Source organism: Desmodus rotundus, chromosome 3, assembly GCF_022682495.2.
Source record: "Desmodus rotundus isolate HL8 chromosome 3, HLdesRot8A.1, whole genome shotgun sequence".
Lineage (NCBI taxonomy): Eukaryota > Metazoa > Chordata > Mammalia > Chiroptera > Phyllostomidae > Desmodus > Desmodus rotundus.
This window is the reverse complement of record NC_071389.1, coordinates 162,773,303-162,845,391: the sequence shown is the minus strand read 5'-3', so window position 1 is coordinate 162,845,391 and position 72,089 is coordinate 162,773,303. Positions and strand designations below refer to the sequence as shown.

General features: G+C 38.0%; 1 protein-coding gene across 1 annotated transcript; it reads right to left on the bottom strand.

The window, feature by feature from the left end:
* Window positions 1-16,306: 16,306 nt before the first annotated feature.
* Window positions 16,307-66,540, bottom strand: SYT10 (synaptotagmin 10). The gene is made up of 7 exons (XM_024575809.2): window positions 66,093-66,540; window positions 54,185-54,542; window positions 43,248-43,815; window positions 26,130-26,250; window positions 22,111-22,282; window positions 19,601-19,730; window positions 16,307-16,928 (listed from the first exon to the last, which is right to left on the bottom strand). The coding sequence occupies exons 1-7, from the start codon at window positions 66,241-66,243 to the stop codon at window positions 16,857-16,859; spliced, it is 1,572 nt and encodes a 523-aa protein (XP_024431577.1). The 5' UTR covers window positions 66,244-66,540; the 3' UTR covers window positions 16,307-16,856.
* Between the last annotated feature and the right edge of the window lie 5,549 nt (window positions 66,541-72,089).

The window sequence follows — 72,089 nt, the reverse complement described above, 5'->3', positions numbered from 1 at the left end:
CCTGTATGCATGCTTCCTCACACCCAATGAATAGGCAAATGAACAAAACAAAAATCTCATCTTTGAATAGCCAAACCGCTTTCTCTCCTATTTGAAGAAATGAGGTGAGCAACTTCATCTGTATCTAAGTTGAGGTGACCCCGCACTTGAGTGGTCTTCAATTCTGCTAGCCTAATGAATATGTATTAGGCCATTGACCAACTTAGAAAGGTCTTGAGCTATATCTCCACCCAAACCACTTACAGTGACTTTTTCTAAACTCAGTTCTATTGCAAATCTGATCTCCACCCCTTCTTCCATCCTGGGATATTTATTGCCAATAGATCCAAGTGAGTCAGCAGCAGTTAGAATATACCAGTAAGGGTCCAAGCAGCATTGCAGCATCGGCAGACATCACTCCCTGTTAGGTGCACTCCTTTAGAGTTGGCTGTGGTCAGAGGGAAGCCTTGTAATCAGTAGGGAGCTTAACCAGTGCGAATGAGTGGCGGGTAGTGCTCCCTCCACTGTAACTGCGAAGGTCAGCTTTTTTAAAAATAGCTTTCAGGTCCTTAAATAAACTGCTCTCTGAAAATGGTCCTTTGATTTAAAAATCCCTCATTCCTGTTCATACGATTCATTCATGTCAGGGCTTCTCATCCTGGCTCAGCTCCCCACCTTCCAGACAATGAAAACGTGTTCTAGTCTCACGGGAGTTGAAAGAGAGGAAAGCGCTGCCTTAATATTTGAATAAGTCAACGCCGTGCCCCAGTGAATATTGGTTTTTGAAACAAAAAAGTCAGGAAGAAACTTTTTTCTTCTGTCATGTTTCTCCCCCGAGAAAATAATCGTTGAAAATCTAACTGCTTTGACTGTGGAAAACAGAAGAAGAAAGAGATGAGAAAAAGTAAATTCCAAGGAGAAAGGAAAAAAACAACAATGCTGGTAAACATCTAAAAGTATTGTCCTGCCGTGCCTGTTATGCCGCTGGTTGTACGCGTGTCTGCGTGTAAACTGCCATAGCCCCACTTTCTCGTTCCTTATGAAGGGATTAGGACCCAGTGACCAACAGGAGCATGATTAGACATGTCACACAGGGCTGAAAGTGTGGAGGAAGAAGTAATGTCACTGCAGCAGTAGTTATGAACAGGAGTGACGCTGCTCCCAAGGAGGTGTTTCTGGATGCCATCGTCCTATGTTGTTTAATGAGAAAAGACCAGGGACCCCATTGTCCTGAAATATTCAGGGCAGGCTTCACAAGGAAGGATTGTCCAGCATCCCACATGACTTTTAATGGACCCACAGAACAGCCAGGTAGATACAAACCCACCCCCAAATATCTGAACCTAGAACTTACCTCCATTTTATATATAAACACAAAGTATTTTTTGTATAGTGTTTGAAATATATTGAATTTTCCAGGAATAGAGCTGAGGGGAGATTATACTTTTCTTTGTTTGGAAATTTGCCGAGAGTTGTTAACCATTTGAGAAAAATCATGCCTTCGATGATAAATGCTGCCATTGGCTTCAGGTCCAAGTCCAAGCACCTGACTACATTATTTATTACAGTCAGGCCCCCACAACCCCACAGTTATAGATCTACCGTTTTAATACAGATAACTTCCCTTTAATGTAGTCTTTTACATTAGAGTAAGTATCTTGCATGCCTAGGGCAGAGGGCTGTGCACCAGCTCCTGGCTGTCGTCTCCGAGAGGAGTCACACGCACAGTGCTCAATTCTCCCGGCCACAACGTGTAGGAAGGGCTGCCAACCAGGGAAGCTCGCTTAAAACCTGGCTTCCAGGGCTTTCTACTGGGGGTCAGTCATATAGTTATGGAGCGCCCACATAGCTGACCTTACTCAGGCTCCAGCAACTCCAAGATCAAATCGAAACTGTGTGGCCCCAAACCCCCGTCATATATTACTTTGTTAACATAAAACATCTGCTGTGACCCAAAGCCACAGGTAAAGAAGGCAACTCTTTCCAGGCATAATATTGCACGGGCTCAGAGATTACCTTGCAGGAGTTGGTCAGGGGCCACACCTTTGTTTGGGGTGAGCAGGGATTGGACAGCCCAAGGCTGCTGAGTTAGTCTTTTATTGCATGCTATAAATTTTACTTCAGAATATGAAATACTTTGCCTGCTAGGGGTTATAATCGCTACATTAAACATAGAAAGAGATGGAGAGTCAATAGAACTAAATATTATATTCTGGGAGGAAAGGTAGCTGACCGCCATTTCAGTCCGCCCCTTCTTTCAGCTTCCTTAAGGAGGTGCAGTGCAGTTTTCAGTGTATGAGTCTTCAGAGTTAGACTTCTGGAACAAAAGCCCGACCCTACGATTTATAATGTGTGTGATTCAGGGAAGGCTGTTGACCCCATGCTCCATAGCTCAGTTCCTTCATCTGTTAGGAAACTGGAGTTATAAATGCCCCTACCAAAAATATAGTCAGTACTGATAAATGGTTCTTAGTGAGCACTCAATGTCTGTTAGGATTACTAACTGTATTAGCTTTCCTAAGAGAAGAAATGGGATTACCAAATGCAAAGGAAGAAAAGGAAGGCTCATGGTCACTTGAAGTTTTGGATGTGGCATCTTTTCAGGTTGGTATTTTGGAGGGGTCTTGCTCTCAGCCTTTCTCCCACATAATAAAAGGAATACCTGCTATTTGGGATGAGTTTTGAAATCTGGGGAATGAGAAGCCAGGATGAAGTGTCATTTATCTCCTGGGTGTCTGCTTAGCACTTTTGGTTAAAAAAAAAGAGAGAGCTTAAAGCAAAACTTCTTGTTTTATTCTTAAATTGTTCCAAATTATCCTCTAAGGTACAAATAAGGGAGGGATTCAGGGCAGCAGCTGAAGTGATAAAAATTTGGTTGAAACTTTCTTTTGGCGCTGCTCCCGCTGTGAAGCTCAGAATGGAGCCTGCGTACACACATGGCAGCTAACAGCCGGAACAAGTCACATTACATGGAGAGGTTTGAAGAGCTTTGTCACTGTTCTCGTGATATAGACATGACTTATGAGAGTGTGAGAATGATTCATGTAGCCAAATGGGTGGCATAAGTTGACTTTTATCAAAAACAACTCAGAATATGAGAATTAATTAGTTCAAGACTGTATGATACCACAGCTAAAGAGTCTCCATTTATGGAGAGAAACATACCACTTTATTCAAAGTTAAGTGTCATCAAACAGCAGAAAATGAAAATACATACTTTACAGTAGAGAGCTTGCTTTCTAGATCAGCCCACAGGGCATGGGGGTGGTCCTTGGGGATGAAGTGACTCACGCTCCCCCCAAAAGCTATTAGTCTTTCTTTGCTGGGGGAAAACTGTTAACTTTTTCAGTGAATTGAAGTGCAGTTGAGCTGCTGGATAATACAATTTAATAAAAGAAACATTCCCTAGGAACTTCCCATAGCTGTCACCTGAAGAGCTGAAGAAGGCTTGCCACCTGGCCCATCACAAAACATGGGCATCTTTCCCAGACTTCAGCAACCCTGGGAAGCGGAGAGCCCATTGCCTTCCAGGAACTACTGATGTAAAATCTGCTGCTGGGCGTTCTTGTGGTTTTCAGACACTCCAGTCAATTTCAACCACTCCCAAGTGCACATTCTCACAATGCTCTTGGGATTCTTCACTGATCCAGCCTCTCACACCTTTTACACTCTCCTGAACTCCTCCACTGTGTGAGCCATTTGCTATTCCTGATGCATGATCTGCAAACTAGCGTGTGGTCTCAGCATCTTCCACAAGTTTGCCTTAACCTGACCTCCTCCTGGTGCATCTCAAGCAGTGGTTGCCCACTTCTTCACATTCATTTCTAGGTCAGATCATGTGAAACACGTTGGCTGGTTTGTTTTGGCCACCTGCCTAAAATGGTGTTATCTCATCCACTTGAGATTCTCACCTGTGTGTGTGCATCCTGCACCTTTTTCCACCCAAACTGTTCCAGCTTAAACTTTCCAATGCACAGATTCCACTATTAAGGCCACAATTCTTTTTGCTTTGCAGGGATGATACCCAACCATCTGAGCCACACTGGCCTGGAAGGCCACAATTCTTTCATTTCTTATCAGCTTATATAGACTGATTATGCCTGCTTGGCATAATCCCCCCACCCATTTTATTGAGATATAATTGACATAGTGCTGTACAAGTTTGAGACGTATACTGTACCAATTTGATACATGTAGATATTATGAAATATTTACTACAAAAAGGTTAGTTAACACATCATTTACCTTACATAACTACCATTTTGTTATTACATTTAATGTGAGAACATTAAAGCTCTAGTTTCATAGCAACTTTTAAGTATACAATACAGTGTTGTTAACTATAACCATCATATTGTCTGTTAGATCCCTGGAACTTATCCATCCTATAACTGGATGTTGGTACCCATTCGCCAACATCTTCCCACTCTCCCCACCCCCACCCCCTGCCCCGGCAACCACCATTCTCTGTGAGTTCAATGTTTTTAGGTTCCACATATAAGTGAGATCCTACAGTATTTCTCTTTCTCTGACTCATTTCACTTCGCATAAGGCCCTGAAGGTCCATCCATGTTGTGCCATTATTGTTTGAGTTTTATGCTTTAGCCCATCAGCTTCAACACCAACTAATGTAGTTTCTTGTGTTCTTCAATAACCATTTCAGAATTCTCCCCTCTACCCCTAAAGACCTTACTTCCTTCTTACTTTCAGCAAGTAATTTGCACTGCTTACCATTGACATTGACATTTAAATGTTTTAGTCACCTCCAAATGAATATGTGGAAAACATTTTTGAATCTCCCTTCCTTCATCAAAATGACCCCTCTTCAGTGTCTTCTCAATTTCCCTCTTACATCCTTCCCACCTGTTCCTTCCATATTTAAAAAATGTAAACCGGAAACTCTCCTGTCTACAGGCATCCCATTCTCCTATGAGAAAGTCCAAGTGATTGGTGCTCATACTACTGCATAAGCTGGTTCCTACCTAGCCATCTCTCCAGCTTTATCTTGTACTGCTTCTCACTCTGCCAATCTTTTTGTCCCATATACAGTCAGCATCTTTCATTTCTTCTAATGTGCTCAGGGCCTTCCCACAGGCAGTATTCTCTGTTTCCACACCCCCACTTTACACCATCTCATCCTTCATGTCTCAAGTAAAATATTCCTTCTTCCAATGAAATCTCCATTGACCAAGCTCCAACAGACAGTCCAGTCTAACTGTTATACAGTATAAAAAAGTGTCATGTCTCAGTTAGAATTATCGATTCAAATCTCTTTCTACCCTCAATTTAAGCTTCATAGTGGTGGGGTCTAAATTGTGTTTACTCAAACAGATTCTCAAAAACATCCATGAAAAAAAGTGAATAGATGACTTTAAATCAGCCTGTTTACTACACTTCAAGAACTGCAAAGTATATAAGGAAGTCATACAACTCAACAACAAAAAAACGAACAATCTGATTAAAAAATGGGCAGACATGAACAGACCCTTCTCCCAAGAAGACATACAAATGGCCAACAGATACCTATGAAAAGATGCTCAACTTCACTAGCTTTTAGGGGAGTGCAAATCTAAACTATATAATGAGATTCCACTTTATTGTCTATTATCAATAAGAATAATAATAACAAGTGTTGGAGAGGTTGTGGAGAAAAAGGAACCCTCATTCACTGCTATGGGAATGTAATCTGGTACAGCCACTGTGGAAAAGGGCATGGAGGTACCTCCAAAATGAAGAATAGAGTTACCATATGACCCAGCAACCTCTCTTCTGGGCACCTACCAGAAAAATTTGGAAACATTCATTCTCAAAGACATATGCACCCCGGGCTCACTGCAGCATCACTCACTGTGACCGGGACATAGAGACAACTGAAGTGTCCTTTAGTAGATGACTGGGTAAAGAAGATGTGGTCCAAATACACAACGGGACACTAATCGACCAGAAGAAAAGATGAAATACTGCCATTTGCAACAACATGGATAAATCTTGCTAAGCAAAATAAGTCAGAAAGAAAAAGTCAAGAACCATTTGATTTCACTATGTGGGATATAAAACTGACAGTAACAAATGAACACACAAGACAAACAAACATACAAAACTCATAGACACAGACGACAATGTGGTTGTTATCAGAGGGAAAGGGGGGCAAAGGGGTAGTAAAGCATAAAGGGGGTCAAATATATGGAAGTGGAAGAGATTTGGATTTGGGTGGTGAGCACGCAGTGCAATACACAGAGGATGTATCATAGAATTGTACACTTGAAACCTATATAATTTATTAACCAATGTCATCCCACTAAATTTAATAAAAACTATGCAGTTATTTCATCTTTACTGTGACTTACAATTTTATTTCCTTGTAGAAGACATAAATAACTGCAACCCTTCTATTTTCTCAATTTCATGCCCTGTTCTTGGGTCACTAGATCGTATTTTTTCCAGCTTACTTACTCTGTGAATCCCATTCCATCAAAATTTTCTGCCTATACCTCTGAAGCTGAGCATGATTAGCGAAAAATAAACAACCACACTGACAATTCCTACTTTAAATTTGGGGCAAACCTCAAAGTAGATTAATTCTGCCCATCAATCATAGTACATTTTCTGCAGGCTGCTCACCTTCCACTCTCCTGGCAGATTTTCTCACCTCTTCCTTTGTCTGACTTCCCCTACTTCCGCTCTGGTCTTCCCTCTCAGCTCACTTCCTTATTTCCTTCTCCATTGAGAACACTGAAGCATTCAAAGGAGAACTTCCCCAGATCCCACCGCATCTACCAAGCTGGCAACACCTGTAGCTAAAAGCTCCGACAACTCATTGATGCATGAACAGCCCGTGCACCTGATTCAAGTGGAGCCTTCTATTGGTGCCTTTGACCTTGGCTCCTCCCACTCAGGTAAAGCTGTGGCTCCCGAAATCTGCACCGCCCTTCTCATATTATGTTTTTATAGTTTATATTGTTATTTCCAATAACACAAAAGTATGATGTTATTTTTCCCATCTGAAAAAAAAATTAAAATTTTTCTTCACCCTACTTTCTCCACCAAATACAGTTCCTTTCTTCTGCTTTTATAGCTCTTGTGTTCTCTGTCACAAATCCCTGACTTCTAATTTCTCTCTTAACCTCTCCCAGCAGATGTTGCCCCCACCCTCCCATTGTCTGACTCTGACTAGAATTTAATCACCATAAGATGGCGGATTTTGATTATTTTTGCATTTAATAAATTTCCATTATTGATTTTTACAAAGAGAGGAAAGAATATATTATATATATATAATATATATAACATATATAGAGAAACATTGATTTGTTGCTGTACCTATTTATGCATTCATTGGTTGATTCCTGCATGTGCCCTGACGGGGTACGCCAACCTTGGCGTATGGGGAGGATGCTCCAACCAGCTGAGCTACTTGGCCATGGCCTATTTTTGTATTTTTGATCACTGATAAAATTTACATCTCAAGAAAAATGGCTGACAGAGTAGCTGCTCAGTAGAATTTTATTGAATGAACTAATGACTAAAGGATTTGTCTTTTATTTTTCCTTATTAGAAGATTATTGGCATTTATTGTACAATGTGTTCTCTCTCTCTGTATGTGAAATTACTTATAATACATACAAAGAAACCAATCACCCCATAACACACTGTCCTGAAACAGTCACAGTTTTATCTACTTTTAAACTTCTTTCTATGCATCAAAATGTAACGGAAATGGCGGTGAGACCTCTCTGCCTCTCCCCTCCTCCATCACTGTGTGCTCTGTCCTCCCCCACCCATCACCCTCACATGGAGCTTAGCACCTTTAAAAGTCCCCTAGAGGACCTGTCTGCTCGCACAAGTGTCAGTGTGAACAATGAAGGCTTTAAAGAAGAAATAATGTTAGGGAGTGGCCACAACAGAATCGTAAAATCTCATTAGGCGTTGTGTTCTCTGGTTGTGTTCTCTGATGCCCTTTCTAGGCTTTGTTGTCACCAGAAGTTTCTCTTTTGACACCTTTCCCTAGAGTTCCCAGTTTTGTTGGCTCCAATCTATCACTTACCTCCTGTTAAGTTCAAATTCTTCTTTTCTTAACTTTGCTCTCCATTTTTATGTTGAGAATTCAGCTCTCAATTTTTATGTTGAGACTGATATATAAAAACCCAAAGCAAAAGATCAGTAAAACAAGACACCTTCACTAAATATTTTTCCATAAAACACATACACATGACCAACAGGCACACGAAAAGATGCTCTGCCTCACCAATATCAAGGGAATGCAAATCAAAACCACAATCACCTCTCACATGTTAGAATGGCTATTACCAAAAAGACAAAAAATAACAAGCGTTTGCGAGGAGGAGGAGAAAAGCGAACTTTAGACCCCGTTGGTGGGAGTATAGATTGTTGCAGCCTACCATATGATCCAGCAGTTTCACTTCTGGGTGTTTGTCTGCAGAAAACAAAACCCTAATTTGAAGAGACACACGTCCCTCTATGTTCACCGCAGCATTGCTTACAATAGCCAAGATCCAGAAGCAGCCTAAATTGAGAGTGACTTCAATGAGAACAATCTGGAGGTTTTTAAATCAATGGGCAAGATTTATAAAGTGCAAAGAGGTTTCATGGCCAGAACTAGAATAGTGGCAATGGAAAAATAATTTGAAAATGAGATATGGTTTGCCTTTAAAAAATTTTTTTTTGGTTATGTCAGAGTCAATTTTGTATCTTAACTACCTTCTTAGCAACTTGTACATACACCTATGTTATGGCTCTCAGAAATGCTTATCCCATCCATGAATTTCAGGTGTTAATAATGGGAATGGTGTTGGTTAAAACAAACAAAAAACCCCTCCCCCAAAAGTAGTAACTACTATTGGCATAGTTGTTTATATATTATATAAATGAAACACACATTAACTAATGGATAGATCAGGCAGATACAACTGATCTCAATTTATAGATGAGTGAAGGTCGATGAAGTTCATATATCTTTCATCTGGATGATTTATCTAAGCACAAAAGCCAGTAAGTTCTTCCATGTTTCATAGAATATTTAGTATGAACTACTGAAAAAACATCGGGTAATAAATTGTGAATGTTAATGTGAGGGCCAGAGACATAGGTTTGAGGCCCAGTCCCGCCATCTCCTACACGGTCTTGGGCCTCCACTTAACCACAATCACCGTCTCTATACAATGGGTGTGATAAAACGCACATGCCCTGGTTAAGAATTAAGCAACAGCATATGTGAGAATATTTTAAAGTTGTATAAATATTAGTTTTCACATTTCATGACCTGCAGAGACGAGAACCCAGACTTTGGAATGAGTTAATTATGTGATCAAAGCTGTGCTCTACTATTAACAACATTTATATTCACTTAATTCACCTGAGCCTCAATTTCTCCTTAAAATAGTCATAACAGTACATCACAGAGGTTTTGTGGTGTACCGTTCTTGACTCTATCTTTCAGTTACAAATTCTGGCTGAGATAACTCTGTAGCTGTTGGTACTGTTTCTCCTTTGTTATTCACTGGTGAGGGGGGAGGGTTTGTGTGCTCCGGGAGGTACCACCGACATAGGCTACTGTGTGATCGATGCCTCCAGGAGTTGAGTAATTTGGTGGCTTGTTTGTGTCTTGTGTTCTCAATATGATCCTCACTGTGAGTTCTTTTACTTTCTGGTTTGAGTTTCCATCACTAACTCAGGTCTTGCTTCTCATTTAAGGTAAAATTTTCAGTCACCTATGTCCAGAAACTTATCAAAGAAGAAAAACTTGATTGTAAAAATACACACAAGCTAAACAATTAAGACTCACTAAATGCATTCACAGTGGGAATTGATTCTGTTCACATAATTTATACTCACATGTGGAACTTTGGATTCTCTTTTTTCATTTGGAGGAAAAGGGGGTTTAAAAAACAAAACCTGTCAAGTGTTCTATGTATGGTTCCTGTTCAGACTTTCGGTTTTATTCTCTGTAGACATTAATGGACATGACTTCCCTTTGTTCTGTATTATTTTATGACAGTGACTCAGACAAAAACTGCTCAAATATGGCACAAAAAGGAATTTTAAGCAATAGCATAAATAATAACTTATCCATGAATTGGATGCTTTCAAATTCAGATATACCAGTGCTTATAGTCCAAAATTATGTAGAAAATTGTCAAGATAACAACTCTTTTCAAGAGTTGGTTAACTTTTAATTGCATTTTGCTTTATATTTTTCACATATGTTCAATATATATATATTTATTCATATATATTAGATAAATTGTCTTTACAGATTATAACCTCATATTATGCCTTTTGCGTTACAGGATGGAGAACAGCTTGAAATGTGGTCATATGAAGAATTTGTCTGAATTGCAAAGAAAAATAGAATACTAACAAGAAGGGGCCATTTGTTTTCAGAAGAAATGTAGATTTCAGTGAGGCTCCTCACACTTTTCGGATGTGAGGACTTGAGCATGGACAGACAAGTCACAGGAGTGAGTCAGTATTGTAGTGACTGCCTAAAACTAGTTGTTACAAACATTCCTTATGAAAATATTTTTGAAAATCTGAGGCAAAACAGAAAGAAACAAAAATAACTGTTATACTCCAACTACTTGATCACCTGCTAAGGTATATATAGGGACATTTTCCAGATGAAAGAAATATAGCTAACATGTATACGTGGTATTTATCTCTTTTAATACTTGACTAATGATTGTTTAATTACCCCTTAATGGAAATTATCCAGGACATTAAATGAATAATGTTGTGAAAAAAATGGTATGTATTAAGTGAAGTTTTTAAGATGTATGCAGGTGCTTGAGTTGTTGAAATACTAATAAATGAATTACACTGCTCTCTAATGAATGCCAAAAAGGATGACTATTAAAGAAACACATAGACACATAGAGGTCTCAAAATTAAATACGGAAAAGGTATTTTCTTCAAAGAAAAGCAAAAATAATTTATAATCACTTTATTTATTTTTCAAAATACATATGAAACCATAAAATTATATTTCAAGTGCTTTTCCATTTTCTTTTACAAAAGTAATCATAAACTGTATACTTCATAACAGCTTTGAGGTTTCATTGTTACATAATTCATCTGAACCTGACAAGTATATTCACACATTCTAAAGAAGACACTGTAAAAATACTGAAATGTGTAACATCTTTTAAAGGTGGTTGCAAAACATTTGTTCTCAGTAATACAATTATATGCTGTCAAGTTGCACAAATGGCTGGTTACCAAGTACAAAAGCCAGAAACACAAATTTCAAAAGATTTTTAAAATTTCTGTTCTATAACACAGAAGTCAAAGATATCGATTTGAACAATGGCTACGTATTACATCACAAAGTTCAGTTAAAAAGTCACCTTATGAACAATAACTGAAGGATACAAAGCAGGATTCAATATGATGGATCCAAATTATTCAATGTCATGTATAAAATGAAGAATTTTCATAGTTGCTGTCAGTTTAGAATAATTGGAAAATATCATAGACTATTCATTATTGAAATCATCACATTTACAATGTGAGGCAGTTCTTTTCTTCATAATAAAATGAAGGTCTCACTTCAGCGAGTCCCATAATTTATCCAAACTTTGCAGATTAACTCAACCACATCTTTCAGTTGGAAGGGTCAATGAAAATGTGAATGATATGAACTCGGGTTGAACTTTTTGTTATTAAAACATAATAAATGAAAATATTTTGTATCTTAAAGTTGATCTACTTGCTTCTTTCTTATACAATAATGGAATTTATGCAGTTATTCACACTGGGGATTACTGTGTTTTTTAAATGGAAAGCTTAGATGGTCTTTTTAAAGAAAAAACAAAAAGTATATAGTAAACCCCACAAAATTATCTACATAAACAGAATAAACCATGCACTTTCTATAGAGAATGACTGTGTGGCCAGTTTGTACATAGCCTTAGGGATATAGGATTTTTCCTTTTTTTTTGGTTCGCAAACTTTATTCTACAGCAAAATCATGATCAAACATAATTTCATGTATTGATGTTCATATGGGGAAATGGTTTTTGAAAGACCAAACAAAGACAAAAATCCAATGCATTAATTTTCCAACATTGAGACTTATTTCATAACAATTTTGACTCATTTCTGTAACACGCATTGTTTTCCAAAAAATTGTTTTTGAGGAAACAAAAACATGAAATTGAATAATTGAAATCCACTACCCTATACAGTAAATAGGGATTCTGTGCATAGCAGATGCAATTTGCAACAAAACTTCCAAAGAAAATGGTCCATTTTTACCTTTTATGACAAGGTCAGGCATGTTTGCTCTTTGGAGATACTCACGATCCAGGTGAGCTTAGACGCGACTGTCAGTTTGAGATGGGACTGTTTCCGCATAAGTATCTGCATCTCTAGATCTATCAGTAGCAAGAGTCACTTCAGTGTCTCCGCATAGATGAAAATAGGATATTCTAATCAATTTCTCCTTGTAGGAGCATACTTAAATTACTTCAGGCATGAAGATGCCTATCTTTTAAATATCTTCTACTTTTTTTCAATCATCATTTCTAGTATTCAAAATGTTGGCATTCAATAAATCCTTAAGTCCCATCTCAAACTCTAGTGATTTCTTTTTTGAGTCTCTATAGCATGATATTGTCATCTCAGCAAGTTCCCTGGTTACCTCTCTTCATGATGAAAAGGGCAAAAATAAAAACAGTTTTTACTTTCATGAGAAAACACTTGAACTGAATATTAGTTAAATGCCACTGTTCAAATGCACATATTTTTGGTAAATAGTTAATGGCAGAAGACAAGTATTACCGATGCATCTTTTATTAAGTTACCATTCACTCTAAATAACGTAAGATTGAGTAAATGCAGGAAAAGTCTTTTAATGAAGCAGAAAATTCTTACTTTGAAGAGTATCACTGAATAAGGTATTAGAAACAGCATTTGGTTTAATTAGTGCTGTTTTCCATGTAAAATACAAACTCACTATTTTCTTTTACATAATGGACCATAGTAGGTTCAGATGAATCACATCCTGAGCCGTGTCGCCGAGTAACTATTAAAATAATGTGTCATGGGGTTTGTTGTGAACGGTATTAGGGGATTCATTTTTCACTAAAAGTTAAAATAGAAAGGAGTTTTGGTTTCACAAATGTTTATTTCCATATGCTTTAACGCATCTGTTTATCATTTATTTATGTAGATTGTTACTCTAAATTATTTTATATTCCATGCTTTTGTATCATTCCTTATTGGCAGCAATAAATCCTTAGCCTAAAAACTATACAAGTTTAGATCAATTGAAGTACCTTGGAACACCAGAGTTGCTCCAAGAACAAGTTGTGAAGAAAAGAGATCTCTGCATTTTCACTTAGATTTAATAGAGGTTGAATGACTTTCTTAAACCCTTACCAAGTGGTCATAATCACAACTAAGGTAGCAAAAAATTTCAGATGGGGCTACATTCTATAAAAATATCCATTCTGAGATATTATCAAGTACTCTTTTTAAAAAGTAAAGAAATGACCATGTGTTCAACGTTAAGACTTTGTGTCCCTTTATTTGTAAAAGTCTTTGGCTCTTCGGGAACTCACTCTGAAATAACTTGTGTTTTGTTTTATGGGTAGTAGAAGTTGATAAAGGAGTGGAAGCTTGGCTTTTTCATTTTTGAAACAATTAATCATTAAATGAAAGCCTTACGACACTGATAGTTCTTTACCAAGTGTATAAAATTTTAAAATAATAAACATTACAGGAGAATAAAGACAGGTGAAAATGTCAATTAAATATCACGACCAAGTAAGTTCAAAGATATTTGCTTTTTTCTAAAACCTGAGTCAGTATTGATCAGTGGTGATCTCCCTGCAGTAACTAGAACAGGCACACGCTCCCCAAAGCTGCACACGAAAGCGGGTGCTTGGCTACTCCTTCCTGTGTCTTGTTCCCTGGCAATGTCCTCGTGAAATTTCTACTCAACTGTGAATATATGAATCTCATGAGTTTTACATGTGAATAAAGTACCAGAAACAGGGCTGGCCTGATGCTCCCCCAAATAAACAATTTTAAATTGTCAAGAAAAATAATTTTAAGAAACCAGTGTAAAAAATGAAGTATCAATTGTTCAGACTTTTATGAGATTACTCCACAAACACTAATGCTTCTTTCATATTCAATTTCCTCATTCTCCTGATTACTTAGTGAATCAGGTGGAATACATACATACATGCATTCACTCATACATTCACAAATAACCGGAAAAGAACATCGATGTTGTTATGCTAATGGATCAATATTGGCTCCTTGTTCCTAGACTTATGTTTGACGAGTCCCTGAATAAATCCCTGAAATTAGGTATTTGTTGTATCTCTAAGCTGCAACTTCATACTGTGTCAGAGCTGTCATTAAAATGTGCCATCCCCCACAACTTAGTGGAGGAAATCTGCAATAGGAAAACTTATTTTAAATGTTGAAATGAAACACATTCCATCTTCGATCACTAGTAGCAAGAGGGTGAGTTATGTTTGCACGAACATGTGGCTGTGCAGAGTGAGGATGCGTTGTACTGAAAAGTGGCAGAATTGCATTTTTATAATGTGAACTAGCATTTCAAATGATCATGCTTCATCGATGAGTATAAACCTCTCATGTATTGCATGAAAAGATGACTTGTGGTGAGGTGATTTTTCTCCCTTAGTCTCTCTCACAGGATTAACAAGTACTCTGGCATGCTAAATTTATTATAATACCTAGGAAACATTTTTTTAAAAAACCTTAAAAACTTATTTTAATCTACAATCCCCATATTAAAGTCTCCTGGCTGGCTGCCTGTGTGCATTTTTTTCATCACAAACATTGGCTTTTTCTCTGTACTATACAAAGAAAAACATGAGCTTTAAGAATAAATATAAAGTCCTGCAAATATGTCTACACATGAAAATAATCATTACACACACTCAGGAAATACGCGTATATTTACTAATTAATTGTAAGCTGCAGCTATATCTACTATCAAAACAACTGCCTGCAAAAATGTCATTTTATTAAAAGTGTAACTTTGTCCTCCCATTTGACAACTGGTGTTTTCCAGTAAAAAAGAAACTATTCCACAACGGAAGCATCATGCTCGGTGATTCTGTCTACAGCAACGGTTCTTTTAGGCGTGATAAGGTAGCCAGGTATTTTTGAGCCTGGCTACCTTTCGTTATTTTCAGTTAGCAAGTTTAGCTAGGAATACCAGTTTTTTATTAGGATGGTAACAGGCATTTGAACAATTTTAGGGAGTTGTGTTTCCCTTTATAATGTTCAATGTGTAAATTACATCTTAATGAACTGTAATGCCATCATTATGAGAGATGCCAATAAACAAAATTTCAAGGCTTTTAAAACTTTATATTTTAATGTTTAGAAATATGGAATTTAACTAACAAAATTTTTATATTTGCTGATAACAATTTCTCATAGTGATGGTGTTTTTATATTCTAAGTACAGATTTTTCTTGCCTTTTTGTTTCGTTTTGTTCTTTTAACCTCTTATTTTGGGATAAACTTGAAATATACACTATGCACAGTACAAATCTCAAAAGTAAGGTTGGGGTTATTCAACACGGATACTTTCTAATAGGGCCCAGAAGTAACACAATAGAAAGTCGACCTGACTCAAAAGGAAGTCTCGTAAAAACTTTTGCATAGTTTTTACCATCAGCAGCCTGACCCTTGATCCTCATTTAAGGCAAATGCCTTTCATGAAAGGACTGTGGGTCTGGGCCTTCAGAATTATTGGTTTATTTTTATTCAATGTTGAAGTTATGTTATTTATGGTATATTTCTATATTTTGCTGAAAAATAAGTCATCCTTTCTTGAAGAAAATACCCAGTGTTAACGACTAGCTCGTGACTGGGTTTGCCAGTCCCCGTCGCTGCGCACAGCCTACAGCGTGGTGGGCACAGGCATGCACCGCGCCTTTGGGGTCTGTTAGTGAGACCTGTTGGAGACACAGGACCTGTTTCCTACGTGACAGCTTCATGTCACAAGACACACGTCACGGTACTCAAAAACCTTACAAACACAAAAAGTGAACGATTTCTAACTCTATTCATTTAGGAATGCTAATGCTACATTTGAGATTAAGATTACTAGAATTTTAAAAATATCAGTTTAACAGTTCAACGGATGCGTGAACTAATGTAACATTAAGACAGTATAAAATGGTAGCCCAAACGGCTCAACCTCCATTTTCCAGCTACTAACATTACTTCTTAAATTTATATTCAAAATGGTTTTTTAAATTATAGCTTTATCTGTATGTTGTAAGCAATAAGCTCGAGAAAGTTTTGAGTTTAGCAGAGCCAAACCTCACCAAGAAAATAATTTGCTGAGAATGAAACAATATATTATCAGAAAAGTAACATTAATTTGATTGCACAAAGACTTAATGCTGTACAAATTAAATTAAAAATTTTCATTAAGGTTTATATAGAAACATGTACATAACAAGAAATGAACATAGTTGTAACAAAATCAAAACCACACATATGTGACATATGCTAGTTTATACAATAGCAGCATAAACTATATTAAATTTTAGATAAGTATGAATTCTTTTTAAAAAGGTATTTTTTACAACTTAATAAAACATTCTGTGCTAATAGGTATATGACAAGAAGAATAAAACACCTTATGGAAGTAAGGACTATCTGTTTTCAAGTAAAATATATCAAGATGTCCAAAGTTAATAAACAGACAAAAAAGTAAATGAAAAATTGCACATCAAGTTTGCTCATTACCAGGATATATTTTAAATCTGGAAGTCAAACCTTCTACTGTTTTTTGTTTTTGATCCGATGAGCACGTGGTCCCAGGTCCTTACTACAACAGTCTCACTCTGGAGGCATTACGGTGTGGAAGGTGGTTTGGGAGAGGAACAGGATCCTTGACTATCAAAACTGGTTGCCCGGCCAGGTAACTGAAAAGACAACAGTTTCATAGTGTAAGGTCTAGTATAAAAAATAGAAAAGTTGGTAATTACTGCTACCTTTTAAGAGTGAATGATCACTCATGATATGCAAGTCTGAAAGGAAATATACATAACTCCCCCTGCCCTTTAGAACTCACCTTCTCAGGTAGCGTGAGAGGACAGAAGTATCTCACAGAGATGTGGGTGGGGCATGGTACGTGGACGGTATGCAGAGCAGCAATGTATGGACAACTATTCATCACCGCAGATCCACTTCACACTCTGTGACAAGCTTTTAGTTCTTATTGTAAAATAATTATTGGTTTACTACAGTGGGGGGTGAATGCTATGTAAATGCAGTAAGAGGTCCTAGACACACGAGACTGCATTTTACTTGCTCTACAGCAGGAAGTACTTTTAGAGGAGCAATTAATGAGATGACAGGGACTGTGTTTGGCAGATGGGAGCCACACGAGATGAAGAATAATTTCTTACGTTCCTAAATATTATGTGTATTTAAAAAGTTTAGTTACAACAGAATAAACTCTTGATTATCTAGGTAGATTTTCTAAACGATGCTTTAGTTTCTCAGGCCCACCAACCTACCCAGCTCTCGAATTGTACCCTTCTCATTTTAATCCTTTCTCTGCCAACAGCACACATAATTACACACTCATCACTTCCCCACAGTGCAAAATCCAGCCAGTTCTTAGTCTCTGTTTGACCCCTGAATGTAGTGCAGGAGTTGGGAAAAAGGAGCTGCTTGCTGGAGAAAGTACATTTATATAATCTTTTAATCTACTTGTCTTCTGATACTCTTCTGCTAGAAAAATATCTGGGATCTTCTTCTGATGTCCTTATTGTAGCTTATTCTTCCTGTACGTCCTACAGCGACTGACCCAAATGCATGCCCAGTCCATAGCTTCCCTTCATCAGCTAAATGTGTAGCTACTTCTTAAACAGAATCACATGTAATTATAATATATCTTGGGTTGTACAACATATGCCCTTTCATTCATTACGAGTTCTTGCTCCCATGATCTCATTTCTCCCTACAAAGTTCCTATAAAAGCTGAGGTGAGTGCATTTCCATTTGCATTAAATATGGAGAAATGCAGCTGTTGCCAGAGTAAGTTGTCTGCCTGGGGTTATCCAGCCAGAGGGGCAAGGATTAGAACACACAGTTCCCCTGCCCAGCAAATTTTACTCTCATGTTTAGAATCTTAAAATTAATATTCACTCTTCAGACCTTAAATAAAAACCAATATGGTAATCAGGAAAAGGATCATAAATGTATAATAGACAGTAGAGTATACTTTATACTTTAGACAATACCCACTGTTGACTCGAGCTATCTAGAGAATATACTTGTTTATATTTCTGAACCACTCTAGGGGAAAGTGCTGTGTAAATGTGCATTTGTGTGTATGTCTGTCTTGTTAATGGTGAAGTGAGGTAAACATTTGAAACATATATATGTAAGTATATATCTATGATGAGAGTTCACCTATGTTGTCTGAGTAGGCAATGTTCTACCACATTCATCCAGTTTTCTCTATAAAGTCCTGAGTAACACAGCCATTTTTGTTACTCCTGAGACCACAGCCTGGGCCCCCTGACTTTCAGTAGTTATTTAGTGGGCCTAGTGCTAGAACAAGTCCAGTTCATCCCAGTGCCTAGTGCAGGAACAGGAAGCAGAACCTTATCCATGGAGAAATGGCAATGTATCATCCACTTACTGCATGGTTATCTTAGCCACTCTTTTTATTGAATTGCAGAAATTCCATCACCCACCACAAACCCTTTTGTCAGTATGCATTACCTCTCAATTAATCAGGTCACATAAAGGACTGACCTTGTGACTCTTCAAGAGGCTCCGGCAACTGTCATTCCATCTAGCAACATTCAGTGTTTCGATCACATTGACAATTTTGAGTAGGCTCATAGAAGCTGGTATTGATATCGCTTCTGGTTAATATAACAACGTTATAATCAGAGCTAACATTGTGTGACAGTGCTAAGAACTCAATATTCAGCATTTAATTTAGTTTTACTCTAGGAGTTTACTGCTATTACAGAATAGCAGAGTTTAGGTTAAAGTAACTTGCCCCAAGGTTCTCCAATATGTAGTCACACAGCACAGCGAGGCTTCGATCTTAGGCAAGCTGACGCCTAAATATTTAAAAAATCTGTGAGCCCTCCTACTTCCTGCCCAGAGTTGGGGAAGATATCCCTGTCCTGCTACATAGATGGGTTGTATTAGTGGATACCACTTCTACTTAGGAATTCTGGGAAAGTTTAGGTGAGGTGGCTGTTTTCACAAAAGGGAGGCACCAACATTCAGCTTCCAGTTGGTAATGAATTTACTTGTTTTTTCCACCATTCATTGATGTCAGTTTTTAGGATAAGCAAAGAAAATAACAGACTCACAGTTTATGGGCTTACTGTCCAAAATAACATCAAACCCAGAGTTTAGTGATTTTTGAACTCTTAACAAGGCACACAGAACTTTGAGTCCTGGATGACTGAGTGTGTGGGGCAAAAGCAAGAGCAACATCTATTCTTTTTTTAAATAAAAAAATAGGTGAATATATAAAACATCAGAGAATCACTGGTAGACAAATTTTAGTTAAGCAAAAGAGATGCAAAAGAGAGTACGTGTCAGGAAATCACAGGCTCACCTCCAGCAAGGGGTGCCAGTGTGTTATCGGTTTCCGGTGATAGGCCAGCATTTCATTCCAGTGGTCTCGCCCAAGACCCTCAGCATCCAGTCCTGTTCTACACACTCCGATGACCTCATTGTGTCCGACCCTGCAATTCAGAGACTGTTACCTTCCACCCCAATGTTCGAAGATAAACAGTTTCACACATCTTAGCAGACATTTAAACATATGATGAAAACACTAGATTTTGCAACAGGTTCTAAATGATTTGCAGATCAAACTACTTCAGGTCAAATAAAAAATCTTAAGTGAACTAAAATTTCCTAAACCAGATCAGCATTCAAAAATGAGTTTTCAAAAGTGCAGACACAAACCATTTCAGTGCCCTGTAACTTGAGCACATTTCCCAACAATAACAATGGTGTGAGTGAGAAATGCCAGCTGGTCTTTACCTATGTGAGGAGTTTCTTTCCTGGAAGCAGTCCTATTAACTTTAAGCAATGTAAATCAAAATCTCATTCTTTCCACAAGGCTGAATGTTTTATAATGATGCTTATATTTCTCACCAAGAGCTTAATACCCACTTTCTTGTACAAATGACCATATGTAATTAACTCTAAACGATATATCAATGAATGTTATGCTTGCACTATAGTTAAACAGGGCAGGGCTACGATGAGTAAGTACCACGGATGACTTATTATCATATATAGCACCAGAGCATACTGAACAACATTCCTGTTTTGTATTCCTGTCTTGTTTTTACAGCAAGAAATCGAAATAATAATGGCAGTTAATACTTTTGGAGCTTGTTATGTACCAGACACTGCTCTAAGTAATTTAAATGTACTGGCTCACTTAATCCTCACACCATGGCAATGAGTACCACTAACATCATTTCATTCTACAGAGACAGAAATGAAGCACCCGAAGTCCAGGGACCTACCTGCCTGCTTTCATACACCCAGGAAGAGGCAGAGGCAGGATTTGAATGGAGACAGTTGACTCACGTGCACTAGTAGTTAAGTTGCTCAAGCATGGAGTGTAATTTAAAGGCATTTCTAAGGGTTATTTTGACAGACATCTCTAAGGAGACTTTGAGATGATTTTAGGACATTTCATTACTTTCTGTCATTGATATAGATTTGTATGTTTACTATTGTTTTCCTCAATATTATTTCCCAAATAAGCATACTTTTAAAAATAAGTTTTTTTTAATCTTTCTGTTCTGTATATTGTCAGGATCCATTTCTCTGAAGTTGTCTGGGTGCCAAAGGCTCAGTTGAACCTACCTGCGGCCAGTGCTGTGAGAAATCAATAGGAGATATTTTTTTGTAAAACTGAACAAGGGCTCCTAATGAAAACAGTACAACATTTTTAGAATTGAAATTTCAACTAATTCAAGATCTTTCTCTCTCTCTCCAATGATAGCTTTTTTTTGTAAATTGTGCTATAATTTAATTTGAAACAGATGATGCATATCATTTCATTCTGTACTGCTTCATTTTGCTAGCTATGAGCCAGGAGACAGTATATTAATTTCTTTAGGTTATAGACTCCTGGTTACTACCATTTTCATGATAATATAAAATGGACATTCTTTTAAAATATTTGTGTATGTGTATTTTTGTGTTATCATTATAACAAAATAAATGTAGTGAGACAGGGTCTCTGGGCTGATAATTTTGTACGTTACATACACAGTATTCCTTTCCAAAAGGTTTATAAGTATAAAAAGTGAAACAATAAAAAGAAGTATAGATCAAGGGCCAAAGAAGAGATGTGAACCTTTAAGGTGGGATAAGAGCTCGAAGGAGGAAAAGGCTGGTGACTCAAGACAGACAGACTTGGTGGCGTTTCAGGCAAGGGAAGGGTGGGAAGGTGAAGGTAGGAGCTGTAGTAGGAAGAACTGTACCTGCAAGTTTGCGATTTAGTTCATGAAAGGAAAAGTGAGGCCAAGTGTGGGAGCTGGAAGAGCGACCCACGAAGCAACGTTTTAAGGCTGCTGCGAAAGCATCAAGGCTGTATTCCCAGGGCCACTGCACACCTTCTCCCCTCAGTACTCACTGCTCACAGTTCCATATTATGCTAATGCTTTACGAATGGGGAAAGCAAATCCCCAAGAGATTACAAAACTTTCCATTTCACACAGCTAGTTAATGACAGAGCTCTGATAAGAATCATAATATTCACATTCCAGCCCAGTTGGAAAAACAAACTCCGCTGATTTTAGTTTCTGTGGTTACTGCACAAAAGGCTTCACAACAGTGCTTTCTATAATGTGTCCTATAGAACTTCTGTACCCACTCTGTCACCAGCCCAGGTGTCCTATCCTTCAACTTGAGAGTAACTTCTTCTGGAGAAGGAAAAAGTATTATAACATGGAAAAAATGAGTTTAAGTAAATAATTTTTTAAATGAATATTTTTTCCCTTTTCCAATTTACATGAAAACTGCTGTTGCGGAATTTGGTTTGCACGTGACCCAACGTGGCAGTTCTTCAGTGAGCAGACAGATACACGCACGTACCTATCATAATCCATGACTGCGATGGAGAGGCTGACCTGCTCCACATTCTCTGGGGGGATGTCGAAAATAATGGCCTCATTGTACACAGGGTTCAGGGTGTTTTTCTTTGTAGTTGTTTTCCTCTTTTTTAATCTTCGACCCTCGCACATCAGAGATACTTTGACATAAGGATCTAGGAGTGGGAAGGTAATTTTGTTAAAATGAAAGTATCGGTACAAAGCATAAATAAAACAGTAGTTAACTGTTACTAAGTAAGAAAAGTGGCATATTAAGCTTTATAATATTACCAGTTTTAAATTCAAATGACTTATTTGGGGGCAGTAGACTCTTCAAGACTTTACTCATTACTTTAAATGAAAGCATTTATCTTGAATAAACTAGAGAATAATTAACTTGATCTCACTATTTTTAATATAACAGAGAAAACTCATGAGTTTATCAAGAGCCCGTCCACAGCTATACTTTTTTTAGTCACAGCTATTTGAAGACATATTTTTGTTAGAAGTGAATTCTAGGGAATTTAATCCTAACAAGGAAGAATAATTGTATTAAAGTTAACCTTTCAAAACAGTTTAGAATCAGAATACTAAAACTTGTGAAAGAACAACATTATATATATCCAGACAAGTATACATAGTCACAATGAGCAGAAATTAGAAAGCAGGTAATATAGCCCAACTATATTCGTTCGAATTTTCTTCCATCATTGGAAAAGGTACTAAAATTAGAGGTCTCATTTTACAGTCATAGCATTTGTGCTTTATGAGAAGCTCAGATTGAAGGAATGATCACTATGAATAATTAATACTCAACAACATGCAAAAAAGGTCATTATGTGCCTTAAAGAGGGCCACAGGGAAGGTTTCTGTTATGACATTGTCTGTATGACGTCAACTGGAAAGAGAAAACTTCAGTTGGGCTATATTTTCACGGGTCCAGGAATCAAGTAATTGTTAACATTTCTGCCCAGCTGACTCTCTACTTTCTCACTTTGGCCACCTTAAATAGAACAACTGTTACAGTACCATAGGAAATACTATAATATAGTATTCTAAAACTTCCTGTACAAGCCTTACTTTTTTATAAAAAAGAGGCTTGGCTTTGGGAGGGAGTGTGGGCACTGGGGTGAGCATGGTAGATGGTTCCAACACCCAGTTTCTCAGCTCTATCTTTACTTTTTATTTTCTGGTTATCCTCCAACTTTTTCTCCCATCAATGTGGTAATAAGTATTATTTCCCTAGAATAGGCAAAAAAATGATGGCAATATTAATTTAGTTGAGCAAATGAGCGTTTTCTGAGCTCTATAAAAATGTATCTGTGTATTTTATAAGCATCTCCTCCAAGGAGCAGAACCATATTTTTGTGGCTAGAAATAGAGTATTTAGAAGAAAACAAGGGGAAAGGGCAATGTTAAAGGGCTGTTTTCCATTTATTTTTGTTTTTCGGTAATAGGAAGTACATTCTAAAGAAGAAGCTCATTTTGGGGATCCACATTTGTGTAGGAGCCCCGGGGCCGAGGCCTCTCATTAACAACGAGAACAAGCCTGCTTTATCCTCCGGTGCCCCCATCATGTCTCTGACTACATTTCTCCTCTCTGACAAGGGTAATTTACCGGCTCCTTGGTCGATTCCCAAGCCTTTTGTGAGAATTAATGAGGCGGTGTTCTCAAAGCATGCACTCCTCCCACAAAAAGCTCCATGTAAATAAAAAGTGATCTTGTACTTAATTATACCTTTGATGCTGTTTTTTGTCTCAAAATTTGGTCTCTTTTGATACATGGTAGAAAGAATAGAATAAACAATAATTTGCAGAGTTCACTGTTTGTCTTAAGTTCTTCAACCTTTGTTGACCCAAGAGTTCTTCTTGGGTTATCTCAAGATAGATGTGAAATATACTTTCTTTTTACCTTTATTTATCAACTATGTATTAGAAATTAAAAAAATGAATAGGTGAATCAGGACATAGTTCAAGAATCAAGAGCCTAGAGGAAGATGTACAGTGAGGAGTTTCCCTCGCATCTGTCGCCATACCTTCGGACCCCTTAGTTTTTGTGGATCACTCCAGTATTTATTTATGCAAATATTATCAACATGAACATGTATCCTGTAAATTCCCATTCTTATACAGAAGGGAGCACGATATCCATATCTATATTTGCAACTCATTTTAAAATTAATTTAGTAAATATTGTACCTCTTTCTGAAACAGGGTACAAAGGGGGGTCCCTGAAAATACCAAAGCATATTCCTCACAGCCCACGGTTGGGAGGTGGGGGAAGGGGATGATACATGGTTAGGATACTTTTCATAACAATGGTAAGTTGATAGCTAGTTGATATAGCCAGGCTGGGGGCAGTGGGGAGAGAGAGAGAGTACTTATATAGTGCCTGCACAGAAGCAGGGAGGCGAAGGCTCCTTTTCATGGGGTACTCTTGTCTTTACTAAAGGTGGCAGCTAAAAGAAGGTAAAAGATATGAGGGAACTCGCAAAAGTAGCATATTGTAGGAGGGGCCGAATATGAGGACATGTAGGAAGTTCTGGGTCAGCCTTTAAAATCAGGGCAGGCTGAAAGACAAGGGGCTGGCCTGCCATGAGGGCTTAAGAGTAGGTAGCAGCCATGCAGTTTGAAAGGGTGTAGAAGGGCCCCCCTGTCTGCCACAAGGCCTGGTGAGTAAGGAGGTGCCATGCAGCTGGAGTAGGAGGTGCCACGTGGTTTTGGATTAAGAGCTGGAGTAAGAAAGAGGAGACCCGCTGGAAAGCCTGCCTGGAGAACTTGGTGGCAGAGCTGATGGAGTTGGGAATTGTGGAGACCTACCTAACCCAGCATGCATTAGTGGGAGATACCTCGAATGCTGAACCGCAGACTTCTCCTTTTATGAAAGATGGTACCTCTGACTGGCATATTCTGAGTCTGGCCTGGTTTGGCAAAGTGTAGCAGGACTATGTGTTTTTGGGTGTTTTAAAGGGAGTGGGATGTAACAGCAGAAATCCACCATTATTCAGAATTGGTATAACTTTTAAATAAACAACCCCTTTCCTTTTTCACCAAACTCTTACGTTGGGAGTCATGTTTCCTGGCCATGGGCAATCGAACCCCACAGCTGTTCCAGAACAGCATAGGCGGGGCTCCGTAACGTTTCCACACCAACTTTTAGAGTTCATCATGCTCTTTATAATGCAAATGTAGGGGGTATTTTTATTTTTCAGAACTACAAAGTTATAGATTACCTCCCATTGTCATCCTTTACTATATCTCCATTACTATTTATTTCTGTTTAATTAAGCAAATGCTTACTGATCTCCCTACTCTATCCTTATTATTTTTCTTTCACAAACTATGCCAAAGTTCACATATTCAGTTATAAATAATCCTCCAGAACTGTAGATTTAAATAAAGGAATAAAAGAGCGCGGTGTGGCTTTAATACTTAACAAAGCCACAAAAGTAATTTCCTTCAAGAAGCTTCAAGAAGCATTTATTTACTTTATTATTTCTTTCAATCTCTATAGCTGCCCAAATTTTTAGTTAGAAAGGTGGTAAGAATGCAAATGCAAATGGTGGTCTTGGAACCTGGTAATTTCTCTGCAGGTCAGGTGAGGGAAATAAATTTAGTCTGAATATGCCTTTAAATGGCCTCATTCTTAGACCAATGCAAGTTTCAAATGTGTAACTTAAAGTCCGAGAATCTTCCTTTATAAGTGAGCGGTTAACTGGAAGTAGGTAAGTGGCTGGTGAATTACGTACTTTTCAGAAAGAACTAAATCAGCAGAGAAAGAAATAAAAACAAAAACCCAAGTTCAAAGTCAATTTACTTGGTAACACCTTTTAAAAATTTCCTAATGATAATGTAAATAAAAGAGGTGCCTTGCAGCCCTTTAGTTGGTAATCTCTTTTTCTACATTCGTAGTATCCCTAAACTGACACATGAACTCAAGGCAATTGCTACATACAGTTTTGGGGACATGGAATATGTTATTTGGGAATGTATCCTTGGATCACTAGCCAATTGTGTGCATACCTGATGCGCCAGTAATATCCATAGCTTTCAGATTTCTGCACTTGATGACCGTCAATGTCATACGCCCAGCAGTTGGCAGATAACAAAGGGAAAACATGATTTCACCCAGGTCTACGCTTTCCTAGAAAGGCAATTGGTAATGTTAGCAATTTCAAACACTGGAGGCTGAAAACAAAATATAACTGAAGATGCTGAGTGAAAAATCACTTTAAGAGAATATTTAAATGTCATTTTAAATTGTTTTATTGAGGATATAAATAACATTGCAAGAAAGCTGTTCTAAGCAGAGAAAGAAAAGAGACTATATCTCAGCAGCTAACTTGACATCTCTACTTGGATGTCTAACAGGAGTCTCAAACTTAACACAGTCAAAACCAGACTGTTGATTCCACTGATTCCCCCACATCTTCTGACCAATTTCTCTGTCAGTCTTTCCAAAATCAGCAAATGGTATCATAATACACCAGAGGCTGGGGCCAAAAGCCTAGCAGTCACTTTTATTCTTATCTTTCCCTCATGCCTACATCCAACCCGAGTCTTAGCTACACTTTCTACAAAATTTATCCCAAAGTACTGAGTTTCTTTGCAACTGTATGACTACCATTCCAGCCACTATCACCTTTTACCAGGCTTATTTCATTAGTCTCTAAAATTGATCTTCCATTTCAAGAGTTAATATTCATAGAACAGCCACAGTAGTTATTTGTAAATGCAAATAAAATTATTTCACTCCCCTGCTTAAAACCATCTAAGGGCTCACAACTATATGTAATAAAATTCAAATTACTTACTCTGACATGTAAGTGGGATAAATTTATAAAGTGGGATTATAAATCCTGGTGTATCTGGGAAATTCCAGGTTTATATATATTTTCTGGTGTAATTATTAGTAACATCCCCTTCAATTCTTAAATATGTCTTTGTTTAGACAGTGCTTTACAAGATTGTACATATAAGGCCCCATGTGATCTGGACTATACCAATCTCTCTAACTCTGTCCCTTGCCTCTTCCCTCAGCTCACTCTGATGTAGACACAAAGGCCTTCTGTCTGTTATTCAAACAAATGAAGTTTGCTCTGGCATTTTCTTTGTTTCTTTTTTCATGTTAACATGGCTGACCACACAGGACTCAGCTCAAACAGCATCTGTCCAGTGATGCCTTTCCCCTTCCTGTCCTGTACTCACCCGACTCACAGATCCTTCACATTTTTCGATAGCAGTTGCCATCACCAAAAATCATCTTTTAAATTGCCTTTTTGTCTCCCTGGTTCCCATATATAAAGTGTGGGAGAGCAGGGTTCTTGTGTTCTTATTTTTGCCGCCTGCTGAAGTGGCTGGTGCATAGCTAGCTCCTAGTGCTTTGTTTTGAAGGAATGAAAAGATTATTAATTAACCTGGATAAAAAATGACCTACTTTGCTTCATTTCCAAACTGTCTGCAGTGCCCTGATATAGATATTATTTGCTGTCATTGGCACATAGATTGTGGACAAATGAAAATGCATGTGAACAATGCATACTTACGAAACAACAAATCAACAAGTTGTTTATAGAGTTTAATTAAATTATTCCTGGTAAACAATGTGGTAGATTTAATTTGGGGGGAAATATAGTTGCTATGCATTCAGGTCAAAGAACTAGGTTCTTAAAAATTCTCCATGACAAGCAATTTAACATTTATTGGACATATTCTTACAACTCAGATTCTGATTTACATATTCCCATTTCTTTATTCGTGGTCTAGAGGTAGTAAAGCCTAGTAATTAAGAGCATAAACTTTGAGTCAGTTAAACTTGGGTTTTGACTCCTGTTTTCTGCTTTGTCGCTGTGAGATCCTAAAAAATTAAGCTTTGAATCTCTGAAACTTCATTTTTAAACTGAGGAAAATACCCACACCACAGGAGTTTTAATCATTAAATAAGATAATTAACAAAACCCAAGGAATTTAACAGTGATATGATAAAAGACACTATTCATTGGCGTATTGCTATCACATGGAGCAGTGTGCTACACATATCAGGTGCTCAGTGAATACTGCATAAATAAAAAAAATAATCAAGTGAAACTATTATTTTTTGAGGAAACTAGTAAAAATGAATATTTTATAAGAAAGGGATATCTAACTGGTCTCCTCTGTGCTGTTGGATTGCTGCAGACCTAAAATAGTGAGCAAGACCCAACAGGAGAGGCCTGATGGAAAACAGGAAGACTACAGCCTCCTGCCAAGTACAGCCTCTTGCTGGGCCTACTGGTAGGTGCTGTAGACACCCAGATAGGCATGGCGCGATTCTACCCTTGAAGATCTCAGTTGAAAAGGAAGAATAGTCTGTAAAGGGCTAATAAAAACTGGATCTGCCTTTTGACCCAGCAATCCCACTTCTGGGAATAAATCTTATGGAACCAAAAACACTAATTTGAAAGAATATAAGCACCCCTGTGATCATTGCAGTGTTACTTACAATCACCAAGATATGGAAACAGCCCAAGTGTCCATCAATAGATGAGGGGATAGAACAACTATGGGATATTTACACAATGGAATTCTACTCGGCTGTAAAAAAGAAGAAAATTTTACTTTTTGCAACAGCATGGGTGGACCTGGAGAACATTATGCCAAGTGAAAAACCCTGTCAGAGAAAGACAAATCCCATATGATTTTACTCATATGTGGAATCTCATGAACAAACTGAACTAACAAGCAAAACAGAGACAGACTCATAGATGGAGAGCAGATGACAGCTAGTGGCAGGAGGGAGGGTATGGGGTGGAGGGACTGAGCAAAAAGGAAAAGGACTCATGGACATGGACAACAGTGTGGTGACTGCTGGGGGGAGGGGAGTATCAGGAGACTAAATAGTAAAGAAAAATACAATAAATATTATATATTTAAAAAAGAAAATGAGTCTGAATTCTATCTTTATATGGTGATTCTCTCCTTGTTTCACTTTCTATCTCTTTTTTCCACATGTTTCTTTAGGCTTAGTTGGTGGGTTGAGTGTTCTTTCTGGCAGGTCATCCCTGCTTCCCGCACAGGGGAGTTCTTCCAGGAACGATCAATTAGAGTAAGCATATTTTGTTATCAGGATGTAAAAATTATGAATGCAGAGCAAGATACCAAGTTCACCAAGAAATATGCTGGGTGTACTGATGGAGGAGCTGGGAACAAAATAGGAGACGTGAACTCAGGGATGAGACGCTTGGAGTCAAACGGGAAATGCACCACATGCAAACTGGAGAAAAGTTCACAAGCGGAGACATCTAAAGGGATTAGTAAATACAACATTTTCATGTGTCTGGGTAACATGGTTTTACTTTTACACATTAAATAATCTCTGGGAGTAATTTTTGTACTTCTCTAGATATATTACATGCTTACTAGCTGGAACAAAGACAGCTCATCGTGTTTGGTCCTGTCTCTCAAAGATCCTTTCTATAGCTCCAGGTGCAACATAATTTTGACTATCTGTTATTAACAGGTATTGATAAATATAAAGAGGCTAAAGTGAGGAGATGACCAAAATACTAGCCCAAATAAATGGGAAACAAGAAGCTGACTAAAGGTTGTCTCTGAGGAGCTCTATACAACAACCTAGTAGGCTTCTCTGCCCACTACAGTAGTAAGAAATCTACTTAAATACTTACACTACATATGGGCATGTTTTTTTTAAATGGAATAAACTGGGTGATAAAATTAATTTATAGTATGCATCAATAATAATTGCACAAACGTTTCATTCTTCATTAGACTAAATTTTTATTTCAGGAAGTATAGGTTTAAGAACTAAAACTGCTTACATACTGAAAAGGGCAGAGTATTCTCTCAGATAAATTCCAATATTCTTCAACTTTTAAAATCTGGGAGTGATCTAAGAGATAATCATGAAAGATGAACTTAATGAAGGAAGACAGTATAGGACCTTAAAAAAGGTCCTATAGAAGCCTTCCTGGAGGGAAAGAATGGTGACATTGGGGTTTGAGAAATTAAACGGAAGGGATTTAGAGTGAAGAAGAGGAACAGTGTTGTATGTGAATTCTATGAGGGTAACAATCTGAAAAACATTTGTTTATTTTGAGGCTAGATTAGGATGGAAAAAGAAGAGCGAGCCATTGAAGTAAACAGGTATGGGAGGTGCTGGCTGAAGAAAAGTTTGAATTTAGTGATATATTAGAAAGAATCATTAAGATTTATTGAAAAAAACCTTTAAACAAACAATTGGTTGCTGTGGTGACAGCAGCCCTCACATCCACTGAGCATCCTTAAATGCAGCCTGCCGTCTGCATTTCTTGGTTGGTAAGAAAAATGGATGGTTTTCCCCGCTGTCAAACAATGTGTTACCAGATCAAACGAGCTTCTTCATCAAGTTACCTTCATCCATCTGCTCATAAAATGAAGCAGCGGTGAAATGCAGACTGAGAAGGGTTTACTGAATTCAAACTACCATAAAATTTTTATTTCTCTTTAATGCACACCTACCATTCACCCCCCCAAAATCACGGGATTTAACCCTGAGCAATCCACTTAACCTCACTTAATCTCAGTTTTGTTTTGTTTTGCTTTGTTTTGGGTGTAACACGAGGGTGTTTAAAGAGATGAACTAATTTATTTTTAGCTCTAAAAGTCTTTAATTTTAAGCACTGGCAAAATGAATGATAATTAGCATACATAGATCAGGCATGGTCAAGAATGTAAGGCCAGGCCCTTTCAGGCCTTGTTTGCGAGAACTGGTGGAGCCTCGTTGGACAAAGGATCGATTGGTACTAATAATTTGATTTCAAGTTCCAGAGCAAATGTTCATAAAAAATGGCCCTCATCATGCTTATTCAGATCAACCCTGATTTTCTCTGCCATCAGGCTGAGATCCATTTTCATAGTTAATAACACTTTCCTGGAGAGGCTGCATTTAGATTTGAAAGAAATCGTATAAAAATATAATTATGTCATGGGTCCAGTTTGCAGCCTGACACATTGTAGTTACTCAAAAAATACTATATTTAAAATTTAAAACAATTTTTCTGACTGACGTATTTTCACACTAAAACAATTTCAGTGACTGGCATAAGGTTGATGCTTAGTAAAATGTTTATTGAGTGAATAAGTGAATGAATAAATCATAAAAGCCTGGTCATGGCTTCAGTGGCAGCAGGGACAACTGTTGGAAGGAGTGAAGACTACCCAGTAGGCAGGGAACAGGTGAGCAAATTGCAACACCATTAGTGGGTGTCGTGGTTTTTGTGAGTGGAACCCCCAGACCTGTGCAAGGGCATGTCCATGTCCGGTGGCCCTGAGAGTACAATAAACTGCGAGTCATAAGAGTTTTCAGCCATTTAAAGATATACTTAGGATTTGGGGAGCTAAAGTTAGAGGATAATTATCTGTTAGTTTTGTTGAACGCTATTTGTCTGCAGACCTCTCTAGTCTAGTCTGACCTGGGATACTGTGCTATAATTCTATAACACATTGCAATTGCAGTCAAATGTATCCCTAAGGTGTATAAATTGCTTTCTTTTCTTTGTGTACCTGTCCATCTCCTCCAACCACCAGCACGAGCAGCCTAGTGACTCTGGGAGGCACACAAGAAGGAGGAAGAGGCTGTCCGAAGGAATGCAATTAAGAAATGTGATAAATTGTAACGCTTCCTCAGTTTCTAGCCGGCTTCCCTCCTTTTCTTTCAAAAAACTACAATTTTCACACAGCACTTCCACCCTGCCCTTTATCCTCCTAGTGATTCTAATTAAATCAGATTTCATGTTCAATGAGGGCAGGGGCAGGAACGGCAAACAAGGGTTCTACCACCAAACCTAGTTAGAGTCCTGGATTTTTTATCACATTTGTCATTATTGATTTGTTCCTGCCATCTCCACCTGAAGACAGAGAAAATGCTCACCAGGTCCCCTTCAGTAGGACTTGCTTGAATTTCTGTGAGAAGGAAGAAATGCACTTGTATTATGCACATACTATTAAGAATTGTAGCCCAGGTGAAATTTTGCTGCAGTCAGGGCAGAAAAGGGCAGAGAACATGGCAGTGGTAGAGATGGGGTAATTACAAATCCCACTTTGCATTGAGTGATTAACAGTCACACCTCAGAGCCATATTGCCAGGGATGCTATTTAATAGTGCCGTGTGGCTGCTCAGCGGGAGAACCATTTTCAGCTCCAATGCAAGTGGGGAATAGCTCTGCCTGACAAAACTGTTTAGCTCTTATTCTATCCTACACAGCCATAGACTTAGCTACCAGGAGCCATGAAGTGCTGAGGTTGTAGAGATAGAGCCGATGGCCTAAAACAGCCTTTCCTGGATTTAATCAATCAAGTCTCGTAACTATCTGTGTAATAGGAACCTGAAGCAAAGAAGGGGTAGCTCCGTACAAGAGCAACCCAGGACATAAGAAGAGGATACGAATTTGATAGAACTGTTCCCCTTATCATACTGGATAAAAGATATCTTAAGCTGCCCTGGCTGGTGTGTCTCAGTGGATTGAGTGCCGACCTGCGAACCAAAGGGGTCACCAGTTCGATTCCCAGTCTGGGGCACATGCCTGGGTTGTGGGCCAGGTCCCCAGTAGTGGGTACGCGAGAGGCAACCATACACTGATGTTTCCCTCCCTCTCTTCTCTCTAAAAATGAATAAATAAAATCTTAAAAAAAAGATATCTTAAGCTTCTTGGTGAGAGGAACTGGAGACTTATTCTCAAACGTTAATCACTATTTATATAGGGGCATAGAGACTGGTATAATAAACTGTACACAACTCTCCTTAGAGTGTTTAATGCTTTTAAATATCTTTACAAAATGCCTAATTAAAGGAATATGCTTGGACTGGAAGAACTTGGCTTTATATTCTCAAGTCTACCTTAAATTACTTCATCTGGTTTCATACCAGCTCCCCAAAGTGTATTCTTCATATAGTAGCCAAGAGATCTTATTGATACTGAGACCATGGTTCACTTCTGATCAAAAGTCATCAACAGTCTCAAGAGTCACTTGAACTCTCTACCAATTCTATAAATAATGTACTTATAATAAACCAGGATAAGAAGAAAACCAGGAAAATTCCTTGGCAAGTGGAATAGGGAAACTGAGACAGACAGCTGAACACAGTGGCTGAGCAATTTATAGCCAGACACAGAAGGTCACCTACCTGGAGATTACATCTAGGCCTCAGCTGTATTTCAGTTCCAGGCCCAGAAGAGCAGCAAAACTAGGTGGGTGACGCCAGGACCAGCTGCAATGACTAATGACTTCCTGCCCTGGCACTGACCAATCAGTAGAGACCACAACCCTGAAAGAGCCCACCTGGAAAACTGATGAATACTCTGCTGAAGCCCTCCCCTGAGACCTCCCTTAAGATTCCTGCCTGCAAGACAGAGATTAAAGCCTCAAGACAAAGGACCCAGTGCTTGTGCTCCCCCTCTGGGGAGCAGCTTGCCCCACTTCCATCCCTCTCTTCTTCCCCCTACACACACACATCTCCTAACCTCTAAAGGACCAGGAGACTAGCAGATGGGGGAGAAATGGGCAGCAGCAGCTTGTCACAGGTTAATCCCCTGAAACCGTCCCCAGTGAGTTTCCAGTGAGCTAAGGCAGCCCAGCCTAGGCCCTCCGGTTGCTTCTATGCTAAGCCCTTCCTTGTTTCACTGCCCCCAGCTTTAATAAATGCACCCTCATAGTAACCTAGACTCACATAATGAATCTTTCCTGCATGATGTCAAGAGCCCACACACTACCGGCTGGCCCCAGGGAGACTCACTCAGGGCCAGGCCCGCCATCTGGTAACAATACGGTCTAGGCAGGAGACTTCTCACAGTCCTACTCAGGTCACACCGATGAACTTTTAAGTGAACATGAAGAGACTTTTGATCAGTTACAAGTCTCACACTTTACTCTAGGAATAGGACCTGAGTGCATTATTTAAGATTTATTGATCTTATTTATACACAAGTCTCCCAAATTAGGTACTTTATTACACAACCTAAAAGCAGCAAATTGGAGACGTGCAGAATGCAGGAAGCATGCACAATACAGTGGAGATAAAATAGTGGAAGAGAAGAGCAATGGACAGAAATAAGGACCCGCTTTTAAAACTTATTGTCATAGTTAATAGTCATAAAGATCATTACTACAGAGAAAAGGTTAAATTATTCAGTAGATTCTACTTAAAAAGCAGGGACAGGTATGACATTTTAGAAACATTTTTATCTTAAATTTCTAAAGTAAGAAATTGAACACATAAATGTGAGTATGTTTTGAAAACTATAAAATTAACATTAAGACTTATTTTTCCAAATTGTTCTAAATAAATGATGTATTATTCTTGACTGGAATATTTAAGTGACAGAAATTGTAACTTTTAAAACTGTGATGAAATGTGAAATTCCAGCTGAAGGAGTTCCTTTGCAATTCTGTGTAATAAAGATTAGAGAATTTGTCAATGGTCATGGTTCCTTCTCACTTTGTGTGGTGGAAGAAAGGCCTTGTCTTATTATCAATACCTTAATGAATTAATTTGGCTCTTTCAGAGGTAATGAACACACACAGAGCATCTCCCACACATGGCATGGTCCAAGGTGGTTAAAAGAAACAGAGAAGATAGCCAGCATCCTCAGCCACTGAGGTTTTTAAAGATTCCCTTTATAAGTGCCCGTGCAGGCTGGCGAAGGAACAAAGAGGAGAAAGTGCCCTATGGGAAGGGAAAAGTCAAATCAAGGGGGAGATGAGGGCATGCTAGGTGACAAGTATATACATCAAAAAACTAAACAAAACCAGTATCTACTCAAAGAATCACAGCATACAGTAACTAAAAATATTTAAATTACTCCTCATTCAAAACTTCGTGACCTAAACACAACATAAAGTACTTCCTACCATAGTAATGAGACAACCAAGATCTTTATTCCAATTTAATATGTGAGCCACATCAACCACCAAAAACATATCTAATAATACCATTCAGCTACTACTTCGCAGTTAACACATGGTGAGTATTTACAAATGCCTGCATCTGTGATAAGCAGTTATCTTATTCCATTTATTCAACAAAGTACAGTTGGCCTTCTTGCCTTCTCATAATCCCCACCAACAGATTGAGTAACTTACTCAAAGCCATATAGGTAAGTGACACAGTAGGGCTACAAAGGCTGTTCGGTTTGTTCCAGATCCTAGGTTCTTCAGTAATTAAGCTATATTGTTGAGAAAGAGAGACAGAGAGAGGGAGGCGGAGGAGGAGGGAGGGAAGGAGAAGGAGACTAGATGGCATTTATAATCTTTATAGGTTGAACAATGAAGAAATTTAGATTGTCAATTATGTAGATGCAAAGAATTTAGAAAAATCATCTTGCTTTTTAAATGAGCACAAATATGATTAAAATATGGTTAGCTTTGACTACCAACTTTTTAATGATGGTCCTTCAAGGAGTCAAAATATCCTGCTGTGATTACCCAACAAGTCTATGTTTATTTAACATAGTGTTGGCAGCAGTGTTGAACCAAATCTAAAATTGGTGGCCCAAATTTAAGTTTTAGATATGCTTAATTTTGACTTATATTTTGTTTAGTGAAATAACACTGTAATCAGTATTAAAGAAATCTGCTGAAACTGACATTAAAAAGGCAAATATAACATTGTTGTGGGCTCTTTGAAAGCTAATTTTTCAATCTTTCAATTGAAATGCAAAAATATAGTCAAAACAGACTGAACTAACACTGAAGGCTTGCACTGTAAATATGCGGAGATGTGCTTCAATTTTAAAAATAATTATGGTGACTTATTGAACACCAAAGATTCACGAGACAAAGTTCCTTTTAACAGCTGACCTGAGTTGAGCAGGTGTTAACTTCAAGAGCAATCAGGCCTTGGGAACTTTCATAATATTATGATAGACTATAGTAGGCTGTATTATTTTAAACCTAACTTAAATTTAATTTTATATTGCAACATAGATGCTTTCTATCAATTCTTGCAAAGTGACTAGAAGATCTTACAAGTAGGTTCATGGAAGTTATTTGCCTTATTTGAGTTAATAATTAGCGGCAGCCCATTAGCAGATGTGACGTCCCTGATGCTCCAGGGTCAGGTTTACAGCAGAGAAGAAACAGAAGGTTAGGAGTGCTCACAGAGGAGCAGATGTGGCCACCCTGCAGACCTACAGTTACAACACTCCCTGCTGCACCAGGAGATGTAGTGAAACAGCCCCTGACCTAAAAGGTTTATTCCCTACTGCACTGCTTCCCACCACACTTTTTTTCTTAGCATGAGGCTGGTGCTTTGCCCCTCTTTAAAAGGCTACTGGCGGAACCAAGATGGCGGCGTAGGTAGACACACTGCGCCTCCTCGCACAACCAGAACTGACAGAATCGAACAGCAAGGGGGACCAACACCAAGGAAATAGAAAATAAACATTCATCTAGACCGGTAGGAGGGGCGGAGACGGGCACCGGGGTGGAGAGGACTCGCGAGGCTGTGGCGGGACTGAGACTGGCGGAGTGTGGGACAAATGGCGCAGGCAGTCCGAGCACTAGCAGACCCTGCGGCCCCACATTTGCACAGATAAACCCAGAGGGCCGGACTCAGAGTGGCGGAGAACGGGGCAGGCAGAGCAGCGGGTAGCACCCTGCGGCACCACATTCGCCCACAGATAAACCGGGACGAACGGCGGGGAGCGAAGCAGACCGTGTAACCCAGGGCTCCAGCTCAGGGAAATAAAGCCTCAAACCTCTGATTGAAAACGCCCGTGGGTGTTGGGGCTGCAGCGGGAGAGATTCCCAGCCTCTCAGGAGAGGTTGTTGGAGAGACCCACAGGGGCCTAGAGTGTGCACAGGCCCACTTACTTGGGAACCAGCACCAGAGTGGCCCAGTTTGATTGTGGGTAGCGGAGTGAAAGATTGAAAGCCGGAGGAGAGTGAGGCCAGCGCCATTGCTCCCGCTCGGCCCCTCCCCCATGTACAGCCTCACAGCACAGCGACCAGCATTACCCCGCCCCGGTGAACACCTAAGGCTCCGCCCCTTAAAGTAACAGACATGCCAAGACCAAAAAAAAAAAAAAAAAAATGGCCCAAATGACAGAACACTTCAAAGCTCCAGAAAAAATACAGCTTAGCGAGGAAGAGATAGCCAACCTATCAGATGCACAGTTCAAAGCACTGGTTATCAATATGCTCACAGACTTGGTTGAATCTATTCGAAAAACAGATGAAAAAATGAAGCCTATGCTAAGAGAAACAAAGGAAAATGTACAGGGAACCAATAGTGATGAGAAGGAAACTGGGACTCAAATCAATGGTGTGGACCAGAAGGGAGAAACAAACATCCAACCAGAAAAGAATGAAGAAACAAGAACTCGGAAAAATGAGGAGAGGCTTAGGAACCTCCCGGACACCTTGAAACGTTCCAACATCCGAATTATAGGGGTGCCAGAAGGAGAAGAGGAAGAACGAAAAATTGAAAACTTATTTGAACAAATAATGAAGGAGAACTTCCATAATCTGGCAAAGGAAATAGACTTCCAGGAAGTCCAGGAAGCTCAGAGAGTCCCAAAGAAGCTGGACCCAAGGAGGAACACGCCAAGGCACATCATAATTACATTACCCAAGATTAAACGCAAGGACCTACATCTAAGATTACTGTATCCAGCAAAGCTATCACTTAGAATGGAAGGGAAGATAAAGTGCTTCTCAGATAAGGTCAAGTTAAAGAAGTTCATCATCACCAAGCCCTTATTATATGAAATGTTAAAGGGAGTTACCTAAGAAAAAGAAGATCAAAAATAGGAACAGTAAAAATGACAGCAAACTCACAGTTATTAATGGCCACACATAAAACAAAAACGAGAGCAAACTAGGCAAACAACTAGAACATGAGGGTTGTCATTAAGGGAGTGGGAGGGGGAGGGGGGGAAGGTACAGAGAATAAGTAGCATAGATGATAGGTGGAAAATAGACAGGGGGAGGGTAAAAATAGTGTAGGAAATGTAGAAGCCAAAGAGCTTATAGGTGTGACCTATGGACATGAACTATGGGGGGGGGGGAATGTGGGAGGGAGGGGGGTGGGCAGGATGGAGTAGAGTGGGGGGGAAATGGGACAACTGTAATAGCATAATCAATAAATATATTAAAAAAAAGGCTACTGGCTAATAACACATTATTCAGTAAAGTTTACAAGAGAGTTCACTGATAGCTTCATGCAAGAATATACGGTGTTATTCCAATCTTAAGATACACCCAGGGTGGTTGAAGGGAGAATTAAAAATATTCACAGAAATAAAAAAAAACAAATTAAAAATTTTAACGTTTAAAGAAATTTTAGTAATTTAGATAATACAACACATTACTTTAAACTGAAGCTCAGCTAGTACACTTAGTACTCTGAGCGGTAGGTACAAGGAACACAAGTTTCTTTTGTATTTGTCCTGTCAAGGCCTACTCTCTCAAACCACACTGGGCAGATCCTTACTTAGAAGGTAACAGATTCAAGCACTTTATAGCTGTAGACCTTCCTTCCTTGTGAGAATTCCTAAGTGTCTAGTCCATAGTTGGTGCTGAAAAATATTCATTAAATAGATAAGTAAATAAACAAGAAAAATGAAGTTAGTTCCGTTAAAAAACCAAGCTTTTCCTTATCTACCTATACTTTCAATTGCTTCTTCAGTGCATGAGAAAACTACATTTAAATATTTAAAATACATTAGTCTTCATAATGATTCACTTTTTAAAATTCTTAGTTAAAAATTTAAATGTTATACTCAGTTTTATTTATTTATTTTCTTTTTAGAGAGGGGGAGAGAGAGAGGGAGAGAAACATCAATGTGTGGTTGCTTCTCATGTGCCCCCTATTGGGAACCTGGCTCTAGACTGGGAATTGAATTGGCAATGCTTTGATTTGTAGGCTGGCACTCAACCACTGAGCCACACCAGCCAGGGCTATACTCAGTTTTAAAATAAAATGTATATAAAGCAGTATGTTGCAAATCATTCCTTTTCTACATTCATTCCATTTTTACCATATGCCAATAAATAACTAATATTATTAAATTCTTATATGTCTTTACATAGATTTTTTTTGTATATATAACTCAATATAAATAAATACTTCTCCTTCCCAGCACAGACCTAGTGGGTTAGATACATACTACTCTTCAAAGTGATTTTTTCCCTACATTGGAGATACTTCTGTTAGTGCAAGAGTTGATTGGCTTGCCATATTTGTGATATATTTATAGTAAGATAATCCTAAAATAAAAAATTATCTTTTTCTACAGAATAAAGACACACCTTTTTATTTCCTTTGTCATTTAATTTAAAATTAAAAATGCCTGTTAATTCCTGATAAGAATGTGAATCTTGTATAGAAATGATTTATTATTAATGAAATTATGAATATAAAATATGTGACTCTTGTTTCAACTTGATAGACTTTTTGAAAATAAATTAAAAATATTCTTGGTTTATTTTACATACAAATTTGTACCACCCACAGAATAATTAAAAAAATTGTCTATGAAAAGTAGTTAACCTTAACAAATATAACTAAGCATTTCTTTATTAATTTGTGATCAGTAGGGTATCTCACTGAATTGTTTTTCTTCCATCTGGCAGTGGTAGACTTTTACTTACATACATTCTTACACTTGATTTTATAAAAATTTACTGTTAATTTATTTAAGAAGTATTTATTGATTAACCAGTAAGTGCTCATATATGCCATGCGAGATGCAAGAAATGCATACATAACTGCTTCTTCCTGAATCTCAGAAGCAAGTGGCAGACATAACACATGTACTTCTTGAATGTTGAAATAAGTGCCACAGCTAATGCTTCCAGGAGCATATATTAGCTTCTTTCTATTTCCACTGCTACCAGCCTCAGCCAGACTTTATTTCCGCTCACATACTGCTGTGTCAGACGCCTGATCATCTACCACTCCTATCCACATAAGATAATAGCTCCAGTAGTTCCACTCCCCTGACAAAAACAAAAGAAATACAAACCCCTATGGCACTGAAGGTCCTATCGATTGTGGTTTAAATATCACATTCTACTTTGGGTTCTCTTTAGTCCCTTCTTCATCCATATTCCCACTCACGAGTCTACTTTTCCCCTGAAAACATTCTAGTCTTCATTTATTTTCTTTACTTCATGCTGTTTTCTTTTCAGGGAACATCCATCTCCTTTTTTTTAAGGATTCCATTGCCATTCAAAGGGGATCTTAAACACTATTTCCATCTGAGATTCGATCGGTACCAACGAGTGTGTGTGTGCACGTAGACAAGACCGCACTTGTGCGGTTATCGGGAAATGATTATATAGCATTATTCATATGCTTCCATATGCTTTATATTTTTGCTTACTTGTTTTTCCAGTAGACTGAATTTCTTGACCAAAACTTATATTTTACTAGTTTCTATTTCACTTTGTACAAAGTACAAGCTTTGTACATAGAAGGTTCTCAGCAAATATTTATATAATCAAATTGAAGTTATTTACGTCAAATGCTACAGAAAAAATCGATTTTATTTAATGAATTGGGCTTTTTGAATAAGGTCTTGGGCAGGTCTTTAGAGATGTGGAAAAAAAGGTGACAGATTCTATGATGAAAATTTGTTGGAATGAGACATAAAAAATAAAAACAACAATCTCATAAAAAAGCAGCTACTCTGATTTCCACAAAGTTCTATTTTCAACAACTACAAAATGTCATTGGTGTGAAGAATAAAAAGAGGTCCATGGCATTGATATCAGTATGACAGTAAAGTAGAACTTGATGGTAAAGAGATTCACTAGAAATTGAAGATGTATCAAGTATTTCTTTACAAATTGATGACACATTTTTTTCCTACTAAATTTTGATTACATTGGAGATTTGCAGTTATATAAAGGCATTCTTGGAAAACTTTATGCATGATTATTTCAAAAAAACCATTAAATTATAAGAATGTTTTTTCAAGATCTGTGCTTAACTAGGTAGTTATACTGCCATCAGTGTCTCCTAATACAAAGATAGCTAATATTTTAATTCAGATATATGTTTGATATGGTATGTAAATTCTTTTACACCTATGTTTGCACACAGGTTTCTATAAGATTTGGATGAGTGAGGACATCTGATTATATTTCTTTCCTTTTCTTCCTTTTTTTGTAGAAAATTCTGTAATTTCTGTATAAAAGTATTTAAAATTAAGGAATTTAATTTTAGCTTTTAAAATTCGGTAACTTTTACAGCAGAAATAGAAAATTGATAAATCAGGCATAAGGGAGAGTTGAAAATAAAATTGAAAAAGTTATTAATATTTACCCCCAAACAAATATGTCAAAATTGAAGTTTCCACAAAGAATCCCTACTTTTTGTTTAAGGACCAGTTTGAAACATAAAAACTTACAAATGTAAAAAAAAGTCCACTGTCAATCTTTTAGAAGATCATACTAATTTTTGGACTTCATTTGGGGGTTATTTACCTCTGACCCTAATTATATGAACAGAACATGCTTCAAATAATTTTTTTTGAATTCTTAGTACTTAGACCAGGCCAAACACATAGCAGACACTCAAAATACCTGTTGAATGAATAAAAAGAAATAATATAAGATTGAAGAATTGGGGGAGGGGTGTGGGCAGGGCAGGGGAGAGCAATGGGAGAGGGAAGAAATTGGGAAAACTGTAATGGAACAAAAATAAAAAAATGATTGGGGAATCGAGAGAAATAATCTCATAATTATTTGCATTTGAAGAATTCTAGAAGATGTTAAATTTTTCAAAATTGAAAACATCACTGCTGATAATTATTTCCCCTGTGGGAATATATGTAATAAGATAAAAACAATATGAAATCAAAAGAGCCCCAATACCTTTGAAATATGTTCTAATTTCAAAATTTCTTCTTTGTTGACTAATATATATCACAATGGGACCATAAAAACACAACAAATGAAAATGTTATGATTATGTAATGCAATAAACGGACAATATAAGTTTTAAAGTAACTTACCCATATAATTTATAGTGAAAATATAATGACTTCAAAAACTGTGATTAGTAAAATATTGGTAGGCAGGCATTATGAAAGGAACTACTTTAAATTTTCTTATTTTTAAAAATAATGCCTTGTATATATTCATAATTTCTATATTTAAAGCTTATAAATTACGGTGAGACTCAGACAAAAGATGGTAGATACATAAAGAAAAAGTAGTGGTAAAAAATAAAATGCCTCCATTTAAAACCAACAAATCAAAACAAGTCAGCAATCTAACCTAAGGGACCAGTTCTCTAATTCCACTTTGATAATTCTGTACTGGACAAATAATCTCAAATTAAAAATAAAACAGATTTATGTGAAAAAGAACACAAGAATTTTTAGTATAACAAAATTTATGCCTAACTCAAGTGTCTAAGAATAAAAGAATGGTTAGGTAAATGGACCATGTATTTAAACATTATGCATTAAATCAAATATAACATGAAAGAAAATAAGTGGAAAAAATTTTAAGCTTAGTTTGAACTTAATAATTTTAAACATGCAGAGAAAAAATTGAAAGCAATATATCAAGATATTTATATAATTAATGGCATTACAGAGTATTTTAATTTTATGCCATTTTCCAAATTTTTAATATTAAAGCTATTTTAAAATCTAAAAAAAAATTGTAATTAAAAGAAAAATTCTAATATACAAAATCACTTTCAGTATTTGAAATACTATAATTGTGTCTATTCCACAAAAGCTTCTCAAGAAATGGGCTGTATTAGATCAAACCAAAGACTTTTCAAAATAGCATCAAAGTACATTTTAGGTTTGATCTGGGGAACACAATCATCTTAAATAATATAAGTCAATATTCACTAAGGCATTGAGTGCTGGGAATAAGTGACAAATATTTTACAAGAGAAACACCTACTATTTTCAGTAACTTCTAAGAGATGTTTTTAATTTATCTAATCGCTAATGTTACCTATATACTGTTAGGTACCTGAGTTATTACTATGTATGTAATCAAGTCCTACTTTTGCAGGTTCTTAGAACATAAATTCTGTAACTTTGTCAACTTGTTTCAATAAGCTGAGTAATACTTTGTTTTATATATGACTGCAGGTCAAATAAAAAGCAATACATTGGTGTAACTATTACTTACTGTGGTAGCACAATGAATGTCTTTCCACACCGTGGCTTCCCTGGAGAGATCAGAGACATCGAACAAATTCTCAAGAATCACTTCTCCAATCATGTCATGCCTAGAAAACCTGTCAAAGTCATATACACTGAAATGTAGTTTTCGGTTGCTTAGTTGATCATATGCTACAGGAAATTGAAACGTTTCATCAAACACAGGATTCAAAGTCTTTCTGTGTACGCGGGTCTGAAATTTCTTTTTCCTATCTGGAAGAAGATACATCTTCACGTAAGGGTCAGAGGTTCCTGTGAAGTCTTTAGCAGGGAGATCTAAGGCTTTGACAATTTTAACAACCAGAAGTTCATTTTCATAATCATACTGGAGGGTAAAGTTAAGTTTCCCACAGGTTTTGACATCTTCTTTCCTGTTGCCCTCTGAGTCAACTGATTTTTGTTTGTAGAGCTCTGGTTTGATCCTCCCAATGCTGGTGGTGGTTTCTCCTCTCTGCAAGACGGGTTCTGCGCCCATGCTAAAGTCAACGCTGGAAACCTGCATCTGCCTTGGTAGGTGTCTCCTGAAGGAATTGTGGCTGTGCACACACACATACACACAAAATAATTTAGGCAGACTATTGGAGATGATAGTAAACAGTGGTATATACACTGTCCCCCGCCCCCAGGAAAATGAAAACATGTCGGTAGAAGATCCACACACACACACACACACACACACACACGCACGCACACACTCTTTTGAAAAACCAAAAAGGCAATATTCAAAGAAAAATTCTCCTAAAATTATAGAAACACTTGAAACACACATAAATATTTATGAGCTTTTGAAATTTTGTACTCCCAGTCATAAGCACTAATATAGTCATAAAGAGACACAATTACCAACAAAGTTCAATATTTCACAAAATACTATGAATCATCAATAATCTGGGTATATCTAGAGGTAAGAATTATGTAGATATATCATACAGATGGCTGGTTTCCTTTCATCTGGATCTTTATGTCTCGTGGGTTTCATGTTTTAGTGAGCACAGCATTAAAATAAAAAACAAGTCCACATTTTATTATAGTGTGTTAATTATTTCTAATACTTAAGATATCTAAATGACTATTTACTTTTAAAAAGAATATAGAGTTGTGACAGCCCAAATGATCACATTTTCCTTTTCTCAACATGGAGTGGGTTTCAGAAATTTTAAGGATTAAAAAACTGTAGCCTGAGAATTCGAGGCCAACACAATAAAGCTTTTAAAATTCCAGTGGACTTTCCTACAGTCACTGTTACTATTCATCTAGTCAGCATTTCCAGAACATTAACCATATATCTGTATCTATTATCTATACCTCTCTTCACCTCTCCTCGTAAATGTGACTACACGAAGATCTGCTTCTCTTGTACTTCTTCCATGAGCTATGTCAACGAGCTATGTCAACTATGTATTTTCTCAAAACTTAGTCCCAGGTCTTTTATTCTTTCCTTTACTCATAATGTCCATTAAACTAATCATCAGTTCTTGGACTATAATTGTTATCTTGAATCTGATGGTTCCCCCGGTATACCCCAGATACAAAAATTTCCAGTCCCGTGTCTCTATTATTTCCAAGGGAGACTTCTAAATGGATGTCCTAATTTTGCCCCAGTGTCAAGCAAACTCATTATTTTCTCCCCATTGCTCTCGAAGTAGTCATTTCTTCCACAGTCTCTAACAATAGTGCTAACATTTTTATCAGTCACTCGTGTTAGGACATTGCAGTGTGCTTTGAACCACTTTTCCTTGTCCATGGGATTTACTCAATTTCTAAATCCTGTGGATGTTTCCTTTGAAAGAAGCAGCTTTTTTGGCTAGTTATGATAAACTGAAAGAAAGCAAAGATGTTTAACTTGTATGCTATGAGACATGTACAAAATTCTTATTAATCTACAGTTTTTGTAGTTTTTATTTAAGAAACATGTTTTTTAAAAATCATTTTATTGTTGTTCAATTATAGTTGTCTGCATTTACCAACCCCCCACTGTTTTGAAAATACTAAGTAGTAAAGTGAAATCTGTAATTTATGCTCGATTATACAGTCAAAACTGATTAAGAAGTAATAATAAAAAATTATGTCAATGTGAAGAAACATAATAGGACTACTCCATCTCATAGGCAGGAATTAACTCCTAATCAAAACCATACTAAATTTAAGACCCAATATTTTAGTTTCTGTATCTAAGTAAATATGTATGTCTTTACTTACTTAAAAATTCCTAATTTTTATAGATTGATTTCATAACTTCACACTGACTTATATTTTTCAATATAATGAAATTTTAATCTTCTAGCCTCTCCCCCCAAATCAGTAATTTCTTTCTTATGACTCTGAATATAATTATGCAGCTGGAAAGAGTCCCTTCTAACAGGAATCAGAGTTGTAATGTTTTTATTCTAGTAAGCCAGTGCCCTAATTATAGGGTAAATAGTGCATATTCTAAGTCACAGTTTAGCTAGTCACCTAAGAGAAGCTTTAATTATTACAATGTTAAACAATTGCCATGACAACACAGATCTCTTTCTTCTTTTTCTCTTTTGGAATGGCAGTGATAAGTGACTATTTAGCCTCACCAAATATCCAAGCAATCCATGTACAGGCTGTCTGATTATTTCTGATCTCATTCTTACCCTTCAAACCAGGAAGGCACCACCACCCAAGTACTCTTCCAATTTCCCCACCTTGCCTATAACGTCAGAGAGTAGCTAGCCAGAGTCAATATTGCTTGATGCATGCCTCTCTCTGATCAGCACCTCATCCTTCTAGCTCTGACCTTCTTATACTCCATCTTAGATGACTTTCCCAATTCAACAGAACCTCCAGTCCATAGATTTTATTACCATTTCACAACCACTAATTTCTTAATATATTTTTTCCCTCTTTACCCAATTTCAACCACATGATTAATCATTAGAGCTACTCTTTCGTGTACATCCCCAATTCCCTTGTTGCTCTCTACTTTCTTAGTTCTAGAGCAAAACCACAGCACTGCTTGAATTCAGTTCTTCATCATCGCTACACTTGCATATGTGCAAGTGAGTATGACGGGAGCAAAACGTGAAACAACTCTCACTGCTTCACTTCAAGACCACATTCCTCGTGTAGGCACTAATGCTGCACAGCAATCCATTCTCTCGCTCAAATTTAGATTTGCAAGAGGCCTATTTCACATCTTCTCACCTTTCTTCACACCTTTATCAACTTCCTCATTCCCAGCCTCAATTAATGACCATATTTCCCTTCACTGAGAACACTGAAGCAAGGAGCAGGAACCTTCCATACTCACGATACCTCATCAACCATCCTATCAGAATCTGTACCCATACACTTTGCCTTCTGGTTCATATTAAATTAACTACCCGTGCTCTTATCTAAAGCCAATTCCTCCACTTGTAGTCTAATTCCCATTTTCTCTCATGTAACTTTCAAGAATGCTCCTCTCTGACTCCTGCATTATTAATTCTCGCTCTTTACTGGATCATTACCATCAGTATAACAGCATACTCTTATTTCTCCTGCCTTAAAGGAACCTTCTATTCACCCCACTTTCTCTCTCTGTACTGCACTGCTTTTAAAGAGGAGATAATATTTATCTGTGCCAGGAAACAAACTCTCCACGTCTGAATCTGTTTTGGAAGGTTTTGTTTCTAACCTTGGTTCAAGCAGCCATCCTGCTTCAGAAAGGAAGTCAGTGCACACACCAAATGCACATGTTTCATAAAGGGGGTTATTCAGTCGCTTCAAGCACTGGCACAGCAGGCTTCATGAAGTTTATTTCAAGGAGATAGATCTCAGTTTCTCCCATTGTCCTGGACAAGTACTGCTTCTAAATACCTTAGTTGTCTGTATACCTTTTCAACTCTCCCTTGATGTAACATCTTGCTTTCCATTCCTTACTGTGTCCTGGATGGGATAACTGCAATCCAGTTATTTTTGGTATTTTTTGAGAGAAATTTCAGTTCAATTTTACATACTTTTATATAATTCTTCACTTCTCTTGTAAAAGTATATGTTGATTGTTCTTCCTGACACTGTGTGTGATGATTTTAAGAACTGCTTTTCTAAACAGCCAAAGCTAATTACAAATCTATCAGCACACACGAGTCAGTAATTTTTTTCCATGTGCATTTCCCTGCTTTTGTTCACTGGATATGCCATTAGGTTTCCTAATCAGTTTCAATAGGTACTTAGAATCCTAACAGTGACTAATCTATATAATTCCTCATCCTCAACAAATTATTTTGCCACTTATTATTCACCTCACCTTTACACAACCAATGAATGCCCAGAAAATTGGTCCTCATACTCATGCCTGGGAGTAGACCATCCTTAACCTCTTTCTAATATGAGCACAGTGTATATCAACCTCTGATGCTGCTTTTAAAAAAGCAAAGTGAAGTAGAGAGCTATCCATCAATCACAAGCATTCACTTGATGCTCGTTATGTATCTATGCAGTAATAAAAATTAGGTTGCGCAGCTTTGGTCTCTAAGAATTTAGCATCTAGTTCAACAAACAGCTAGAGCTCAATATTAAGGCAATACACAATAAACCCAAGTCTCTATGGTCAATTAATATTTGACAAAGGGGGCAGCAGCATAAAATGGAGCAAAAATAGCCTCTTCAACAAATGGGTGTTGGGAGAGCTAGACAGCTACATGCAAAAAAATGAAAACCGATCACCAACTTACTCCATACACAAAAATAAATTCAAAGTGGATAAAAGATTTAAATATAAGTCATGACACCATTAAAGTCCTAGAGGAGAACATAGGCAGGAAAATCTCAGATATTCCATGTAGCAATATTTTCACTGATATGTCCCCTACAGCAAGGGACATAAAGAATAAACAAATGGGATCTCATCAAAATAAAAAGCTTCTGCACAGCTACAGAAAACAGCATTAAAATGAAAAGAGAACCAACCATATGGGAAAACATATTTGCCAATGATACTTCAGACAAGGGTTTGATCTCCAAAATATCTAAAGAACTCACACTACTCCACTCTAAGAAGAAAAGCAACTCAATTAAAAAATGGGCAAAGGACTTGAACAGACACTTCTCCAAGAAGGACATACAGAGGGTCCAGAGACATATGAAAAGATGCTCAGTATCACTAGCCATCGGAGAGATGCAAATTAAAACCATAATGAGATACCACCTCACACTGTTGAGAATGGCCATCATAAACAAAGGAACAAACAAGTGTTGGAGAGGTTCTGGAGAAAAGGGAACCCTAGTGCACTGTTGGTGGGATTGCAGACTGGTGCAGCCACTGTGGAAAACACTACAGAATTTCCTCAGAAAACTAAAAATGGAACTGCCTTTTGACCCAGCAATTCCACTGCTAGGATTACATCCTAAGAACCCGCAAACACCAATCCAAAAGAACCCATGCACCCCAATGTTCATAGCAGCACAATTTACAATAGCCAAATGCTGGAAACAACCTAAGTGCCCATAAGCAAATGAGTGGATCAAAAAACTATGGTATATTTACACAATGGAATACTATGCAGCAGAAAGAAAGAAGGAGCTCCTACCTTTGTGACAGCATGGATGGAACTGGAGAGCATTATGCTAAGTGAAATAAGCCAGGCAGTGAGGGACAAATACCATGTGATCTCACCTTTAACAGGAACATAATCAACAAAATGAACAAGCTAGCAAATATAACCTAAGACTCTGAAATTGAGAATAGGCTGAAAGTGACCAGAGGGGAGAGGGGAGGGGATTTTAGGGGAAAAAGGTGAAGGGTTTGCAGGAACAATGATAAAGGACACATGGACAATAATAAGGGGGTGTGGATGGAAACAGGGGAGGGAGGTGGGGAGGGCTGGGTGGTGGGGAAAAAGGCAGAAAAATGTACTTGAACAACAATAAAAAATGTTAAAAAAATAAGACAATACATAATCGCTACATTGTATCTTTGGCTTTAAATAATAAAGGATGATAGCTTATAATGGTCATAAACAGTAGACTCTCAGATGCATTTTCTTTAAAGCTCTTACGGTAAATAAAAAAAGAGGTCATCATTCTAGACCAAGGAATCAGCATGTGCAAAAATTAGAGGTGGAGAGTTGAGGTCTATAGGATGGTGATAGAAAGACCAGGCACTGTTCTCATTGGCAACCATGAAAGATTCATTTGAATGGGGAAGATGAAGTCATAGCATTCATTTGTTGTTTTTTTTTATTCAACAAATACAGGGTGTGGCAAAAGTAGGTTTACAGTTGTGAGTAGGCAAAACAGTTTACTCTTGTATTATTAATTATTGCATTATTTTTCATATGAACAACTGTAAACCTACTTTTGCCACACCTTGTGTACCCTGAGTTGCTATAGTGCTTTCTTTAGGTGTCAAGAGCAATACAGAAATGAATTTGGCAGATTTTCTGCCTAGGAAAGCAGTGTGAAGCTATCTGTGTGGAGGTTTCGGAGCCTCCAAAAATGTTACTATGGTAGCTTGGTATTATCAGGTTGTACCAGTTTGAATGTCAGGCTTTTGAGAAGTTTGGACTACATTTGAAAAGACTGACCTGTCACAGTTGTTTTTGATAAGGGATCTTGGATTCTTTCTTTACAACTTTTCTTAGGTTTCTGTCTTTGTTGTTACTTGCTAATTCCCCATTTTTATTATGCTTTAAATACTGTATTAGTTACAAAATGGATGTCTTCTTCTATAGTCTGTCTTAGGAAATTTTGCCAAATTAATTTTCCCAAAACATACCTCTTTCCTGAAGGCAGTCTTGTGTTGCAAATAGTTTTGACAGAACAGACTTTGAACATCTTGGCTATGATTTCAAGGCCTCCTTATACTTCAGTTCCAGCTGACTTTTCTGTTATTCCTCCACAGAACTCTCTATTCTGATTAAGGAAATTTACCTACTGTTTTCTTAGGGAGATTTCTTCTTCTATGTATTTTCACATAAAATGTTTCTATTTGGGATACACAACCCCTCCCAATTGCCAGCTATGTAAATTCCTAGCTTCCTTTTTCTCTGCTTACTGGCTGGCCCTCCTTTGTGCCTCAGCTGGAAATGATACTCCTATTCTCTGAATTCTGCGTTCTCCACTATACAGTGTGCACTTACCTCCTTATATTGAAATTGGTATAAGTATCTTATCCCTGCATTATGTTGCCAATTTTTTCCCCCAGCTCCCTCGAGTGTACAGAGTGGAAAGAGTGTGAAGAATACACTGACTATTCCCAGGAGTAAATATATATACTGACTAAGCCTATTGGAGGACTGAACAATCAGTCAAGAAGATTCATGTGTGAGATGAAGAAATATACAAATGTCTCCTGGGTCATTTGGTTGCCTGGCAGGCTAATGGGGCCAAATGTCCATTTGAAAAGGGAGATGAGAACTTGAAAAAGGAAGTTTCTAGCAATGTTGTTAACTTCTGAACAGATCAAGGTGTTAAGTATAGAGACAAAACTTGAAAGAGTATTACGTTTGTCATCTATTGCCTGAGGCAAATAAAGAAGAGTTTTAACAGCCAACTGGAACTGGAGTAGTCTCACGGGGTGAGGAAACCAAGCATGGAAGTTAAATTCATTGTGTATGTGTGTGTGGTTTGATCTCACTACATCTCAGTGAAAAGTTAGCATTTGAGCAGAATAATCTGATTTATAAAAATGCATCATTGATCTCTGTGTCTAAGTGGACTGAATAATGAACTCAGTAATTTCCTCTTCCTCTCCATACAAGGTAATTTCTAGAAAGATAAAGTAATTAACATAGATGAGAATTTTTGAGAACTAGACATAATCAAGTTTTCTGTAAGGAATGCATCTGAAGGCCAACCAGATTATAATCATGACTCTAATCATTCATGATAACCACATATCATTTCGTATTTCTGAGTAGAATGAGCAGAATGATACCCCCATTCTCCAACCTGCAAACTACCTGTCCTTAGCACACTTGTAACCACCATTTTTGTGAAAAAACTATATGTGCCTGGCTTTATTGCTTAAAATGTATTTCATAAATCTGGATAAATCTAAATTCTAATGCTTTACCAGCTGCATGACTTTGGGCAAAATTGTAAGTCTCTCTGTGCTTCAGTTAACTCACAAGTAATGGGGATAATTAACACCACTTACTTCATGCACACTGGTGGAGGACTTGCAGGAAGGATGCCTGGCACAGTGACTAAATTTCAAGCAATAAGAAATAACATTATTTCTTTCTTTACCAACCACTCGCATAAACAAGAAAATTCAGGTAGGGGCATGTGAGAGGCAACCACACTCTGATGTTTTTCTCTCTTTCTCTTTCTCCCTTCCCCTCTCTAAAATAAATAAATAAATCTAAAAAAACCCCCAAGAAAATTCAAAGAGGCAGTAGAATGATATCAAAGTTCTAACAAAACTATGAATTTGTATTTTTCACTTTTTCTCTTAGAAAATATGAGATATGTACAATCCAATTGTTATGTTTTTTAAGATTGAGAGAAAAAGTCTTTTTCTGATTTATTCAATTTCACATAATTACTGAGAAATCTAGGGCTTCTCATACAGTAGGGGTCTTCACCCCATTGTATGCTGTTCCAGAAATCAATTCTGTATCTAAGACCAAGTCTTCACACGTGTGTTCTTAGTACATACTCTTTCATTCTCTCCTAATGAGGAATAATCAGGTAAACTGTCTCTTTACATTCAACAGATAATTACTTTAGAAATAGTATTTTGTTTTTCTGCGGTTTCCCAAAAACATCTGGGCAGAGAAAGTCAGGCAATTTTCACAGCTTACCTCAACTTGGCTTCATGAATTGAATCCTTATGTAGAGTGCACTTACCAACTAAAAGAGTTGAATAATTCTGAATGTTAATAAGGTGACATATATTCATAGCTTTCATTAATTTTTTAAAAGTGTTTTATAGTTTAATTGACTGTTTAACCCTGAAATTCCTGAGTGACTTCGTACTTTCTAACATAGGATATTTGGCCACAATGTGCAGCAATGATAGTAGTGCTAATCCAGTGCCAACGTGAGATAATTTTAAAGCAGTCATTCCTGTATATATTAAAGAAGTGTCACACAGGACAATTAATTTACAGTTAAATACCCATAATAAGTGAATTTAATGAACATATATTGGGGTCATATTATGTAAAAATCATAAAAATTTAAAAATATACCTAAGGGCCACTTCTCAGGAAAACTTGTCAAAATAATAACTAAATATTAGGCATACCTTGGTTATAGAATTTAAATAGAAGAGTATAACATGAAAAAGATACCCTTATATAACCTCCTTATCCCAAAGTTTCTTATCCCACAAATAATATTTTTACTTATACTTTTGCAATTATTTTCAGGAAGAAGAGAATTTATAATAGATACAATCTTTTTTAACTTCATGAAAGATATACTGAATACCATATTTTTCCATGTATAATGCTCACTTTTTTGCCCAAATTTTTGAGGGAAAAATAAGGATGCACATTATGCATGGGTAGTACTAATTCCATGTCTATATAAATGTTTTTAATTCTTTTATTTATGCTTATATATTAAAAGTGTACCTCTAGAAAACAATAACGATATCTATGTGTAAAGTAATACCTTGGAATACGATAATCAGTTTTGTTTCTAAATATAAACAAAAAATTGAATTAAAAAATTAAATACTCTGGTTTCTCTCCAGATTGTATAAATCTTTTGTCTTTTAAAAAATTAAAATGAAAGATATTTTTTCCTAAATGTTTGGGCCAAAAACATGGGTGCGTACCATACACGGGAGCACATACTTCATGGCAAAATATGGTATATTCTTTCAATTCTAGTAGCAAACATGACCCATGCCCCATTTTTCAATTTGATAGATTTCTAAATACAAAAAATTATGCCATGTCAGAAAGCCTGGATGCACCTTAGAGAGGCAGGAATGTAAGATCAGGATCAGTAGTTGGCAACTTAACTCCCAATGACATTCGTTACCCTGCTGTAGGTTAAAATTAGTTGCTACTTCTGGAAAATAAAGAAAAACTGCTACTATCATGCTGTTGTTCATTTTAAAGTCTATATTAAGTAGAAAAAAATGACTCCTCACAAGAATCTCTTTTTTCCTTTACACTTAACACAATCTGAAATTCACTAAAGCGAATTATTTTCATTTAAGGAAATTTTTGCTGTTTTGTCTAGGCTGAGTTAAAATGTATCTCCTGCCCTGGCTGGTGTGACTCAGTGGATTGTGTGCCGGCCTCCAAACCAAGGGGTCGCCGATTCGATTCCCAGTCAGGGCACATGCCTGGGTTGCGGGCCAGGTTCCCAGTAGGGGGCATGAGAGGCAACCACATAATGAAGTTTCTCTCCCTCTCTTTCTTCTTCCCTTCCCCTCTCTCTAAAAATAAATTTAAAAATCTTTAAAACAATACAAAAATAATAATATGTATCTCCTTATGGAACTCCCTCTCTTCCTTCCTCTATTGTATATTCCTTGGTACGGTCCTGATATTCGACAACGCTCTTGTGGAACTTGCCATACTCTGCCTAATACATGAGTTTGGTCTGTGTGAGTTCTGAAATTCTCCAGCAGTTCCAGGTTTGTGGTGTCAGTGCTGAACAACTGTAAACGTCAATCTCCGTTACTAGGCTTTGATTGTGAACTTCTAGATGATCCCATGATATGTCTCTTTTCTCGATATTTATTGGTTGAATTAAACTAAATGGAAAGATTGTCAGCAGCAATTATCAACTAATGAAATCTCAAGGGAAAGGGTCAATAATAATAATCTGTCTTACCCATTCCCTCTTTATTCAATTATGTTTCCTATGTATTGCTCGTTTCTTCTGTTTATCGTTACTCCTTTCCCACCACAGTTTTTCTCTCTCATGAAATCACACAGCACACGTGCACAGCACACACACAGTTTCGTACGCTGCGTCTTTCCTTACCGGGAAGAAGATGTAGGCTCAGTCGTTTGTCTTTGCACACGTGCATGTTTAATTAAATGTTCTTTCAGAGCAGTTTGGACTTCTGCTGGGATATCGGGGGACGTGTGACTGATTTTTATTGCAGGCTCAATAGCTTTTAGTGTTGGCTTTCCATTTTCCTGAACCTCCTTTTTCTCTTCAGTCTCAAACACTTCAGTAGGAGCACTGGTGGTGCTCTGGGGAAGGGTCCTGATGCTGGAAGTCACGGGTTTGCTCTTCCAGCAAGGCCAGCACAACTTCCAGAAGACAAAAAGTGAGACAACCAGCAGAGCCAGGCCACAAAAGCTGACAACGACTGCTAACAAGCTGACCGAAATATCTGTAAAATTAAAATGTAAAGCAGTATTAGCTCATTGATATGTACATAAAAGAGCAGAAATGGTGGGGTAATTTTACATTATAATTATTAATAGATTCCTCATTTAGAATTGCAAAAATTTAATAGTTACCTTTGTAGGGAAAAATATCAGTAATTATGTCAGAAAATTCTCCAAGGAGATATTTGAAAAATCTCATCCCAGGAAAAGTTTCCAGCTGTATACCAAAAAAGCATAACATATGCATATCACGCCTATTATTTCCAAGGACACGAGAAGGGGTCCATAAGCTTGCAAAATGAAGGTCGCAACTGGCAAGCTGCCATGAAGTCATGAAGCTTAAGCAACTCAGGAACTGCACATGCAGAAGAGCTTCTGTTTGCCTCATCTTTGAGCTAAAGATGCAGCCTTCTCACGTTCTGAGCAGGGAATGATGTTACTTATTTGTATAAACTACTTTATACAGTGTAAATGAGAATAACATACAACTAAGAGAGAATGTGTACACTATTTGCTGTATTTTCAAACTCCATAGTCTGATAACTTTGCATGCTCTTAATTTGTTTCTTAAGTTCAAAATTAGTTAATGACTTGTTATCTAAGTACCTCTAAAATATTCTCATTTTAAAATAATTACCAAATTAATATACACTTATTATATAAAGAGACCCAAAGGAATATAGCAAAAAGTTAATAAGATTGAGTAAATAAATAAATATGAGAGAAGTGACAAATCTGTTTTGCAGAAGAACTGCAAACAATTTAGGTAGATATTTTGTTGTCAAGGAGGTGGAGCATGTATCCTTACTGTGGTGTGGGCTGCACATAGTAACTTCCTTCCAAAGTATACGGCATGGGACGGGGTAGTCAGGGGGTAACTTTACAGTGGAGAAGCCTTACCCAGGTTTCACGAGTGATGCATCATATTGATAGTATGTACCCTTGATATAATGTGATGGAAATGACACTCTACCTCTCTAGTCTTCTTCCCCTAAACCTATAACCTGAGTCTCGTTGTGAGAAAAATATAAGACAAATTGCAGTAGAAGAGCATTCCACAAAATACCTGACCAGTACCCTTCACAAGTGTCAAGGTCATCAAAAATACAATCAGGTCTGAAAAAACTGTCACAGCCAAGACTAAGGATACATGACGACTAATACAAGAAAATCTGTACTACCTTCCCAATGTTTCTATACATCTTAAACCGTTCTAAAAACTAAAGTCTAGTTTGTAAAAGTAAATATCCCCCTAACTGCTTCAATTTTCAAATCCCTAAGATTACCAATACTAGCAATCAGGTGTTTGTTCTAGCCCTCTTAAAGTTCTGAAGACCAAAGAGATTTCCTATAAAGGCAATTTCTTTTCTAGATTCAACTAATTTTGTAATATCTTTTACAACTCTCTCTAGGCTCACTGTCAAATATGAATCTAATTTCTTTTGTTTGTTTTAAATAAAATTGTTAAGAATATATTCTAGGCTGAGTTATGTCTGTTCCTCTACCCCATCCAAATTCGTATGTTGAAGTCTTAACCCTCAGTACCTCAGAACGTGACTGCATTTAGAGATAGGGCCTTTAAATTAGTAATTACGGCAAAATTAGGTCATACGGATGGGCCCTAATCCAGTAAGACTGGCGTCTTTCTGAGAAGAACAGATGAGGACAAAGGCACTCACAGGGGGAGATCATGTGATGGCAGAGGGAGAAGGCAACCCTCTACAAGCCAAGACGAGAGACCTCAGAAGAAATCAAACCTCCTGACACTTCTTTTATCTCACACTTGTAGCTTCCACAACTTGAGGAAAGAAGTTTCTGCTGTTTAACACACTCAGTCTGTGGAAGTTTGTTTTTGCAGCCTTGGCAAACTGATACAGAATAAATATAATTTCCTTTAACCACCCCTGTAAATTCAGCAGGTTCTTCCCTTCCCCAGAAATAACCACTGATCCCAGCTGAGTGTGGATCTGTCCAGCCCAAGCACTCATACACAAAAATATACAAATATACAAAAATATAGAATTGTTTAATACATTTTACATAAATGGTTTGCTGCCTATTTCTTCAATTTACTTTATACTTTTATTCAGCAATACTTGAGGTTTAAATCCATGTCATCTGAGGTCTGATTTCATCAGGATGAATATTTAGCTTATCACAAAGTTCTGCTTTTACAACAGAACTACAATGAGCGTCCTTACACCCTCTTCCTTGTGCATGTTCGCAAATGTTTCTCTACGGTAAATATCTGCAGACAGAATTGCACGGTCATACCTTATGCACTTACTTAGTTTTACTGGATATTTCTAAATTGTATCCCAGAGTGGCTATAATAAAAACATCATATGAGTTTGTCAGCTCCTACAATCTCAGAGAAATATTGTTGTACTTTAATTTTCACTGATCTTATGGGGAAATGATACCTTGTTTAAATTTACATTTTCTTGATTGGTAAAATAAAATGGTTCTGTTTAAACTCCTGATTCATAGCTAATGGAAATCTATTCAGAAATTGAAATAATTCCAAGCTTTTATTGCTACTTAATTATAAGAATAAAAATTAATTTTGACATGCTGTGATACAGAGACATCAATATTTTCCTCACTTTCCAGTTGCTTACTCAAAAAATCACCACTGAATATATTTCCCATTTATATTCCATTGGTAAGGAATGTGTGATTACTTTTTATATTTTGTAGTTCACTTTATATTTTCATTAGCATCATACTTGTGGAAAAGGGAAAAAGTATGAAATGTGCTTCCTGAATAGTAACTATGGTTTTTTAAAAATTTAATCTTTATTGTATTTTTTCCATTACCATTTATTCCCCTGTTACCCTCCTCCACCCAGCAATCACCACACTGTTGTCCATGTCCATGAGTCCCTTTTCCTTTTTGTTCAATCCCTCCACCCCCTAACTACCTGCACAAATAGCTGTCATCTGCTCTCCATCTATGAGTCTGGCTCTATTTTGCTTGTTAGTTCTGTTTGTTCATGATATTCCACATGAGTGAAATCATATGTATTTGTCTTTCTCTGACTGGCTTATTTCACTTAGCATAATGTTCTCCAGGTCCATTCATAGTGTTGCAAAGGATAAAATTTTCTTCCCTTTTATGGCTGAGTAGAATTCCATTGTGTAAATGTCCCATTGTTGTTTTATCCCCTCATCTACTGATGAACAGCATCTACTGATGAAGTGATGACACTTGGGCTGCTTCCATATCTTGGTGACTGTAAATAATATTGCAATGAACATAGGGGTGCTTATGTTCTTTTGAATTAGTGTTGTGGGCTCCTTCGGCTATATTCCCAGAAGTGGAATCACTGGGTCAAAAGGCAGATCCATTTTTAATTTTTTGAGGTATCTCCATACTGCTTTCCACAGTGGTTGCACCAATCTGCATTCCCACCAACAGTGCAAAGGGTTCCTCTTTCCCCACATCCTTGCCAGCACTTGTTGTTTGTTGATTTATTGATCATAGCCATTCTGACAGGTGTGAGATGGTATCTTGTGGTTTTAATTTGCATTTAACTATGCAAATTAACTATGGTTTTAAAATGGAGGAATAAACATGACAATTATGGTTTCCTAATCTTCACTTTCAGCTCCATTCTACCCAGAAGTTATTGGGTAACTTCTACCCAGTTGGAGCCAAAAGCCAAGACATAAGAAAACTGTGGGGCAACGTGAGGTAGGGGAGAGAAGGGAAGTAGTTTGCAGCTATAACCGAAAACCCCTCCCTTCTTACTAATGGGGGTCAGGCTTTAGAGAGCTTTTATTACTCCATCCACAAAGATTTTATAAAATTCTTTTATGACACTGTTCCTTAGTGATGGGCTTTGGCATTCATAAGGTTGTTCTCATCTTAAGAAAAAGCCCTGCGGAAATCACCGACCCCAGTTCCATCTTCCTTATTGCTGACAATTTTCTTCCTGAAATCAATATCTGGTTCTGTCATTTGGGGAACCATAAAACATTTTAACCAAGTTACTCCTGAAAGTGAACACTGTGCTATCAATAATTCCAGGGTAGCATCAAGAAACCAAGTCATGTCCTGGCAACTGAGATATAGTCCCCTTGGCACTCTTAGCCTAACATACTTCCAGGTCACCCCTTAGCCATCTGGGGCAAATCCAAACTTGGCATAGCATTCCACAGCATCTTTGTGATTTGACTCCTGGCTATTGATCCCACTTCACTCTTCTGTCAGTCTGCTACTTCTATCCTTACCCTGACTGTACTATATTACTCACGCATGAATTTGTTCAGGCTGTTTCACAGAGCTCCAGTGCATTTTTTTCTATTTGGCTGCTTGGGAAATTTCTATCCATCCTTCAATAGTGAGGTACAATAATACCTCTTCCCTGAAGCTCTTCTTGCTTCTTTTATTCTTACAGGCTCTTTAGGCACACCCACCACTCTAACACTAGTACTATAATAATTCATTGGCCTATAATCCTTTCCCTCACACTCTTGGAACCTGATGTGTTTCAAAAATTATTATTATTTACTTTTGGATATTACAAAGGTAATATGGTACACATTATCTGGGATAACATCCCATAGTAAAATGTACTAATATATCTATAGTGAAATGTATGCACAGCATTTAATTAATGGCACCAATACATTTTACCATCTGGAGCAGTGGCTTTCACACAGTAAGTCCTCAATAAATAGTTGTTGAATGAAGGCATGATGCCAAAACCACTCTCATACACATTAACAACTCAAACTGAAACACATTAGAAATGATAGTAAGCTCTTTAACAGTTATATCGATTATTTCTGTAAATATATGACTTTTGAAACAGAATTATGGGAATGATGAAATCCTGCTGTTGAATTAAAATAATTCTTCTGTATGAACAAATGGACATTTATAAGATTTAAAAAATTGACTGTAATTTTTTCTATTCGATCACAGAATGTTAAATTAGACAGTAGATCATAACATACTTCAGGGTCTACCTGAGAGAAAAAAATAGTTATTATTATCAGTTAATATTATTAACAGTTCATATTATCACATAATAGTTATTACCTGCCCCAACCAGCCCAGGATAATTCTACCTTTCTAGCTCTGAGTCCATCAGAGCACAATTCCAATTTTATGTGGTGGGTTTTTTTTTCTAATAGTCTACATAAGTCATGTTAATGTCAGCTCTCACGGCCGCAGTGGCCACTTAGGATTCTGAATGCTATGAGAAAGAGAAAAGCTATGGTATGAGGTAATAACAAGAAGCCATCTCCTCAGTCAGGGATTCTGTTTGTAAACTTGGCCAGTGTTGGGTAATCCATCAACAAAGGATATGGGTATTGCACAAATTAGAAACAAATAAAATAAATCACTGACCTTTCATAATAATCCCCATCAGGAAATCTAGGTTTCTTTGACACATTCATAATAATTATACTTTGGAGCCTTTAAATAGATAGTTCTCAGCTCTTTTCCACTATAATTGTCTGTCTTCAGTGCTCATAATTCTAAATTATAATAATACTATGGACTGTTAATTAATTAAATTAGATAGCCAAAATACAGTAGGAAAATAAAACAAAGGAAATTTTAAGGTACTATTTTTCTAATTAAAAATTAACAGAAATAGCCTTGGCCAGCATGGCTCAGCTGGCTAGAGTGTCATCCCATAACTAAAAGGTTGTAGGTTCAAATTCCTGGTCTAGGGGATTACAGGAGGCAACCAATCAATGCTTCTCTCTCGCACTGATGTTTCTCTCTCTCCCTTACTCTCTCCATTCTTCTCTCTTTGAAAGCAGTAAAAAAATATCCTTGGGTAAGGATAATATATTTGTTTTAAATTAACAAAAACAATTTAACTGGTATTTTAATCTACTTTTATCATGGGCTTTTTTACGAACACATAAAAGGAGTTATATTTATATGAGTTTTAAAGTTGTATATCTAAAACAAACTAAAATCATTCATGAGATTTTACTGTTGAAATAAATCAATCATATTTGGCAAAGAATATGAATAAACAGTTGTGTATACTTATGTGCATATACATGCATATAATCAAGCAAAAAAATGAAGAACATTGTATCTCACATTTGGATGACAGCAAATCTAATAAAAAAAAGTGTGGGGTTTGGGTCATAATTACACACTGGGAAATCTCATTGATATCTTAGGATGTATCACTAATTACAGTCAACAGTATAATAATAGTTAAGAGACTATCTTTACAAACATTTGTTCCATCGCCCTTTCGCACCATGAATGCCCCCAGGTTCTCTTCTTATTTCTACTTTTTGTTGAATCTAAGGAGCCCTGGGTTTGTTCTTATCCCAGCTCTGTCATTAACTAGTTGTGATTTGAGAAGTTACTAATTTTCCCTACACTAGTTTTCACAACTGCAAAACAATGATTTCTATTCTAACTGGACTTACTAACAAATTTGAATAATGATATTTTTCCCACTTTCTAGTTGAGCAAACTAACAGGCTTTCCTTTTACCATTGTAAATGGACATATTAAACAGACATTTCTACTTTACTAGAACTTCAATAAACTTAATACAGTTATTGTACAAATAGAATTTAGTCATGGTGTTCACTGCTTTTTCATGAGTATGTTCTCATGATAAAGCTCGTTATATTCTAGCTTTTAAATGCCTCAAGTAATCTAATTTATGTCATTGTCACAAACTAAATATTTTGATGCTTATCTACATTGGAAACTGTATTAGAAACTGTAGACACAAAGATACAATTATATACGATTAATTTACAGAATGGATTTGGAGATTATTCCACAACACCCCTAATTTTATAAGGAAATTTGAGGCTTCTTCAGGGTAATTCATTGATTCAATTACTCATTCTTTCATTCAGTCAACAAATATTTGTTGAGATTCTATTGGGACCCACAGATTTTTCTAAGCGCTGAGGACGAAACAGTAAACGAATGACTGCCCTCAAAGAGCTTGTATTCTATTGACTTCATGTGCGCACCGTCAGTAGAATAAAATGTAAACCAGGAAGAACACAATTGTGTTTTTAAATATAAATCATTTTAATTAGCATTGGAAATGTTAATAAACATTCATGATAATGTTTGTCTTTTGCCAGAATTTTATACAACAAAAACTTGTAATGAATGTAGATATACCCCCAAAGTGAGTATTTTTTCTCATAAAACAAAAAAAAACACCTTTTTTCTTAGGTTTCAAAGAAAATGTGAATAAAATATATATACTTTGTATATAAAATCATCCTTATAAAAATCAGATTTCAGAGATTAACTGCTTATATAAAGAGGGAATACAGATCTTAATTTATTACAAGAGAATATATTTTGCTAATACTGACAAAATATTGATGTTTCAGAACTAAGAATATTAGATGCTTGCTGAGATCTGTTTGGCCTTTGAAGCTAGTTGTCCATTTGTCTTTAGAGAAAATGAGTCCAAGCACAACATGTACTGATGAGCTAGCAAAAATGGGACCAGAAACAGGACAGCCTGCTCATTCTTCAGTGGGGCGACAATGGGGAGGAAGGGAAAAAATCCTCTTGTACATCCTTCTTTGAAAGGATCTATACTTCTGAATTTATTGTGGTTTAGTTACTGTTTTCCAAACCTACAAGGCTCAGGGGAAAATTTCCACTATGTTTTTAAATTGCCATTATTTATAAAATAATTAGAATATGTAAAACTCAGCAGTATTGTGATATAAAAATTATAAATAAATTAATTGAGTATTTATTGCTTTGTCTGCAGAGAAAACTTATGAAGTCCCCTTACTCATTTTAAGCCCTTATGAAAAGACTTAAAATGCCTTAATCACAGAGGAAAATCATGATGTAACTAAAAAAAAATTTTGTAGCCACCTCTTTTCTTAATAGTTAAGTAACTTCAATGAAATTCATTGCCATTTGCCTACTCAACCCCACATCTAAGAAACTGAAGAACAGGTATGAACTTAGAAGAATTTGTTTAAATGTTTATTTTAGAATTTTAGCTTCAATTTAAAAGTGTAAAATGCAAAAATTAAAATACTCATGTATTAGATGTTTATTTAAATTAAATCATACCTATATAACTGTGATATGACTATGAGTTTAACTGGGTTTGATTAGCTATGATTTATGAAGGCTGCCTTTCAAACAATATAGTTTCTTTTTTTAATTGTTGTTCAGGTACAGTTGTCCTGCCTTTATCCCCTTTGCTCTCCCCTGCCCCACCCCTCAACTCCCACAGTCAACCCCTCCCATTGTCCATGCCCACCAGTCCTCTATTCATGTTCCTTTGCCCCTGCCCTTCTTCTTACAATACGTTTCTTAAAACCTCATTAGCATTTGGATATGGAGCAGCAATTAAAGACTGATGGGAAACAAACCCAATTCCAGTCAAAAGCTATTACATATATTTAGTCACAGTATATCTGAGAAATAACATTTGAGACCAATATATTGTTTTGCATTTTCCCTAAGTGATCTAGTATTAAATCATATTGGGCCTTAGATTATTTAGTGAGTGACATGTCTTTAAGGGGAGGGAATCAGTGGTAAAAAGATTGCAAAAACTTTCTAGTGTACTAGTGACATCTTTAACATCTTTAACAAACTACTCTAAATAAGTGAATTAACTAGTGTTGTCGGCTGCATGGCAGTCTAAGTCTTGCAATTTTATTGCAACATGGGATTGGTCAACTTAATTGGTAGCTCCTCAGTGTCAACATCACTGCTGCTGTTTCTACTGCTATGGCCAAGAGGTTGGTGAAGCTTGCACTTTATTGGCATTTTAAAAACCGGTAGGATAATGTCTTATTTATATATGTGATTCATAACTTCTTTAATGTAGATTGACTTTAATTGTGATTACCTCAGTTTCTCTTCCTCTACCCTGATGTGAAGGTATCTAAAAATAGACACAGTCTGCAAGCCTGCAATTGTCACTGCAGCCTTAGAGTACTGGACACCATCGGGCAGTGATGATTAACATTCAGAGTAAAGAACCACTGTCCCATTCACTGTCCATGTCCTCCTACCAGTAATGTGCTCCCCATTAAACAAACAGTGCGTAGAAGGGTGACCTACTGGAAGTATTATTTTGGGACCTATAATAAAGGGCTTGAGTGTGTAAATTAAAATACATGAAACTGAGTGGCTAGTTCATACAAAGATTTGGTAAATAATATTAGAATCCACTTTATAGATATTTCTTGACATTGGGAGTTTATGTGCCAATTAAAGTATTTTACTTCTGTTGCAGATTTACAAATGGAAAGTGTAATGAAGTCTTGTGCATCTTTAAGTCTCATACACAGCCTAGTAGAGTGTCTTCTCTAGCGATAGCTATTCTATATAAATTCATATATTAAATCAAATACCACATTGAATAGTGTATATTTCCCTTCCCCCTGAAGTGGAAAAATGTCCACGTATTTGTTTTAGACTGACCCCCTTCCTTTTTTGTTTCCAAGGGAAAGTCCAAAGGGAATTAGGATGACAACTACTTTTCGTAGTGCTTAGGGTAAGCTCAGAACCCATTCTACGATTCATACACAGCATTGCGTTGTACCTTAAGCTGCCAGGGTTGTGCATTTACAAAGATTTAGGAGCTAGTCCTATTCGGTTTCCAATCTTCACAAATTTTCTGCATTGCCAGCAGTCGAGACCCAAGAAACCACTACTTGGTGTATGACAGCAAAGAGTGGAGGAGAGGGAGAAGTTAGCATTTCTCTCCATGGCATCGACTGTTAAATGACCAAGAAAATAGGTCTTTACACTTAAACAGTCTCATTTCTTCCACTGTATCCCCTTCTCTGAGTCCTACCTTTCTCATGCGCATCACTAAAACAGTTCAGAAAAGCTTATCCAATATCACCACAGAGGACTTTACTGTCACACTATTTTGACTATTTATCTCATGCTTAGCAACCACACACTGGACATGCATATATGAGATGCTCATCCAGTTGCTTCCCGTAATAGCTGAGGTTCATATATTCCCAGGAATTTAATACCTACTGAACAAATGGAAAAGACTTTGGTTGTGGTTATTACACATTCACAAAATGTCTAAGTTTCCAGTACTTGGACAGCAGCAATTGTGCATCACTCTGCTCTGGGGTCCAAGGAAAAGCATCTCCCCAGGTTCTGCTAAGTGCACACTGAAGCCTCTCTTGGTTCTTGTTACCTGGGATCAGAGAATTTGAAAATCCTGCAGATATTCCATTTAAATCATGGTATGTAGAAGCGCTAAACCAAACCTACTCCCACTTCCATCTCCTCTCCCTTTGTTTTTTGGTGGTGGTGGTGGTGTGTGTGTGGGAGGGGGGTCACTAAAGTGTGCCCTCCTGGCCTCCTTCCCAGCACACAGGGGTCTCCGCAGTCGCTCTCGCCCTGAGCTTAGCGGTCCAGCTCTTACTTGTTGCCCTGGCTACTCGCAGCAGAAAGCCCAGCCAGGAAACCAAAATGACAAGAAAGCAAAGGGGAAGAAACAAGACTCTCCAAGAGCAATGGAAACCTTTCAACCCATTGCCACAAATCCCCATACCCTGTGCTTTTCTCTCAAAACAAGCGGCTGTCACAGGGGACTCATGATACCACGAGGGCCACAAACCCAGAGTCCGTCTCTCCTGTGGGAATAGCACAGCAGGCTGCACGAGCCATTGCGCAGGTGGTTAAAACCCTTGCCCCGGAGCGTGACCAAAACCCGGAGATTCTGAGACGGTCCCTTCCTCCCTCCCTTTCTCTTGAGAGAAATCAGCCACCTGAGATTTCTGTCCATCTCCAGATTTCTGACAGCCGCTGTCCTCTTCCATCCCACCCCATCTCTTTCCAAGTTTCCTGAAGGGGTAGGAATTTGCCTGTATGTTGGGGTGTATATGAGAGCGTGTGTGTGGAAAAGATTTATAACATTTTCCTTCTCTTCCACTTACTCTATATTTGTCCTGAGCCTCAGTTGTCGCCTAAAGGATAATCAATAATCCCTGCTGTTTTGCCAAAGTTGTCATGAAGTCCTAAAAAATCATACATATTAAAGGGTTTCAGAAACTGCCAAGTGCTCAACAGGTTGCAGCTCCGAGTTACCCCTTCCGGGGTTCCTAGCTTCCAAGGCCAAGGCAGTTCCATGTGCAAGGCAGTTCTTTGCGTCCAAGCACGGACTGTCCCTCCCGGCCCCTTCCCCAAGCCAGAGACCCTCGGGGACAAGATAGGACAGCCCGATAGCGAGCGGTTCCCGCGCTGCCGCCAGCGCTCGCCGCTCCACTCCGGAGGGAGACGCGAGGCGTGGGAGTGCGCGGCGAGGGGGTGCGGAAGCCGGGGAGCGAGACGGCGGGCCGGGAGCAGACCAGAGAAGTGGAAGGAGCCGGCGGTTGGAGACGGGGAGACAACACTCGAACAGTCCGCGCTCCAAGTAGCCAGCTGCTGAGTGGGAGGAAAGAGCAAGGTAGGAGGGCGCGGCGTCCCAAAGATGCCCCCAGCGCCGCGCGGGGGGCGCCGGACCCCGGAGCGTACTGGGGAGCGCGCGAGGCCCCGGCGGGGCTCGGGGAGGCAGGCGGAGTTCTCTGCCACTTACCTGTGCTGCCGGCGCCCTGGCTGCTCCTTTCCGAGGAGATGATGCCCGAGCACTTCTCTCGCTCCACCTGGCCGGCGAAACACAGCTCGTTGACGATGTGCAGAGCCTTCTGGCACAGGCTGTTCACCCCGTCCTTCTTTTGGTAACTCATGGTGTGGCTTCTTTTTCCTCAATTGGCCTTCCCCTCCCCTTTCCTTTAGTTCTTGGCTGCCCCCTCTTGCACCCTAAGCCATATCACGCTCCCGGGGACTTTGGTTGGAGAGCGCGTGGCTGAGAGGCAGCAACTCTTAGGAGCCCCAAGTTGGCCCCATGGTGGGAGCAGAGGGCGCAGGGGAAGGCGGAGAGGCCAGGCGGGAACCCACGCGGGGCGGCGGCGGTGAGGCTTGCGCCAACTCCCTGCCGCGCGTGCGAGCCGAGGCAGGCTGCCGAGAGAACCCCGGCATGGAGTGCGGAGCAGAGCGGGGCGACGGAATAAAGCCGAAGCCCTCGCCTGGCAGGAACGGCCCCCTCCCCTTCCCAGCGCTTTTGTGTTTCTGGCGGGTGCTTGACGCAGCGCATCCAATCGCGGCTCGGCGCGGGTCCGGACGACTCGCGGCGGGACGCACGGCGCCCTTTCCGCAGTCAGCCGGAGACTGGCTGGCACGCGGCGCGGGGTGGGGTGGCCGGGCACCTGTGCTAGGTCCCCGCGCCCCCCGCCCCCCTGAGGCCGGGGTGCTCATCTTAGTTCGCAGCTGGTCGGAGAGATCTCTGTTCTCTTTGAACTTTCCCCAGACTAAGCCCACCGCCTCACCAACCCTGAGTCCCTTCAACTTTACAGCAGATGAGTGGTCTCTCCCCATCTACTTTAATGAAACGTCATTCCAACTGAAGACAAATGGAAAAAGTTAAATTTTAAAAATGTATGGATGAACAACCAAAGCAGACGTCCACAGAAAGAAGAAAGACGTCCCCGGAAGGCATTTTAAAATGATTTCTAACGATAATGGTTTAGACTCAGTATTTAACCCGAGAGGTCTTTATATTACCAATGGTGAAATTCACCAGTTTTTCTTTATGCATAAATGCACTGAATAGGCAAATTTTAATTGATTGCTTTTGATTTTGTTAACCCTCTTAAGAGATCACAAAATGAAATAGGTTATTTGTATTGATAGTCTGAATTCTGTCGATTAATCCCTAATTGGCGACTGAGAATGCACAACTTGACTCCCTTTGTGCTACCTCAAGTGAGTTAAATACTGAACAGGCAAGGCATGGGTAGGAAAGGGGTGGAGGGCTAAGTTAAAATCTATCAAACGCACCTCTGCTTAACCTTGCAGGAATTACTTTCAGGTCTTTATCTCAGTCTGTAAGATGAGGCTCTTGGACTTTCCTGTTCTTATAATTTTTTAATATAAATGGGTGCAAATTATTTATGGCGCTAAAGCTACAAAATAATGTTACCACAAAGAACATGTACCACAAAGTTACCGTAAATGCATTTGCATTGTTTTAAAATTGGTTTCAGGCAGAGTTTGACCCCATATTATAACCAGGGGATTGATCTAACCTTTAATTAGGTGAGGATTCTTTATTTTTGATATGAAATATCCTGAACTTGTTAGCATATTTTAAAAAATGTTTCATTTATTTATTTTTATAGAAAGGGAGGGAAAGAAACATCAATGTTTCAATCAAACACTTGGTTGCTTCTCATGTGCCCGCAACTGGGGACCTGGCCTGCAACCTGGCATGCTCTGACTGGGAATCGAACCAGCGACCCTTTGGTTCACAGGCCAGCGTTCAATCCACTGAGCCACACCAGGCAGGGCAGTTAGCATATTTTTTATTAGTAAAATAGGTAGACTTATTTTAAACTGCCTGGAAGTTTATAATAAATGATTTCCTCTGTAAGGACACTGTAGTAAAGTTAACCATAAATATTAGGCATAGCATCTCAATAGGTAAGCATTCATTAGTTGAATCATTTTGACCTGATTCATAGGACAATTGGTAACTAGGACTATTTTTATCATGAATTAAGACAAAAATCTGCAGGCTTCATTTGCTTTTGTTTTTCTGCACATTGTCCTGGGTGTTTTTTAAGATCAGATTGACTGAAGAAATAATTTCACTGTCAATTAAAAAACATTAATATCTGCTGTATGTTCGAAGTGAAGTAACATACCTTAATAAGGCCCTTTCCCATTGTCCTTGCTCTCCAGTCCCCCACAACCTAGACAGTCCCACAGAAAGCGCCCTGCAGTGCAGTGCCGTGCTCTGTATTTACTGTATGAACACACTGTTGTGTGGGAGGACCGAATGAGGACCTTCTACTACTTATAGACTAACTGCTCAAGCGGAGTAAAGCAGACATTCTGTCTAACATGACCCTCTTATGTTTCACTTCAGTATTAAATATTAAGTAAACACATTCTGAAAATAACTTTCCTCGTATTTGTTTATGCTGATCCTGGCCTGTTGCTACTCTAACTACTGTTTCCACAACAAGCAGACTTAATTTCATGAGGATATTTATTCATTTTTCTGAATTTATTTGAAATATTTTGTCTCTCATCTAAAATTAATACCGTGAGGTTTTGAATTTTTCCATTGTTCTTTAGACCATCTCATAGCTCCTTAGCTGGTGACTCAAACCAGTTTTCCTTACTACTTATTAACAGCTCAGTAAGAGTTTTAGGAAAAATTGAAACTGCATTCAAGGTCATTTTTTTCGGTAATGAAGAATAAGATGAATTCCTTCCAGCCAAGATGGAGGCGTAGGTAGACACACTGTGCCTCCTCACACAACCAAAAGAAGGACAACAACAATTTAAAAACAAAAAACAACCAGAACTGACAGAAAATCGAACTGTACGGAAGTCCGACAACCAAGGAGGTAAAGAAGAAACATCCATCCAGACCAGTAGGAGGGGCGGAGACAAGCAGCTGGGCAGAGAGGGCGCATGGCAAGGGAGTGGCTGGCGGACCCGGAGAGGTGGTAGCTGGGGGACCGGGTGGTCCCACACTGGAGAGCAGATAAACCAGGAGGAGGAACTCAGGAGCGAGACAGACTGAGCAACCTAGGGCTCCAACTTGGGGAAACAAAGCCTCAAACCTCTGACTGAAAACACCCGTGGGGGTTGAGGCGGCAGTGGGAGAAACTCCCAGCCTCACAGGAGAGGTCGTTGGAGAGACCCACAGGGGCCTAGAGTGTGCACAAGCCCACTCACCTGGGAAGTCAGTACCAGAAAGGTCCACTTTGCTGGTGGGTAGCGGGGGAAGTGACTGAAATACGGCAGAGAGCAAGCAAGCTCTATTGTTCCCTCTTGGGCCCTCCCGTGTCTCAGCGCAGCACCATGGGTTGGCCTGCCCTAGTGAACACCTAAGGCTCCACCCCTTACTACATAACAGGTGCATCGAGACCAAAAAAAAAAAAAAAAAAAAAAATGACCCAAATGAAAGAACAGATCAAAGCTCCAGAAAAAATACAACTAAGCGACGGAGACATAGCCAACCTATGAGATGCACAATTCAAAACACTGGTAATTAGGAAGCTCACAGAATTGGTTGAATTTGGTTGCAAATTAGATGAAAAAATGAAGGCTATGCTAAGTGAAGTAAGTGAAAACATACAAGGAACCAATAGTGATGGGAAGGAAACTGGGACTCAAATCAACGGTGTGGACCAGAAGGAAGAAAGAAATATCCAACCAGAAAACAATGAAGAAACAAGAATTCAAAAAAATGAGGAGAAGCTTAGGAACCTCCATAACATCTTTAAATGTTCCAACATCCAAATTATAGGGGTGCCAGAAGGAGAAGAGGAAGAGCAAGAAATTGAAAAGTAATTTGAACAAATAATGAAGGAGAACTTCCCTAATCTGGCAAAGGAAATAGACTTCCAGGAAGTCCAGGAAGCTCAGAGAGTCCCAAAGAAGCTGGACCCAAGGAGGAACACACCAAGGCACATCATAATTACATTACCCAAGATGAAACAGAAGGAGAGAATCTTAGAAGCAGCAAGAGAAAAAGACACAGTTACCTACAAAGGACTTCCCATAAGACTGTCAGCTGATTTCTCAAAAGAAACCTTGTAGGCAAGAAGGGCTGGAAAGAAGTATTCCAAGTCATGAAAAGCAAGGACCTACATCCAAGATTGCTCTATCCAGCAAAGCTTTCATTTATAATGGAAGGGCAGATAAAGTGCTTCTCAGATAAGGCCAAGTTAAAGGAGTTCATCATCAGCAAGCTCTTATTATATGAAATGTTAAAGGGATTTTTATAAGAAAAAGAAGATAAAAATATGAACAGTAAAATGACAGCAAACTCACAGTTATTAACAACCACACCTGAAACAAAAACAAAAGCAAACTAAGCAAACAACTAGAACAAGAACAGAACCACAGAAATGGAGATCACATGGAGGGTTATCAACAGGGGGGTGGGAGAGAGAGAGGGGGGGAAAAGGTTCAGAGAATAAGTAGCATAAATGGTAGGTAGAAAATAGACAGAGGGAGGGTAAGAATAGTATAGGAAATGTAGAAGCCAAAGAACTCATATGTAAGACCCATGGACATGAACTAAAGTGTGGGGGGGGGATGTCGGTGGGAAGGGGTGGGCAGGGTGGAAGGGAGTGAAGAGGGGAAAATGGGACAACTGTAATAGCATAATCAATAAAATATATTTAAAAAGGAAGACAAGAATTTCAATTGATAATCTTTTAAAAATGCCAATTATTTCAACTAGCAAGAGCCTAACAAGTAAGCCACACAGAACAGATTTGCATATACCTCCCCACGCACACTTTGAAGTTGCTAAAAGAGTAAAGAAAGGCAAAGCGTGTTAGACTTATATTTACTGAGCACCATTTGCTGTGTGAAGTGCTATGTGAGGCATTGACAGTCAAAAAATATAAGCCATAAGGGTCTCTGTCACAACTTCCTTCTGATGACCTCTGGGTTAAGTAGAGGAAGAATTGGATTGGAGGGGAAGAACCTGAGAGAATTCCCTTGTGAGCTAACCTAGCCTCTTGAGTGATAACTTTGAACAATTCATTTCCCTGCTTACTTAATCCTCTTCTAATTCTTACTTCCTCTCCTTCTGGTGCCCCTGCTCCTTGCAACATCTGGAGGGGTGGGATTTATCTCCTTAAACAGAGATAATCCTTAGAGTAAGGGGAATTTGGGAATCATTTCTGAGACTATAATTTCCAATATTAACCCCCAGGACAAGAACTAATAGGGTGGGTAAATAAGGAAATCTCAAAACAGTTGAGCTTGGTTAGGATGAAGATCAACATTACATTTTAATATCAGGGACATTAAAATATTAATGAAAATTATAATCGAATATATTATAATATATAAAATATATATAATAAAATATCACATCAAAATATGGCTTTATTAAATATAAAATCACTGTATTTTTATATTAATGTAATACAATATAATGACATTTCATTGATATTTTAATATTAATAAAAATGATATTTTTAGCTAAAAAAATCCCTACCTTCCTTCTCTGTGTTCTAAAGTTAGCTCAGATTCATAAGAGCCCAATTCTAACTTCTTGTATTCACTTTGGCCTGCTCCTGTATTCCTTAATTCAGAAAAATGCCATCACCACTTACTTCCAGCCGGTGATGATGATGACCAGACTTCTGATTTGCATGGATGGGTGCTGCTACTGAGAAGTTTAATTCTGTTATGACTTTAGACCCTTTTACTCAACCTGATTCATCACTCTGAAGGTATAGTGTCTTCTCTTTTTCCATTGTGTTCACTTTGTTCATTCATCCTAAAAGGTATTCACTGGGCATTTCAAACAGAGACTCTACTTTGAGTTGTTAAACTTTGAGAAATTCTATTGGTTTATTCCTTCAGTAATTCTCTGTCTTACATTTTTCTGTGTAGTCCCTTCCTGGAACTCATTTATGTTGGATTTTTGACTGCCAGGATTGAATCTCCAATTTGTCTTTCTCTTCTATTTCCATCTCTATCACCCCCTACTCCC

Coding starts and splice junctions, on each gene's coding strand:
- SYT10 (XM_024575809.2), bottom strand. CDS start 66,243: ATGAGTTACCAAAAGAAGGACGGGGTGAACAGCCTGTGCCAGAAGGCT. Junction 19,731..22,110: donor GCAGTCATGGATTATGATAG/GTACGTGCGTGT, acceptor TCTGAATTGCAG/GGTCGGACACAATGAGGTCA. Junction 16,929..19,600: donor ACTGGCACCCCTTGCTGGAG/GTGAGCCTGTGA, acceptor TTGTCTTTTCAG/TTACCTGGCCGGGCAACCAG.